Raw genomic sequence first — 60,948 nt, forward strand, 5'->3', positions numbered from 1 at the left:
TTTTGAGTCTAAAAATTTGGTTTTGAACTCACAATCGGTTGGCATAATCTCAAACAAACAGGGCATTAAAGTTATAAAAATTTAGAGCGTATTTTTCTACGATAATATACTAAATTCAGATTTATTACTGTCGGGCTCTTGTTAGTTGTCTGGGTCTGAATGGAAATAATTTCAGATCCCATGGTAGGGATCCAAAATGTGTCCATGGATCCTAATAATGTGCCTAGATCCTCTCCTTTTAATTTCGAACTCAGATAGCCCATCGGACTGTACATGGGTCCATTGACACTCCTACTACCCAAAAGTCCCTCCCATCGTAGTATTATTGTCAAGAGCATAGTTGCTGGAAACTCTTTGGGCAGGTGGGAAACTCATTTCCCATAAAATGCGGGAAACGTGTTTCAGAAACGTTTCTGAAACGTGATAACAAAAATTGGAGAAATGTTTTTCATGTTTAAATCTACAAAACCACATATTTCGTGTTTTTCTTGTGTTTCATGTGTGTATTTTCTATCGCTTCTGAAACGCTTCTAATGCGTTTCACGTTTTTAAAGATGTTTCTCATACGATTTCCTATCGTTTTTTCATTTCTCGTTTCCCCTATTTTTTTTTTCATGCGTTTTCCATTTCCGTTTCACATTTCGTTTCCCGAATTCGTTTCCTACCCTTGTAACTATGGTCAAGAGTATGCAGAGGCCTAATTAGATTGGTAAATGTTAGTATTTTCACACTTAGTAGAAGAACGAAAACAAAAGTACAACCCAAGAACTTCCTAGAAGGAAAGAAAATAGAAATAAATTTCTCTTGATAAGCGAAATTTCTTTTGATAAGCTAACTACAATTAAAGGGCACCAATACAGAGAATCCAGACACAAAAGATGCAAAAATCGATTTTAAAAAATTTCTTTCACCTCAGGCCCTGCTTGTTTTGGATTTTGAGTCCAACACTGATTATGGGACTAAAAAATCCAGAACGAAAAAGGCCTAAGGAAGGGATCTACAAACATATCTTGACCCCGAGCATTTTACTCTACTAAGCACTAAGACGATGATAGTGTAGGGAGCACAATATCGATAGAGTAGTGCTTCCACTACAAGACCCCCATATATTGAGAGATTATATGATGAATGGGCGTACAAACTCTTATTTGTGGTACAACAGAAGTACCGCCCTTGATATTTGTGATAAACTAGAATTAATAGAGAAGTTAGCGGAAGCGTACCTCCTGCCAAGGCCATTAGATCCACATGCTGAAATTTTTGGCGATCTATAGATCTCCATTCGCACTCCACAAACAGTAGGAGTTCTTATGAAAGCGGAGCTCGCAGCTTCCGTTTTGAAGCTGAGTGGTGTCCTCCCCTCCCTAATACCTAATACGTAGTTCCGTCTATGGAGCCTAAAGCTTCAACCATGGCATGGCAGTAAGCAGTAAGTTGGCCCAGCCTTCGCCTTCATGCAGCATCTCTTCGATCGGTCCTTTGCGTCCAGTGTTGTTAATACCGCACTGGCTACTAATCTGTTTGAGGTACCATTCGTTAGGAAGCGAAAGGCCCCCATCCGTTTTATAGCCTAAAGTGCACTTGCTCATCAGTCGTGACACTAACGCACTACTCTATCTATGAATGAGGCCCTGGAGAGCAGCCCGCCCAACTCCACTTACTCCCATAACCTCGGTCAAGATGTGTTTTTGAGACAACTGTTCCCGTGGCTCAAGACGCACCACGAGTTGCCGTAAAAAACCCAGTTGTTTCTCGATAAGATGGGTGCCACTGAGATCAACGAAAGGGAGATGAACTGACGTTTGATGTGAAACCAAAGAAAAAGTTTGTTGACCTTATGCATTTATCTTCGGGAGTGAAGTCAAGACGAAAGGCTACGACTCTTCAGGCAAGGAGCTTGGGACGCTGCTGTTGTACCCAGTGCCATTGGGAAGTTTCACAGCAATGGCATTGATGGGATAAACAGTGACATCATCACTAGCTATGGTCCTCTCATGGGCAAGACATTTACGCCCTTCTTTTTCAACTTCAGCTATAGAAGGGTTTGTGTGAATAATGGAATTGTAAGCATGACTCATTGGAAAGTGTCCCACGGTGATCTAATATCTTTTCTCAAAAATGACGCGAGAACCTGCGGTGAAGAAATCCGGAGATCTTTCTATATCGACATATCAGTTGAAAAAAAAATAGCGGAAGTGAAGAGAGCCCGCGATGCGGTGTTTGACTTCGGTACACACGATTGCCAATTCTTCGCTGAGGTCGGGTCTTCAGTTTCTTCACAGGGACAGCAGGGTAGCTGTTCAGTACCTGATGTGGTTGATCCAGGCCCATTGGATGGAATCAACGCTCAACCGAGAAGAGTCGCTGGGTCCCCGACATCTCGACTTTTGCCATTTCGTAGACGAACTGATTAGAGGTTTGAGTGACATTACCATCAAGAACTTGATTCATGTATGAAATTGAAACCGGGCATCCCTTCATCCAATGCATTCTTTTCGATACACAGTACGGTTCGACTACGCATTCACAGTAGATAAGACTACAGCTGGGACTGAGAACATGAATTCGTGCAAATTCCGACATCACCACAGCCCACTTCATTCTCTCGCTCTGCTCGCGGCGCTCCTTGCTCGCGGAGCGGCATACCGAAAAAAAAAAAATGGACTCAAACTCAAAGGGAAGGGCTGCCTCCACCCCCTTCCACTTTGGACCTAACGGCCGGCCCCGTCACCTTTCGGAATGGGGGATCCCCGTTGGCAACAACCACGGTAGTAGTTGCGGAACTACTGGGCCGGGAGAGGACAACCTGTTGTTCCTGCTCCTCATAGGGGTCGACGCCTATTTTGACGGGGGATTCTCGTTTGTAAGCCCATAACCATATGGGGCGGAATACGCACAAGCAGAGGTCTTGCAGAGCCTATTCAACTAAGTCAATAGATGGGGCAGATGGTTTATCTCTTCACGAGTCGTCTGGCTCTAGACTTACCCACCTTTTCCGACCCCTGAGCCGGCTACTGCTTTATCAAATCATTCCTTTTCGCGCACTACCTCACTTAACGGGTCAGAATAAAGGCATTATTTTCCATGGGAGGGGAAGCTAAAGTAAGCGACTCAGAAGGGTCAGGTAGTTTTATATCTCAGACTGCGCATGGAGTCCAAGTGATAAGGCATCGGGCTTATTGCTTGACTATGGAATCACAGACTCTTTTCCTTCTCAGACTAGGGACCAGGGGCGATGCCACTTGTAAGGAAAGGGGGACAATTGCCCCCCTTATTTTTTGGAAAAAAAAAATATACCTTTATTTTTTGATATTTTTTTATGCTTACCCCTTTTTAAAAAATATGCCCCCCTTTCTAATCATCCCTAAGATAGAAAACAAGTTTAAAATTTTAATATTACCATTTTTATCTCCCTTCTTTGTGCAAAATTTACTATAATTTTTGCCCCCTTGTGCAAAATTTTAGATAGAAATTTTTTCTATCTTAATTTTAAGATAGATAAAAAATTACTATAATTTTTACCCTCCTTGTGCAAAATTTCTGGCATCGCCCCTGCTAGGGACCCCCTTTAGATGGGAAACTAAATCTCTAATCTCTGACACACCCATCAAGGTGAACCAGGTATTTATAGAATCTGGGATTTACGGAGTTCCAATTCTACCACACTTTTAACTCTTGAATTTTCTTTTAATTAAAAACACTTGGGATTTATCTTAAAACTCCTTTTTCAAATACAACTCAAAGTTGATATTGTGTGTCCACCCTTATGTGTGGATACCAATGTGGGCCACACTTTAAAAACGCCAACAATTTGATCCAACAACGGCATCTTAAAAAGTGTGCTGCAGTTGGATCAAATATCGAGGGTGGAATGATGAGTACAAGTTTGTGTGCCCATTCATCATATAATTTCTCGCGATATATTTTACATGCTTTGTGCGAGTGAAGTCTAGTATTTTTCAAAACGTACATTGGGGCACACTTCTTAGGATGATCCAAATCATTCATTTGTCGTGCACAGAGCAAATAGGCTGTACCCCGTAAATCTTCTCCTTTGGATGATACTAATTCTCCTATCTGTAAAGGAACTGCACATTATAAATGGATTACAGAGCTCTTATAAATGGATTATAAAGGAAAACATGGTTGGTAAGGGATACAGATATTTCGTAGATTAATGTTGGAAGAGGCTTTGTATGGGACACCATTCTTTATGTGATTCTAGTCCATCAGTTGGGTAGGTTTGGGAGACTGATTCTAGTCCATCAGTTGGGTAGGTTTGGGAGACTTCTGCTTTGCCTTTTGGCTTATGTGATGTTTAGAAGCCAGAATTAGCTTGATTTGTTCAAGCATGTATCATTGAGTAGTTGGGTTCACATAAACATCTTTGAGTCCCATCCAGGACCTCTGGTTTGCTGGATTATGAACACCATGAGAACAAAATCAAAGAATTTTTTGTAGTTCTTCTGGAGAAAAGATTGCTCTCGCATTAATTCTGATGTAAGATATCATAAATGCCAGATTCATGTGTAGAATGCAATGATCAATGGATTTTGTAGAACAAACTCGATGTAACGTACATGAAGTTTGATGCTGATTTGGCCTTCAATCAGGTGATTTATGTCATTCTCATCAATGGTCATAGCAGATTAGTTCAATTTGATTGGGGAAATTAAGGTATTCAAGGAGATGAATGCAATCGAATGTTCTTCGGATACGGGAACATACAATGTGCTCCTAAAATGTTTTTCCATAACTGGAAGATTAAATGATGCTTTATCACTGTTATAAACAATGAATTTATATATTATATAGTAGAAGAGAAAAGAAGAGAATTTTTTAAATTTTTTGAAAATTCTATAAGAATTACACATCACTTTTTTTGACTTTTTTTAACAAATGCACCCATTCAACCCACATATTTTCAATCCTACGTCCTCCTTTATGCTTTTTAACAAAGGCACCCATTAAAGCCACATAATTTCAATCTTACCCCCCTCCTTTATGCTTTTTTAATAAAAAATCTATAGGGTGATCTTAACCATCCGATTGAAGAGGAATTATGGAAACCTCTATAGATTGTAGGGCTAGGATCAGCCTATGGAAATGATTTTTGGGGCACAACCTATTTATGTTGTGTTCCATCACATGGACGGTTTAGATCAACCTATGATGTGGTCTATACAATTCTTTTTCGGCCCGTGCATCGCACTGGGTTTTTTGCTAGTGTGTATATATATATATATATATATATATATATATATATATATATATATATATATATATATATATATATATATATAGGGTCCTTGTACCCAACAAGGTTTCTTACTATAACAGGTTGTCTGCATTACCAAGTTTTTCCTTTGATGATCAACAGAGGAAAGATTCTGACTGAAGCAACAACAACATTATTGGTAGAAAACATGCTATAAGCAAAGGAATTTGACTTGCCTTTTGTGATTGAGCAAAATGTGCTTGTTTGTGAGAACTAGTCTTCAATTTCTCGTACCCGGGTAAATTAAATTTCCTTTTTCAGTTGCATTTTCAATCTACTACTCATAGACACATCGTTGGACCTTAACTAATCAACATTAAAACCTGAAATTCAGTTGTTGATGGGTTTATTTTTCTTGAGGTAAAGCTATTGGCCTCAAGGATCTAGCCAAGCTTTGCACTTCTCTATGAAGGCATCCATCTTGAACTTCCCCATGTAATCCCATTGCACCCTACAAGCCTTTTTCCTCGTGGGATGTTCACGAGTTTTATGTATTTTCTTGCCTAGGACTCACATTTCTTCACACATCACGTCTAATGAGTTTGAGCAAGAGCATCTGAACTCTAAATTATAAAGAAACAGGGGATAAAGTGGTTGCAAAATCACGATAGGAATATGACAATGAACAACTTGAAATGAAGCTACAAATAGGTTGTTGACTGCTAGTTCGAACTCTTATATTTCCTCCTTTTGTGTACATTTGCAGCTCTTTACCTATGTGACAATATTTTCCTATAATGTAGTGTTAAAGTCAAATAGAAATAGAGGCACTTATGCACAAGGACAGGTAAAGGGGCGCTTCATTTTCACTCTCCTCCCTAAGGAGAGGTCCTCTCACCAGATAAGGGAATTGACTCAAAGAAAGTACTATCTACGAATACAATATGATGCCATGTAGCAGTTTGATGTTGTTTATATTCCCTTTTTGCAAATGGATAACCTAGAAAAATACACTTCAAGGCTTTTGGATCTAACTTATCACATTGTGAATGATGGAGGTATATATAGCAAACCATAGTAATTGATTTCATTCTATTTTGTTCAAAATGGACAAAATGTTTTTTCCCGTTGCAAAAGATGGTCCAGTGTTAGAATTTTTAAACAAAATAATAAAAAGATTTGAAAAGTCAAAGATGCTTTTTCTTTTTGTTTAAAAAAAATTTGGAGGGAAGATTCAAATTATGTTTCCCTCTCTTGTTTTAAAGCAAAAGACTTTTGCATATGTGGGGACTTGAACTCAAGACCTTGGTGAGTGTGCTTGTGGTGTGTTTTCAAAACCAAAACCGTTTTGTCTTTTAATGGTAATTAAGAGAGAAACGTTTTTGTCTTTTAATGGTGATTAAAAAGAGAAACGTTTTTTGTCTTTTAATGATGATTAAGAGAGAAACGTTTTTTGTCTTTTAATGGTGATTAAAAGACAAACGTTTTTTGTCTTTTAATGGTGATTAAGAGATAAACGTTTTTTGTCTTTTAATGGTGATTAAAAGAGAAACGTTTTGGTCTTTTAATGGTGATTAATTATCCTCCAAATGTCATATTCTCATCTATAAAAAGAAGAGAACAGCACCATTGGAGGATATAGTTTTTTACAGAAAAAAAAAAAACATCAAAGTTTATGCTTGTCTTCTTCCTTTCCTCCGTTCTGATCTGAGCACAGTTCTACGGTGATTCTGGGTGGACCAGTCAGCGAGTGCACGTGGACTGGAGCCAACTTTGGCTGTTTTATCTTGGAGCATCGGTTCGCGGATCCCGGTTTGCACCGGTAGGGGGCGGATACGATTCTTAAGGAGAGTGACCAGTGGCACAACTCAGCCTTCTTTTTCTCGATCTGTTTTACAGAAACGTTTTCTACAAAAGCTAAGTACTGATTTATTTACATTTCTAATTTCTGGATTCAATCAAGCCATATATCAGACCCTACTGGACAACATTTAATTTGTCCAACAATCTTAAGAATCGTAACCTTCAAATCTGATCATATGGCTTCTGATAATCCGAACCCAACTTCTGTTGATACCATCTCTGTTGAGAATTCCAATCCAACGGTTGTTCGCACCTCTGTTGTGAACAGAATTCTCAACACCATTCCAGATTTTTTCAAGATCGAACGCCTTACTGGATTGAACTATAAAAGATGGAAACAACAGATCTTGTTTGCTCTACAACAAATTGGTGCCGCTTTTGTTCTTACACAATCAAAACCATCTGAAGATTCTGCTGATTTTGAAAACTGGAATAATGCTGATTATATTTGCAAGAACCATCTCTTGAATGGTTTGTCAAATGACCTTTATAACGTATACTATTCATTTGAACATGCTGCTGATCTTTGGAATGCATTGGTAACTAAATATGATTTAGAGGATGCTGGAAATAGGAAATATGTGATAGGGAATTTTTTAGACTTTGCTATGAAAGATGGGAAACCTATATGTGCTCAAATAGATGAGTATCAGTTCCTAATTGGAGAATTGGCTAAGGAAGGTATGAAGTTACCTGACACATTCGTGGCTGGTTCTCTTATTGAGAAACTGCCTTTGTCTTGGAAAGATTTTAAAATCGGAATGAAACACAAGACAAAAGAATGGACCTTAGACCAAGTAGTTGTTCGGATTAAAATCGAAGAGAAAAACAGACTAAAAGATAAGCAACAAAATGCCAAAGAGTATACCTCTAAGGCAAACATTGTTGAGACTAAGAATGATGGGTCTAAGAATCTGAAACCGAAGAAGGAAAAGAACTTCAAGAAATTTGGACCCAAAAAGAAAGGAGTCTGTTTTGAATGTGGAAAACCCGGACACTACAAGAAGGACTGCCGACACCGAAAGACTGGTTCGTCCAGTGCCAAGGTTAATTTAACCGAGGCAGATGTGATTGCAGCGGTTGTGACTGAGGTAAACCTGGTGAAAAATCCAAAGGAGTGGGTTCTGGATACTGGTGCTACCAAGCACATTTGTGGAAACCGAAACTCCTTCTACAACTACACCTTAGTTAAGGAAGGGGATCAAGTTTTCATGGGGAACTCACAGACCTCAAAAGTCGTTGGTAAGGGCAAGGTCTTGCTGAAGTTAACTTCAGGGAAAGTACTTGCACTTCAGGAGGTGCTACATGTGCCTGATATACGGCGTAACTTGGTGTCTGGTGCGCTCTTGAACAAGAATGGACTAAAGCTCACTTTTGAAGCAGACAAGGCAGTCATTAGCAAAAATAATGTGTTTGTAGGGAAGGGCTACAATGCAAATGGTTTATTTGTTCTTAATGTACTTGAAATCCTGAATGAAAAAGTATCCTCTTCTTCTGCTTACATTGTTGAGTCCTTTGATATTTGGCATGGTAGATTAGGACATAGAAGTGCACCTTACATTAAAAGACTTTGTAATTTAGGTTTAATAAATGAAAAAATTGAACCTAGTAAAGAAAAATGTGAAATATGTGTTGAAGCAAAATTCACAAAGAAACCTCACTTTAGTGTTGAAAGAAAATCTGACTTATTCTGATTTTAGAAATCTTGAATCTAGAGGAGGTAAAAGGTACTATGTGACCTTTATAGATGATTACTCTAGATACACTAAAGTATATCTTCTTAGAACTAAAGATGAGGCTGAACAAGCCTTTATCAAATATAAAAATGAAGTGGAAAATCAGTTAGATAGAAGAATTAAAAGACTTGGAACAGATAGAGGTACAGAATACTCTATAACTAAGTTCTGTGATGATAATGGTATTATCCATGAAACCACAGCCCCGTACCAACCTGAATCAAATGGTATAGCAGAACGAATGAACAGAACATTAAAAGACATGTTTAATGCTATGTTGATAAGTTCTGGTTTACCCTTGAACTTGTGGGGGGAAGCACTTCTTTCAGCTTGTTATATATATAACAGGATACCTCCAAAGAAAAATGGTCAAATACCATATGATCTGTGGCATAACAAAATGCCTAGTTTATCTCATTTGAGAGTTTGGGGTTGTTTGGCTAAAGTTGGAATACCATAACCTACGAAAAGAAAACTATGACCTAAAACATGTGATTGTGTATTCATAGGATATGCTCAAAATAGTACAGCCTACAGATTTCTAGTTTTGAAATCAGTTGAAAATATCCTTGAATATAACACTATAATTGAATCTAGGGATGTTGAGTTCTTTGAACATCACTTCCCTATGAAGAAAGAAATTCTTAAAGAACCTAGTAATGATTCAAGAAATCAACCTGAAACTGAAAAGGAATTGGATTCTGAGTTTCAAGAACTCAGAAGAAGTAAAAGACAAAGAAAAGAAACAAATCTAGGAGATGGGATGTTCACCTATCTAATAGATAAAGATCCTGTAACTTACTCTGAAGCTGTAACATCTCCAGATGCTGTATTTTGGAAAGAAGCTATTAAAAGTGAATTAGATTCCATAATAGAAAATCACACTTGGGAACTAGTGGACCTTCCACCTGGAACAAAAGCACTAGATAGCAAGTGGATATTTAAAAAGAAGCTAAGACCTGATGGAACAATTGACAAGTTTAAAGCAAGACTAGTAGCTAAAGGCTTTAGACAGAAAAAGGAGATAGATTATTTTGATACCTATTCTCCTGTTGCTAGGTTGTCCACCATTAGGATATTATTAGCTATAGCTTCTATTCATAAATTGGTAATACATCAAATGGATGTAAAAACAGCTTTCTTAAATGGAGATTTAGAAGAAGAAATTTACATTAAACAACCTGAAGGATTCATTGTGTCTGGTCATGAAAACAAAGTTTATAAACTAATTAAGTCACTGTATGGTTTGAAACAAGCACCTAAACAGTGGAATGACAAATTTGATAGTGTCTTAATTACAAATGGGTATAAGATAAATGAATCCGACAAATGTGTTTATAGTAATTTTAATGGGGATAAAGGTGTAATACTTTGTGTATATGTAGATGATATACTAATTATTGGTACTAATTTGGACATAGTAAAATCTACTAAGAGATTTTTAATGTCAAATTTTGAAACCAAAGATATAGGTGAAGCTGATGTAATCTTAGGGATGAAGATCATCAGAAAAGAAAATGAAATAATATTGTCTCAGTCTCATTATGTAGAGAGCATTCTAAGGAAATTTGGACAATATGATAGTTCACCTGCAAAGACACCTTTAGATTGTCAGGTACACCTAAAGAAAAACAAAGGTGAGTTGGTATCCCAAAAGGAATACTCAAGTATTATAGGTTCAGTGTCATATTTAATGAACTGTACTAGACCTGACATTGCACTAGCAGTTGGAAAACTCAGTCAACACACACATAGACCAGGACATGAACACTGGCGGGCTTTGACTAGGTTGTTGAGGTACTTAAAAGGTACAATAAATTTTGGACTGCATTTTAGGGGGTTTCCTGCTGTCTTAGAAGGCTATAGTGATGCGAATTGGATCTCTGATTCAAGAGATTCAGTGTCTACCAGTGGATATGTATTCACCCTTGGTGGTGGTGCGATTTCTTAGAAATCGGTTAAACAAACTTGTAGTACAAGTTCCACTATGGAAGCAGAATTTATAGCCTTAGCCCTAGCAGGAGCTGAAGCCGAATGGCTCAGGAATTTTATGGCAGATGTGCCTTTATGGCCAAGGCCGGTTCCCTCAGTGTCTTTACACTGTGATAGTCAAGCTGCTTTAGCCAAGGCCAAAAGTAAGACCTATAATGGCAAAAGAAGGCATATACGCCTGAGGCATAATTTGGTAAAGCAATACTTGAGTGAGGGAACAATAGCACTCGACTTTGTAAGGTCGGAGAGGAATCTGGCAGATCCTCTGACAAAACCACAGATAAACAAGGTGGTTTATGAGACATCGCAAGGAATGGGGTTAAAGCTCGTGGCATGAATCATTAGTGATGGACACCCAACCAATGTGAAAGGAGATCCCTGGAATTTGGTTCAATGGGTACTAACAAGTCACCGGATGGTTTGTTAACACTATCACCCCCTACTCCTAGATGAAAAATGATGAAAGATAGTGTTCACTGCAAATGAGAGAGGATGAGTTATAGACTCTTAATCAGATCATAACCTGTATTGGGTGGTATGTTACTTGCAGTGCATACTTGATAACTGACCTAAGTGAATGTGGAGGTAAGGCCGCTTCCTATAAGAATTTAACGAGTAATTCTCTAGAACATTCATGAGAACCAAGAGGGGAACAAGGCCAAAATGTTCCAAAACTGTGAATGAATCACCAAGGAATCGAATGTAGAGTGTGGATAACAGGTTAGTCAGTTACACCCACGAGGAAAGGTTGAAGGAGTCTAACTCTACCCGTACTCGGTAACGTAATCTGTTTATCCTAAATATTGGTTGAAGTCCAAAAGACACCGGTATGAATCCACTCTATTTCCTAATGTGCTCAGATACTTCCGTTTTTAATTTTCAACTGTATTTTGAATCTTGTGGGGGATTGTTAGAATTTTTAAACAAAATAATAAAAAGATTTGAAAAGTCAAAGATGCTTTTTCTTTTTGTTTAAAAAAAATTTGGAGGGAAGATTCAAATTATGTTTCCCTCTCTTGTTTTAAAGCAAAAGACTTTTGCATATGTGGGGACTTGAACCCAAGACCTTGGTGAGTGTGCTTGTGGTGTGTTTTCAAAACCAAAACCGTTTTTGTCTTTTAATGGTAATTAAGAGAGAAACGTTTATGTCTTTTAATGGTAATTAAGAGAGAAACGTTTTTGTCTTTTAATAGTGATTAAAAGAGAAACGTTTTTTGTCTTTTAATGGTGATTAAGAAAGAAACGTTTTTTGTCTTTTAATGGTGATTAAAAGAGAAACGTTTTTTGTCTTTTAATGGTGATTAAGAGAGAAACATTTTTTGTCTTTTAATGGTGATTAAAAGATAAACATTTTGGTCTTTTAATGGTGATTAATTATCCTCCAACGGTCATATTCTCATCTATAAAAAGAAGAGAACGGCACCATTGGAGGATATAGTTTTTTACAGAAAAAAAAAAACATCAAAGTTTCTGCTTGTCTTCTTCCTTTCCTCCGTTCTGATCTGAGCACAGTTCTACGGTGATTCTGGGTGGACCAGTCAGCGAGTGCACGTGGACTGGAGCCAACTTTGGCTGTTTTATCTTGGAGCATCGGTTCGCGGATCCCGGTTTGCACCGGTAGGGGGCGGATACGATTCTTAAGGAGAGTGACCAGTGGCACGACTCAGCCTTCTTTTTCTCGATCTGTTTTACAGAAACGTTTTCTACAAAAGCTAAGTACTGATTTATTTACATTTCTAATTTCTAGATTCAATCAAGCCATATATCAGACCCTACTGGACAACATCTAGGTGTAGACGCGTTCTTGGAGCTGCACCACCACCAATTGGAAACTTGCCTCCCATCTACCAACTTTGCTCTAAATGGGGACATGAGGCACTCCAATGCTATCGTCGTTGGGAACCTACTCTTGAACATGAGAACGTCACGCAGGTTCTTGCCGCTATGAACATCAGTATTATGGATCAATGGTGGTATCTTAACACGGCTGATGCCAAATATTGCCATCCAAACATGTAGCCAACAACACTTTATAAGAGACTTCATTATCCATCAAGTCGACATGGAGAGGATACATCCCTCTCTTACTCGGTCCTCTGTGAAGAAACCTCCCTGTTGCTATGTCCTGTATCATGAATCTTTTGTCTTCAAATATGAAAACACAATCCAAATCACATGTTAATTGCGCAATAGAAAGAAGATTTTTATGAAGAGTCGGGACACGTAAGACTTGACGAAGGTGAATGGTAGTATGATCAGTGTGAAGATCAAGAGAACCAATATGCGAGATTGGCAAAGCAGAACCGTTAGCTTATATGAAAGTGTTACCATTGTATTCGGAGAGATTCAGAAGAGTGTGAAGGGATGGAGTCATATGGTTAGTGGCGCCTGTGTCAGGATACCACTTTTGATCCATACTACTGATGTTGATGGTAGCAACTAGCAAGAGCTTGAGTGATGTCCTCAGGTTGAAGAGCAGAATCCCAATGACGATAGCACTGGAGGGTCTCATGTCCGCGTTTAGAGCAAAGTTGGCAGATTGGAGGCAAGTTTCCAATTGGTGGGGGTGCAGGTCCAAGAACTGTCACTGCAACATTAAATGAAACCTGCAATCCAATATAAAGCAAATGGGCTCATCGAACTGTCATTCCTACCGATGGGAATGCCAGTTTCTGAATTTCTAATGTGAACTCTAAGGGCATGTTTAGAAACAGTGAAAAATTATTTCATGGAACATTAACGGGCTCAACATGAAAGAGGAGGTAAAGGAGGGGAGAGACTTTAGAGGGCCCAGACAGAGAGAGGATGTGAAATCCTAAAAAAATCAAAGAAAACAAATACACTATTTCAAATTGAGGTTTCTTTACTATTTTTTAGGGGTTATTAATGCCCCCCCCCTAGGGGTGGACATGGTTCGGTTCGGTTCGGTTTTGGGGTATACCCAGAACCGAACCATATATAATCGGTTCCCTGAAATTGGAACCAGAACCAAACCATATATGTTTGGACCCGAACCGAACCAGAACCATATATAATCGGTTCGGTTCGGTTCGGTTTGGTTCTGGGTTTACCCGACCTTCACCAAATGTAGATATTTTGCCTAAACATATTTATAATCGGTTCGGTCCTGTTTATATATGAACTACAAAGACTAACATGCACAAATTTGGAATAATCATGCACAAATTTGGGCAATGCAAAAATTATATATGACCTACAAACATACACAAATTTGGGGGGTAAATTAAAATTTTAAAGGCAAAGCAACACATTAAAGAGGGGTGAATTAAAAGGTGGTGGGGTGATTTTATCAAGCGATGAGGCATTGGGTTTTAAGGTGAGGGTCCGTTCTCGGTTCGGTTTTCGTTTCCGGGATCCCAAACCCAGAACCGAACCGAATTTCCATCGGTTCCAGGATATCAGAACCGGAACCGAACCATATAAATATGGAACCGAACCGAACCGAACCATATGTGCCGGTTCGGTTCTGTTCCTCGGTTCGAACCGGAACCATGTCCACCCCTTCCCCCCTCCCCTCTCAAGTCTCTACTTGACCATCCACCGCTCACAATTGGCTCCACTAATATTTTTTGCTAGCGTGTGGCATTCTATGGATAGTCTGTTGCATCTGACAGCAGTCATTTCGTGAATGAAGACAAAATGTGCTGAAAAGTGAGCCTATGTGGCTGCTGTCAGATGAAACAGACCATTGGCAAAATGCCTTTTGTGATGGACACTAGCAAATTCCTTTTATGGAATAATTTTTCATAGTTACCAAACATGACCTAATACTCTGACGGCCACATCTCTTAAATTAATATTTCATATAGGATTGTTGGGGGTTCCTCCTGAAAGCAAAGATCCCACATCGGAAAGGTTTAAGGATGTGGATAGGCTTATAAGGATTCGGGCACCCTCCCCTTAACGGCTTGCTTTAAAAATGACCGATGATTTGATCATTTTCAGAGTGGTTTGGCATTTCATGGGATTCGAGCTCTTGGTATTTCATGGGATTCAAGCTCTAATTCCTAGTCTTATTGTGCACGAATATCGCCTCTTTTTTTTTTCAAAACGAATTTCCCCTATGCTAGCAACCCTCTTTCATTTATATGAACAGAAAATGCTATCTAGAGTCTAAGAAACTTCAAATTGCAATTTGGGTAGTCGTCTGAACGTTTTCTAGTAATCCTTCTCAGCGGATCGGATCAATTGAGGCCCACATATAAGAAACTCTACCAATCAACTTTTCTGGGTACGATTTAATATCAATCAATCGGAGCCACTTTGCAAGAAAATATAACTACATAGACAATTTTCTCCTAATTGGAAGCATCAAAGAACTTGCAAACAATGAGAATAGTTAATCATAGAAGAGTACTAAACAAGTACCATTGGGAGGGTGGAAATATAAAATAGAAACATATAACAATCAAAGAAAAATAGGTCAAAGATGATATTGACACACCAGCTCAACCCTCAGTCCCACTAATAATTTTTCTATTGCTTCAAGGTTTTGTCTTTGTATCTCTTTCTCTGTCTCTATCTGAAACTGAGATATTGTAGTTTCAAGGACGTCTCTAGCCTGGTGGTGGAGCTTTCTTTCTGCGTCCTTTCTGTTTCCTATCGAAACATTGTTTCAGCTGCCACGGCACTTCCAATTCGTCGTCTTTCTCTGAAAAACACAAAAAGTTGTCCAAGTGAATCGTGACTCACTGAAAAACAAACCCTAACACATGTCCATTGGACCCATTGTCTAGAAGGGTCACATGCAAGGTGAAGGTGGTGAAGGTAGTGCTGTCGAGAGAGACTTTCACTTTCAATGAAAAGGCATGCAACTTATGGGGTCCCACAGAGCTATGTGAAATCAAAGACTATTAATCTTGTAGAACATCATGATGCGACCCACATAGTGCTAGCTAGCTAGTTCCATCTCGAATGGACATTCCATGTGTAACACATAGATATATAAAAATCAATGATGGGGCCCAATAAGTGTCTTCTAGGAAGAAACTACTTTCTTTTTGGCATTTTTAAATTTCGGATGCCGACTGATATCAGCCCCGTCAATTTTTGATAACAACACTGGTCATTTTGTTTTTTACACTTTTAAAATTGGCTTTTCTCGGTTCATATAATACTCAACATGCTATAAGGGCCGAATAAAAGTATAAAAACAGTGAATAGTGCCATTATCTAAATACTGCGGGCGAATATCAGTAGCTCCTCTGGACCGCTTCTTCAAACCGACTGCACACCACTAATATAAAATCTACGCGTACGGCTACATCAAACGGTCCCACCTAATTTTTTTTTAGAGAAGTGATATATTCTTCCTCTTTCCATCCCTGGGCCAGCCCCTCTTGTGTATTCAGGGTCATGGTTTTAATCTGGATTTCGGCCAAATTTTCAAAATTTCGTCCCAAATTTTATGTTTTTAAATTTTGTTCGAAATTTTGAGAAATTCAACCAAAAAATCTCATTTTTTTTAAATTATATAGCCATTTTCCCGAAATTTCAGCCGAAATTTGATATTAAAATAATGGGAAATGTTATCAGCACTACTGTATTTTGATTATCACTCTCCTCACTTTATTAAAAGTACGTTATGGCCAGCACCATAGGATGATCCAAACCGTCCATTAGATGGGCCACAACCTAAATAGGTTGTGCCCCAAAAATTATTTCCATAGGTTGATCGTGACCCTCCGATCTATAGAGGGTTAGGAACAACCCTCTAGAATTCAGATCGGAGGGTTAGGATCAACCTATGGAAATGATTTTTGGGGCACAACCTATTTAGGCTGTGGCCATTCTAATGGACGGGTTGGATCATCCTATGGTGCTGGCCATACCGTACTTTTAATGAAGTGAGGAATGCGATCATCAAAATGCAGTAGTGCAGATCACATTTCCCTAAATAAAATATTAATTTTTTTAATTGTGTACCCGATTTTGGCCGAAATTTTGGTTTCGGTGAGGGCCGAAAGCATCGAAACCGAAATTTAAAACCATGTTCAGGGGCAGGGCTACTCCTTTTACGCTACAGGAGTGCCCAACGGGAAAAAGGGGCGGAATATTCCATTTCTCTTTTTTTATCATGTAAACGGGAGTCCTACACTCCTACGCTACTCAGTGCTTGTTCCTCGTAAGTACGGTCAACGTACGGCTCCTACTTGCTGCCGTTATTTTTTAATTGATAAATCTCATAAGACCTTTTAACTATTAAGTCAAACGAAGAAAGCCAATTTTACTACAGGACCGTTGGATCATTAGGGTTTGCCTCGGACGGTAAGGATAGAATTGATTCACGAGTTTCTCGAAGTATCAAACCTTCGAGGGAGCTTCCTTTTGTACGAAGTAAATTGACGAAACTACCCTTTCATGGTTTTTCCAAATGCACGCCCCTTCTGGTAAGTTTTACTTTCTATGGGAGAAGGTCTGTTGATCCCAGATCAGTGACGAAACTGACGAAACTACCCTTTCATGGTCTACGCATTTGAATAACTCTTTTGGTAAAGTTCTTTCTATGGAAAAGGAGGTTTGTTAATCCCAGATCAAGTACGGGTGCAACTCGGGTCGATTTTTAGGAATTCAAGTTGAGCTTTTACCTTAAAATCGGGTCGGGTATGGGTTGATTCCTATTCATTTTTTTAGCAAAAGCTCATTCCAACCCGACCCAAGTTGCACCCCAATATCAGGGAACTTGGCTTGTTGCTGGAGATTTCGAGCATGTTTGGGCATCATGAGAAATATTCCATGGAATATTAGAGTGCAAGTTGTGAACGGAGGGCGAAAAAGAAGACTTGAGAGTTGGGGGGGAGGAGGATGAAAATCCCCTCAAAACAGAAAAAAAAAATCTAATTAAAAATTCTAAGCTTTAGCGTTTCATGGGATTGACCTTGGGCCTTTTTTGCGCAGCTTAGGTGGAGGGTAATGAAGGAATTATTCTGAGGATCTAGCTCGCGGCTCTACCACTAGTCCTTGCACTTGTGCTGATGACCACACTTGTGTAAGCTGCATTGTTTGCCACTACGCAAGGGGTAAAAGATTCAAGGTTTGGGCACCATATGATTTTAAGTAACTTAAAACCCTCTAACACATTTCTAATTAAATGTATTTTTGTGTGAAAAAATTAGATAGTTTTATTTTTAATTAATCTACCCTTTTTTGGGGGGAGTGATAAATCGACTCCCCATGTGTCTTTCTCTCTCCTCTGGGTTAGAGAGAGAAAGAGGAGAGAGATAGACACATGGGGAGTCGATTTATCCATTTGGGGAGTCGATTTATCACTGCTTTTTTTGCATCGATCTATTTTTAAGATACATACTATGAAAAAAGCATGTGACGATGCACGCCATGATCAGCGTAGAGATATACAAAGACATAAATGTGGAGAGCTGTTAATATTGCCAACTTAGTTATTGTTCATACCTTATGTCATATTAAGGGAATGAAAGGATACGTCCTTCCACCTCTCCTCTCCCAACATAGTAATCTATTTTAATTAACTCCCATAAGATTTGTGCAATCTTCTCATAGAAATAAAATCTTGTTTATCCTTACGAATAAGGTTTTTAAATGTCCTCAAAATACCATTGAATAGACATAAATGAATGAAAAATATGAAGGGTATTTTTTACATACGTCCGCTATTTGGGTTTAAGATGCTCCAATGAATTTTGTGGCTACGATCTCGATCATGATCTATAATAATTTTGTACCTTAGGATATAGATCCAATGAACATAATCTAGATCAAACTATTAAGTAGACACACTGACACTTCTAGGTCTCAACCATAGCTAGCAAAACTCCGTTTTAAACTACTTTTTTTTAAGAAAGAAACACCTTTTAGTAAACTTTGCCATAGAAAACTCAGTTATTTTTTTACGAAACATACTAAATTAGTTTAAAACGCGTTTTCTGGCCAACTTTCAAACTTTAACTCCACTATATTTTTTAAATGACACAATTTTAAAGGCATTTTTTTTTTCCTTTTTTTTTTGGACTACAGACTACGTTTTCTTGAATCAATACCGTATTGATCTCGAATTTTTCCAGTAGTTTTTTTTTTTTTTCTTTTTTTTCCCCTTTCTTTTTGGCGGAATCTTATGGTCTCGAGTGTCGACAACAGAGCAACTGCAGTTAGTTTCAAGGTAATTTATCCAAAAGGGCAAGGCTGGAATTTCACTACCTACCTTAATTTAGAAAATAAATAGAATTAATGAGGATCTTGATTTTCGGAATCTACGTCTCAGCTTCCAAAGAAAAATCTATTAAACGAGAAGCCCAATAGCCTATTAGCCTCAGCCAACCCTTGACTTTACTCTCCATCTTCTAACTCCACCCTCTCCTTCCTCTCTCCTTCTCTTTGCTCTCCATAACCTTCTCCTTTGTTTTTCTCTATTGTTCCATTGACCCTCCAACACAAACAAAACCCTCTCCTTATATTATACTCTGCCCAATGAAATGAAGAGATGGTTCAATTTTTGTACATGAATTGGCCTTGTTACCATGTCCAATGTCCCATACTCTCTATCTGATATCTTTCCCTTACTCCTTTTTCTTTTCCCAGTCTCATATTAGTAATCGCACTCCTATGAAGAAAACGAGGGGTTTTAGGCTCGGAAAGAAGCTAGTCGGGTTCTGGACGTGGGTTCTCAAACGAAAGCGTAAATCCTCATATAACCGCTTAAATCATCCTGACCGTCAAAACAAGACCATTACCAAAATATGCAGCTGGGGCCGATGCCTAAAGAGGAAGCTGATCTGCTCATCCAGACCGTTAAAACCACTAGACTACTCGAGATTGGATCAGACCCAGTTCGAATGCGAACCGGTAACGGTCCCAAAAGGACACCTAGCGGTTTATGTGGGTCAGAAAGACGATGATTTTCACCGGTTTTTGGTGCCCGTAATATATTTCAACCACCCTTTGTTTGGAAAGCTACTAAAAGAGGCTGAAGACGAGTTTGGTTATCACCATCCTGGTGGAATTACTATACCTTGCCGGATATCGGAATTCGAGAACGTTCAGACAAGGATTGCCGGAGATAGTTGCCGGAAACTGGCCGGAAAGCGTCGGTTCTGATGGTACTATTGGTCAAATTAGTTGGGTTTTTTATGTTTTGGTTTGGGTATTGTGATTAGTATTGTAATTAGTATATGTAATATAAGGATTTGGTAGTTAAAAGGGAAAGATATTTTTTTTGTGAGCATAAATCGTCATTGTTTCCGTCAGCTTTTGTGGTCGTTTTCGGGAATCACTCGCTTTAGAAGGTGGAGAATGGAATCAATTTAGTTTGAGGACTTAAAAGCGTGGGGCCATCTGATGGGAAAATCCTTCACGTATCTTCCCAATCCTTATCTCTCGTCATTCAGGTGTGCAAATTTGCACTCTTTCTATTTTCAAAATACGATTCTATTTTCCACGGTAAGTGTGAGACACGACACACGAGATAGGTTCTTCAGGTGTTTAAAAGGGCAGTTTATGACTTTATGTCGTTTCATTTTAGCATTGTTTAAGGGAAATGATATCAGCACGAACATGTTTTAACAATTGCACAAAACCAGCTTGTCTTTTTCTTTTTTTAATTGGCTTTTTCAGAGCTTTTTGGGACCTGTAAATCCTGTAATTACTTTTGATATCTCTTTAAATAATAAAAGACAAGATGAGTTAGTGCAAATATCAAAACATGATTGTGCTGATATCATTTCCTTGTTTAAACCGGTTGAATTGATATTGGCATTTTAGGTTTAATCAGTGTAAATTTGGCTGCTTATCAAAAATCTAATGGTCAGGGGCCCTTTTAAGGATATGGGTTATATATCTAATTTTGTGAGATGGATCCTGATAAGTTCATTCTCCCATTGTCACCGTACACATGCTTGATCTTACAATGATCCATTACTTTTTAGAGGATGAAATCTAATTGTTTGGAGAGGAATGCCAAACTGAAGAGCGCCCTTGCAGAAACAAGCTACAAGGGCACCCCCATGTATTGACTTTGGTGAGATGGTCCAATAGGCACACCCTCAGGTTTAGCATTCCTCTCGAAAGGGCACCATCGGTTTAGCATTCCAAATCTCCATCCACCACCAACCTAATACCTTGAAGAACCACTCTTTCTTCTGTCTCGTTTGAATCCTTAATACCAATCAGCCCTGAGACCACCCACTTGATGGAGCCATTCTTGCCTCTAAGAACACTCATAGTACCCGCTGGACACGGATTACACAAGCTAAATCCATCAAAATTTAATTTTATCTATCCGGGTAGCCTCCTCACCTTCTCAGCTATGGCAAATCTCCTTCCAGCATCATCTGATGTCTGAGGCTGAATGCAGGTTGAACTATTTGAGAAAAAAGTGACAGTAGAAATGGTGGAGATGTATAGAATTGAGATGCTTCAAGGTGCATTGTCACTTTCCTTAAGACGATATTCGCCCCCACCAATTAGTGTGCAAGGGGAGCCAAAAATCCCCTCCAAGATACAATGAAGCCCGATAATTTCCTCACCAAATGTTTGATGACGTTTTGTATTAAATGGAATCAACAAGCCCCAAATCACCTTTGGAAGAACAAGTGTGTGAGACTTGGTTACTGTTTCTGCAGAATAACAGTATACTAGAACAAAACTTGAAGAAAATATGAAGAATGATTTTTCAAAGGCTTTCAAGAGACTGTAAGTGCTTTGGAATTTCTCAAATTTGAATTCCAAAAGTGTATTTTCGTATTCTATTGCAAATGGTTGTAATCTACTCTATATATAGAGAGCTACTGGTGGCTTTTCTGTTTGAATTGCACCCCTACAGGGCACCTTATCAGTGTGGGGTTAAATCTCCCTACGACGATGTGTCAATCGAAGTGCGTCAAAAAGCACCTTACCCACGCCACATGTGCCCAGACGGTGCGTTGCACCATTCCCCAGGTCCACCCATGGTTAAAACCCATTGTGCAACAAAGCAAGAGAGGCAAGTAGGTAAAGCTTTATATACCCCTCTTCAACTTCTTCAGTTTCCAATGTGGTTCTATTCTCCCAAAGCACTATTCACTCTCTTTTCAAAGAGTACCCACTTTACAAACAAAATGCACTTTTCTTTATAAAACCTTTTCAAAACAAATTTTAATTTTGAAAATTCTCTAACAGAAACTAGGAAGAGCTCTAGCCCAGGAAATGCGTAAGGTATCATTGCATAAGATGAGGATGCACTTCTAACTACATTCTTAAAAGTTCGAACATTTCTCCCATTCCTGAGCAATCATACGAATGCCATCAAATCAAGCTTCCATAGGATCCTTCCTTTGGTGGACCACGGCACATAAAACCAACTACTTAAGAGCTCTGTGACGTGAACGGGGAAGACCTACGAGATCCCAAACAAGATTAAGGTTCTAGCCCATATTTCTCTGGATAAACATATGGTCTACCGTCTCACGACTCTCACCCGCCCCCATACATAAGGCGCAATGACCAACAATTAGCAAGTGATGATGGTGGAGGAGGTCAATGGCCTGAATCTTGTACCTACAACCGAAAGCCTAAACTCTAGGAGGAGCAAAATTGCGCCAAACTTTGGAAAACTGTGAGGGAAGGGAAGAGGAAGCAAGGTAAAGGTAGAAATGACTTCATCGAGAACAAACTAGAGGCGTCAAGGTTCAAACCTTTTTTATCCTTTCCATTCATCCCTATGTAATGAGACTCTAGCAACTGGATGAGAGTGGCAACTCTATCCACTTCTCTATCAAAACAGTTCCGTCTTAATCCGATTTTCCATGAGATCCTATCACCTTCTCCTGTAAAACAATCCTGAACAAAGGCTTCTTCATTCGAGAACACTCTAAAGAGATCTGGAAACAACGCCATAAGGGGCTCCCGAGTACAGCATCTATCATACAAAAACTTCACTCTAACATCTTTATAAACTCTGTATCTGATGTCTTCTTGAAATTTAAAATTTTGTCATAGGTGAGAGCATCAGGACTAAATTTGTACTCTGATACCCAATGGCCGGGTTTTGACCCGTACTTTGTTTCAATAACTTTGGTCTAAAGGTGAGATATTACAAGTTTTAAGGACATGTGATTCCCAATTACCACATTTCTATTCAGCCAATTTAGGACTCTTTCCTAAATTGTTTGATTCCTAAAATATTTTGGAGCACGAGAGCACGCTTCTAGAGAGTGGGTGCTTCCTATTTTTGTATTGGAAAAATTGCTAATGGGGGACACCAAAATACTGAGAATTGCCAATGGGGGACACTCTTTTGAAAAATATAAAGGGGGTATTAGATTTTGATTTTCAAAATCTTATTTTTGGTCAAAAGTTAGTGTTTGGAAAATATTTTCTAAGTGTGTTTTGGAAAAGGAAAAATTTTTCTTTGGAAAGAATTGTTTTTTGCAAGAGAGAGAAGAGTGCAAAAGTAGTGTGAAAAAGATAGTCCCGTACCGACTCATAAGAAAGAAAAAGTTGGGCTTATAAAGCTTTGCTCTTTTCTCTACTTTATTATGGTGCACAATGGGTCTTAGCCTTGGGTTGAATCGCGGCACCATTCGCACACGCACGCGCGTGGCATGGGCAATGGGCTATAGGGCGCATAGTGGCGCTTTTTTTAGACGCACTTTGCCGGCGTGGGCAATGGGCAATGGGCTATAGGGCGCATCGTAGCGATGAGCAATTGGAGCTTTTCATTTTTTTCCGATTTGACCCGGACTGTTGGATTAAGATCGACTTGGATCGGTCAAGTGGGTAGACCGAATGGTTCGGTCGGGTTGGGCCTGAGTTTGGGCCCAACGGTTGGCCCAGCAAGCCTAGGGGCTCTAATGGATAGTGCGTGAGCGGGTGCGATCCGAAGCGTCGGATCGTAGTGTAACGGCTAATGGAAGATGACCGTTGGATGGTGTCCCATCTACTCAATGGTCAAAAGCCCAAATGGTGCGATCTGCACCATGGATGGGCAATCTAGCGGTTCGGAGTTTGAAGGATTTTTACACAAGCCAACGGTCACTCCAGGATTAATCTAATTCGTAGGGTCACGATTAGACACAATCTAATGGTCAGAATTCAAACCCGTTGAAATGATGTCCAGAAATGGTGTTTTCTAACGGGAAAAGCCACCAGAAGCTCTATAAAAATAGTAGAAAATACTCATTCTATATAGAATTCGGATTTCTACTTTGGCATACCCAAAATTGCTATTTCCAGCACAATTCTCTCTCTCTAAACCCCTACAAAGTTTCTGGTTTTACTGTTTTAGAAGTTCTCTTCAAGTATTCTCTTCGTGGTCCCATATGCACACTACTGGTGGGGGCGAATATCGTCTTAAGGAAAGCGTTTACGCGCCTTGAAGCATCTTCTTATCTTCTTCTCAACCACTACGGATTTTTTTTCCAACAGGGGCGTCGAAAATGAAATTTGCGGGAAAACCTGACCAAAATTATAAAGGGCGTCGAAAACAGAATTTGCGGGAAAACCTGACCAAAATTATAAAGGAGGTCGAAACGGAATTTGCGGGAAAACCCGTACTCCTTTGTTCTCACAACGTAGTTCATCTTTTTATTTTTGTCTTCTCAAATTAGCTGCTATGGTCCATTATAATATATTTGCAATAATCGAACAAGTTAGTAAACCCCCTTCAGAACGTGTAATATTAAGAGGGGAGTGCCATTATGAAATTGAGGGGTGCGTGTATTTGTTGTATAATTTCTTTCCTACAGGAGAATGAGAGAATCCACCCTGAAAGATTGTAAACCCCCTAAAGATGCCGCTGGCTTCTTGTTCCAAAGATTGTAATCCCCTTTGCTTCTTTTTGTTGGTCCTTTTGTTTTCCCATTCCTAATAATGTTGGAGGGGTTGTTTCTTAAGCTTCATGTAATATCCTCTTTGTTTTTTATTAATATATCTAGGGCTGCAACTCGAGCCGGGTTTTACCCGACCCCGCATCGACCCGACCCGAAAATAGCCTGGATTGGGTTCAGGTTTCATGGGTTTCGGGTTGAGCTGGGTTGAGCATTCAAAAGCCCGCATAAATCTCGGGTCGAGCCGGGTTTGAAGGGGCCCGACCCGACCCGACCCGAGTTACAAAAATTATAGTATGTACATTTTTTTCTATTGTTAGTTAAAAGTTAAAAGTGAAAACCCACGCACCCACTGTTACTCTATGTGAGTGTAATTTCTCCTTCTATGAGTTGAGTTGATTCAAGTGTTTGATTCAGCATTGTTTGATTGTAATTACAACATTGTTTAATTACAGCATTGTTTGATTCAAGTGTGATGTGAGTGTAATTACATCATTGTTTGATTCAAGTGTAATGTTAGTGTAATTTCTGCTTCTATGAGTTGAGTTGCCTTGCCAAACAAGAATTTTCCTTAAAAAATTGCGTCAACGTGAAAAAACCCGACCCGACCCGAACCGACCCGAGATTTATCATGGGTAGGGCTGGGTTTGGGAATCGTGGGTTTTCCGAAAAAAACCCGACCCGAGATATTTCTCGGGTAGGGTTGGGTTCTCCAAAACCCGACCCGCCCGACCCGAGTTGCAGCCCTAAATATATCTGGTCGGGAGCCTGCCTAATCCCAGCTTACCAATAAAAAAACAACCATTAGTTTCACATAAGGCCGTCAACATGGTGAGAACCAATTTTTCTCTCTTTTCATTTTAAGATTAAAAATTGCTGAAAAGAAGCTATTTTAGAAATAATTTTCCTTTCAAAACTTTTCTAGAATATTCTTGCAATCCAAAGAGGGCCTTTAGGTTCAAGCCTGGGTCTTCACCATTAGGTGGAGGAGAGATTTCATCAAAATCATGCATAACTCATTCCTTCATGGAATTAGAGTTTATTGCTGTTACCTCTGCTTGAAGTAGGAACATATAAGAAATGCATAGACTCTGTTGCCCGGCATACAAGATCCCATACATTGCCATGTGGTACTCAAAGAGAAAATGTCCTAAATTTACTTGCTCAAAAAATGTGTACAAGGTGTCAACACGACTTGGAAATGTCAAAGAAAGAAGTAAATTTTTGTGGACTTTGAAAGTTCCGTAGTACTTAATCAACACAAGTAATTAATAAGTTCACAATTAGGCTTGTTTGTACTTTGTACTATTCAACCTTGAGTCACTGTTTGGAATTTGGATTGCAGGAATTTTGTGGAAAACTTTGGAAAAAAAAAAAAAAATTCCCAAAATTTCCAATTTTTCAGTTGTTTGATCACAATGGAAAAAGACCTTCCAACATATTGATAACGATATACCTCTAGATAAGCCATAACTATATCGATTACCTCTAAATAATGAAGATGAAAAAAATCTCCATGAGCAATGTTTTTCCTTCAATCCAAACAGGGCCGTAGGTCTTGAGGTTTGTAGGGCGTGACCCATCTCTCTGTTCTCCAGTCCCATGTCCAATCTTAGGCCTTGTTTGTTTCTTATTTTGAGAACCGATTGTGAGTCCAAAACTGATTATTGGCTCAAATTAACTTTTATGGGCTGTTCATTTTAGATTTTGACAACCAATTGTGAGTTCAAAACCGATTATTGGACTCACAATTGGTTGTCAAAATTTAAAACGAACAAGGCCTTAATTTTAAGTCCAATAATCAGTTTTGGACTCACAATCTGTTCTCAAAATTCAAAACAAACAGGGCCTTAAGATTTTTGTAGATTGTGGTTTGTTCAGCCATCCCTGTCAGATTACCAGGTTTGCAGGGTGTGTGTTTTCCCATCTTCATCTCTATCCTAAAGTTAGAGTTTTTGAGATGTGACTTGTAAGGCTTATTTTATTGTTGTGGTTGTACCATCACTTTGGAAATCAACAGATTCCTAACCTGGCTGATACCCATTTTTTATTTTTCCACTATGGCCATATCTGTTCTGAGAAATATTATTCACAAAATGCTCTTGAAGTCACTCAATGACCCTGGATGATAATTTGAACCCCTTTACCCTGAAGTGATGTCAAAAAGCTTAAAAAAAGAAGGGTATGTGGCAGACTTCAAAACTGTTTGAGGTCATTTGACTTTAAGGGAGTGCGAATTATCCTGCAGGGAGTGAGAATTTATCATCTCCCTACAATGGGAAGGGAATAGTAGGAAACATTTCTACTATTGCTGAGAGAGAGAGATAGAGAGGTTAGGATGGGATTGTGAGCCGATGTAAATGCAGTAGTGCCAGTAGATTCCGATCATCAGGTAATGAGGGTGAACTTCGTAAGATTAGGCGCATGTTGATTTTTCCTTTAAGGTAACAAAGGACACATTTCACAGCTGCCCAATCCTCGGTTGTGGGGCTACGAAGGAACTAGGATACAGGGGCGGAGCCAGGAATTTACATTTTTTTTTTTATTGGGTGGTGGGTAACAAAGGACACATTTCACAGCTGTAATAATTTCTAGACATATCAAGAACAAAACTTGGCTCAAGTCGGGGTCTGAGGAACTTCAATGATTGATATTTCCACACCCCACACACCCTTTGCTATTATAGGGGGTCTGAGGAAAGTTCCTCAGACCCCGACCTGAGCCAAGTTTCGTTAACATATCAGTACTTTAAAAGGGATTTTGCATGTCGGGAGAGGGGGGGAGCACCCCCCACGCTATATGTCCCTCCACCCCTGCTAGCAGACCTTGTTAACGGCTAAAGATATATCAAGACGAGTGAGAGAGGCCAACAATACTTCGATAGGTAGTGACATCCGATGAAGTATTCTCACTGAATTGGATACCGTGAGACATGAAATCCTGGACATTGCACAGTCCATATGAGTGCAATGACGTACAGTTAGATTCTACATATTCTATGAGCCAAACCAATTGTCTTGTATACCCCACTAAGGATGAATCATATCCTAACAATCTTCTAGCTCGCCCCTTGAACTTGTAGAGAATTTCTCTTTAAATGTGGAATGTTGCTTACTTGTTTCTTAACTATCCATTTAAAGGGTGGAAGGCAAGGAGTGTGGACCCCAACAGCTGAGTTGTTGGGATCCTTGAAAAAGTGGCCACTTTTACTTTTTTGGGTCCATTTGTGGAAGAGCCCTTCATAGATGCACTCTCTTCACTTAAGATTTCTCTCAATTATGAAATGTAAGAATATGGAGTTTTAAGATGGAGGGATCTATCTTTTTCTTTTTTTGAATGGCGAAGAATTATATTAATGATAAAAAGAGAAAACGGGGAGAGACCCCGGCGATCGAGATGATCTTTGCTATATAAGTACCCAAAACAAAGCAAAGAACATACATCTCAGGGAGGAAGAAATTCAAAGATTTCTAGATCCGCCATAGAGCAACCTTCCCTTGCTAATCTATCGACCTCAGTATTTGCCGACCTTCTTACATGATGATATGTGATTGAGTGGTGTATCTTTAAGCAAAACAAAAGGGATGTGAATAACATCTTCATTTTAAAATTATTCCCCTTTCCATTTCTTTCTTCATATCCAATTGGGTCAAGTTTTGGGGTCCTTTTAATTTTTGGAGAATAATTATCAATCGAATCAGAACAGGACCAACTCATCCAAGACTTCGATGTGGATAACTTAACAGGAAATCCTATTCCCATATTCGATGGTTACTCTTCTTCAAAATCTCTTAGATATATATTCTTCTTAAAATCATCAAACTATTCACCTTCAAACAACAACCAGGACAAGAGGCTCAGCCCCATATCTTGCAACTTCTATTTCTACCAACTTGGCAACACACAGAGATTTCAAATAAAGGAGGGGACATCTCTTTGGCCTTTTTGACTATTGACAAAGGTGAAAACTGAACAAATATATGCAATTATTACACCCAACAAGCCCAACTGGACTTACTTTTAAACAAAGGCTCCACCAAAATACACCAAAAAGCAAAGACCGCCCAAGCAACTAAAACAAAGCTAAAGAAGTAACAAAAATTTTTAAAAAAATGAAGAGCATTCACAAACACTCCTTGGCAAGCACCATCAAAGCTCTGAAATTCTCTTCGTCCCTCTTCTTTTTACTCACTTTTCTCTATAGTTTTAACCATCAAGCTAAAGCAGACCTCTTCATCTATGGAGGTTGCTCTCAGGCTAAGTTCCAAACTGACTCACCCTTCAACACAAACCTCAAATCTTTGTTATCTTCTATAACCAATTCATCCTCTCAGTTCTCTTACAACAGTTTTGCCTTGGGAAACGGTAGCTCTGCTCCTTCCGATGGTGCGGTGTACGGCCTCTACCAATGCCGGGGCGATCTAAGCATACCCAATTGTGCCAATTGTGTACAAAACGCGGTGGGCCAACTTGAGTTGGTGTGTGTAAATGCCTATGAAGCTGGACTACAACTAGATAGTTGCTATGTAAGATACGAAAATAGCGACTTCTTGGGAAAGCCTGATATGACACTAATGTACAAGAAGTGTAGTACAACTACGAGCAATGATGCAGAGTTTTTTAAGCGTAGAGACGATGTTCTTTCCGAGTTGCAAACTGGGTTGAGTTTTAAAGTTAGTAGTTTGGGGATGGTGCAGGGATTTGCTCAGTGTTTGGGGGATTTGAGCTCAGGGGACTGCTCATCTTGCCTTGTGGAAGCTGTGGGGAGGCTGAAGAATGTTTGTGGTTCAGCTTTGGCAGCTGATGTTTACTTGGCACAGTGCTATGCTAGATACTGGGCTCCAGGCTACTATAGCCCTTCTACAGGTTCAATTCAAACTGTCTTTTTTGTCCTTAATTTTGTAACTTCTCTTATAGTAAGCCATAGTGGTTAAAAGCCAGACTGCCTACTGAACTGTTTAGAAGATGGGATGCTAGATTAAATTCAATCTTAATGCGGAACTAATCGTACCTCTGGCCATGATGATCGAATGGAGATGCTAGGTGATGCATGCGATCCGACCGTTGAAGATGCTCCTGTGAACATGGTCCATCAATCACAGAAGAGATCTTCCAATCCAACCAAGTTTGTGTTCTCATATCAACAGAATCTAGGGCTTAGCCTCGGTAGATCAGGGATCACCCATAGAAAACCCCAAATCAATCTTAGTGTCTTAACACGTGTTACTCTCATTAAGCAACCACTTATGTTTATAAACTTAGTGTTAGGTCTACTATGCATGACCTCTCTTTCTATCTATGCAACTTAATTAGGGATTACCCTTAATTTTACTTCAACCGTAATTCAAAAACCCTGGTCTTAATTAGAGCTAAGATGTCAATTGAGCCAAAAATGTTTTCAACATGGATCAGATTTTTTCTTTTTAATTAGGAAAGCAATCCGAGGTCGAGGAACTTAAGATCATCTGATTTGCTATGTTTTTTAGGTTATGGTCCATCCAAGAAAAGAACCATCGAATTTGACGGTCACGATTAATGGGTATGTCCACCTATTAGATGATAAAGGTAGCTTATACACTAAGTTTCAGTGCAAGTCTCTCTCTCTCTCTCTCTCTCTCTCTCTCTCTGATAGGTAAGCTGGGGTTGCGAGGACCTCTACCGATTTATTAAAATGAGAATGATATTACAATCGAGCATACAAAACATTAACCCTATCACAAGAATAGTGATACAAACCAAGAGAGCAAACCAGTGCAAGTATTTACAAAATATCTTAGCCCATTTTTTTGACATCCCACGTCCCACTAAATATAGGTAGAAATTCTGTTCTTTTCAAAAAGGAAAAGAGAAAAGGGTTTGTAATGTCATTAAAGGAACAAAAGCCTTTGATAAGAGAAACCTGTTTAAGGGTAGATTCCGTCACCCATTTGAGATACGGACGCTGTCACATTGTTTGTGAGAGCCTTTTGCTTTCCTTCTTTGTAGATTGACTGTAATCTCCATTACTTTTGTGTGCATAGATTCCACAAGTGAGGATGAAGTGGGAAGAACAGTGGCCATAATAGTGGGAGCATTGGCCGGTCTTGCAGTTGTTATCGTTCTCCTTTCTTTTCTACGAAAAGCACTTGGCAAGTTCCCCCAGCTCTTTTACCCTTTTTTCTACTTTTTCTTGTATACGGTGTTTTTGGTTTTCTCTTTTCTTTTTCCATTTTCTTTTGCTGACTTGAATAAGATATGGGTTTTCTTTTTTTGCGTGCAGGGTAGAAGGGAAGGTGTTGGTCTCACCACTGCGTGGGGTAGTCATGGGCTTTTTGAATATTCTTTATGCAAATCTTCTCTGTCTGATTGGGATTTGTTTAGACTGTAGTGCACCAAAAAGAATGTTATCCCTGATAAAGTAGTCACTTATCCCCTCTCAAACCAGTTGAAAGAATCTGGATTTGTTCTTTTGCTTATTCCATCAACACAAGGCCCATACCTTCTTTTTACATTGGAGGCATTTGGATTACAGTTGCTTCACTTCGAAAGAACTTAGATACAAAGCTATAAAAAGTTCAATTTCTCTCCATTTGTGGTGCAGCAGAGCATGCAGAAAAGGCGACGCTCAACGTCTCCAACAAAGAAGAACAAGGAGAGAAGGAAAAACTAAAATTTTATTCAATTCAAATTGTCTTATACAACTCTCTTTTATGCAAGAATACCCAGCACTTTTATGCAAGAATACCCAACGTGTTAGAAACTCAAGCCTAACGAAATAGAATATGCTAGAATCCTTAAAATAGAAAGTGCAAGAATACCCTAGAATATGTTAGAATCCTTAAAATAGAAAGTGCAAGATTACCTAAAATGTGCTAGAAAGTCGGGCCTAATAAAATAGAATATGCCAGAAAATAGAAAATCAAGAATAGTCTAGAATGTGCTAGGAACCATCCTACATCAATTTGTTTCCAACCAAAATCCAAGTGAGACCTACATGAATGGATGATCTAAATGGGCTGCAGGATGATCCTAACCCTTTGTTCTGGAACCCCATTTTCAGACCCGACATATGAAAATCCACCACAGATCTAAGAGTTAGGATTATCACATGGTTCCCACTTTTGGGACACGGCCTAGATATGGTGGGGACCAAAAATAAATGGCTTAGATCATCCACTCATGTGGGCCCAACTTGGATCTTGGGCTGCACAAGCTTGCACCATATAAAAACTCTCATAAAAAGGAACAGACGGACCCTTTATGCCTAAACACAAGGTTGTGTGGGCTTGAAAATCCACAATGCCTAAATTCTGATTTCGGCATGCTGGTATGCTAAACTGAATGGTGCAAATTCTCTTTTCTTGCTCTTCATAGCAAGTATAAATTCACAGAGAACCACAACAAGCTCCTAGATGAAAGCCCAAAGCTCATCCTAAACCATGAAACTTTCCAAGGACACAAGGGGAAAAGCACCCAATCACTAAAGAAAGTGGTTGCCAAAATTAAGCGACCATTTTTAACCAAACGAGGTATGCTAAACTGAAGGGCGCCCCTGCAAAAAAGGGCGCAAAAAAGGGCTGAAAGGGCACCCCCATTGGCTGAAATGCATTTAATACATTTATAATGGCTGCAAGGGTTATTATATAGACTAGTTGCAGACAAGGTTTAAAATTTCGGTTTCGGTAACCGTTTCGGACCCCACCAAAAACCGAAATTTCGTATTTCGCCGAAATTTCGGTCCGAAATTTGGTAATTTGGTTCCAAATTTCGAAATTTCGGCCGAAATTTTGTGACACTTTATTTTTTTAATAAATAATGTCAATAAACCGAAATTTCGGTCCGAAATTTGGTAAATGGCGAAAAATTGAATTTCGGAAATTTTCGGCGGTATCCGAAATTTTAAACCATGGTTGCAGAACTGTACGATGCACGGGGCGATGAATAAATTAGGATGGTTAGATGTAAGCCCGCCACAATGGTGCCGATATAGAATCTTAAATAATTAGGAATAGAATATATTCTATGTGCATAACTTTAGGAATAGAATAGGAAATTAGATATAGAATCTTAAATAACCATACTATTATTAATAATTATCATAGTATCTTATCATGATTAATGTCTTATTCTAATTTAAAATATGAAAGTAATCATTATCCATAGGCAAATATAATTAATATTAATTGATAGTTTATTATAATGGCTCTGTAATCCTTTACCACTAAAAGGGAAAATCTCTGAAAAATCGTCTGCGTCTTTCCTGCTATTTCCTTATGCGTCCCGCCTTAATTTTCATAAAACTCCCAAGTATGTCCTTTTTCACTACTTCTTTTTCGTCATTTCCGCTTCTCATATGCCCTTCCACAAGAGTTTAAAAAAAAGACGTCACTTGTCTCCTTTTTGCCTTTTTTGTTCGTAATTGTCATAAGTTTTCAATTTTATTTGTAATTTTGGCCATAATTGTCATATTTTAGTACCCTTGTCCTGTATTTTTTTCGTAATTCTTCTGCTTTGCTTCCATTTTCCCGTAATTTTTCATTTAAAACTTAGTACCCGCGCATGATTATTATTTATTGCTATTATGTATTGCTAGCCACCTTTGCACAAACCGTACTTCGCAGCAAATGATGGGCTAACAAACAGAAAAGTACGCTCGGCGAAGGTGGCTAGCAAATCCCTATATAAAAAATCTTAAAAACATACGTCAAAAAACCGGTTGACCGCGGGCCGGGTGCAGGTCCAAGCCCAACGACCCGTAAAATTTCTCACGTCACTTTGACCCGGCCAGTTTGACCCGTTTCCCCATGATTTAGAGGGAAATGATGTGATTATGAGAGTTTTTATATATACTGTATGTCCTTACAATGAGTATTGTTCTTCAAAAAGCACTGTATGGCTTACATCTTAGGATGATCCAAACCATCCATTTGATGGGCCACAATGTAAGTAGGTTGTGTGCCAAAATTCATTTCCATAGGATAATTATAACCCTCCAATCAATAAATGTTTCCTAAATATGCCGTTCCTCTATAGACTGCATGGCTAGGATCATCGCATGGAAATGTGTTTTTTGGGAACATCCTATTTACGATGTGGCCCATCAATTGGACGGTTTGGATCATCCTATGGTGTAAGTTATACAGTACTTTTTTTTAATAGGGAGTGTAAGAAATATGTTTTTGGTTTGCAAGCTTTGTCACAAGATTCTTGTTACAATATATATGGTGTAAGCCCATGTAGTGAACTATTTTTTAATAAGCCGGTAGGAGTCCCCACAAAACCCCAACTTACCTATAAAAAATTGGAGTGAATATTTTACCGCCTACACCATAGGATGATCCAAACCGTCCATTTGATCATTCCGAAATGATCATCGCATCCCTACAATCTATAGATAAATGACATAATTTGGAAACCCTGCAACTGTGTTGGGATCATCCTATGGAAATGATTTTTGGCATACAACCTATGGTGTAAGTCCGTACAATCAAGTATTTTTCAAAAGAATCGTACGCCTTGTATCATAGGATCATCCAAACCGTCCATTTAATGGGCCACAGTATAAATTGATTGTTCCCAAAAAATAATTACATATGATAATTCCATGCCCTTCTTTTAGAAAAACTTCCTACTGTATCCTATTAGTTGGGGGCATTTAAGTCATTTTGATGTTAGAAGTTTCTCGGAATGAGAAATGATTTGAGGGTACAATCGTCAATTGCATACGAAAAGTACCGACATATGGTACCTGTCTATGACAATTACGAAAAAAAACTACCAAAAAGAGGTATAGACATATGACAATGACGAAAAAACTACGTTATATGACGCATTCGGGACAAGTTACAAAATATTGACGGATGCCGAGCACCTGAAGAGGAACAACAATTATGGAAACCTCTATCGATTGGAGGGCTACGATCAGCCTATGGAAATGATTTTACGGGCACAACCGATTGATGTTGTGTTCCATCACATGGACGGTTTGGATCAACCTATAACCCTCTATAGATCGGAGGGTTAGGATCAACCTATGAAAATTATTTTTAGGGCACAACCTATTTAGGCAGTGGCCCATCTAATAGACGGTTTGGATCATCCTATGGCACGGGCCATACCGTACATTTTAACAAAGTGAGAAGTGCGATCATCAAAATACGGTGAGTAGTGCCATTATAAAATATGGCAGTGAGGACATTAGCACTATATATAATTTGAAACCATCGATGTTCTTGGATATTCCCACTCGGGTCGGGTTCAACCCGAATTTGGGTTGGGTCGGATTAAGATTTTTCGCAAATCGAGTTGGGTTGGGAAAAATCAACCCAAATTGGAAATCGGGTTGGGTCGGGTTGGGTTGTTGGGCAACCCGAAACCCGAATTTGGGTTCCATCTGAAGAAGTTCTGTATATGTGTTTTTCTTTTTCAACATTGAAATAGTCTCCACAATCCACAATGGACCGTTTGGATAATCCTATGGTGCGGGCCATACCGTACTTTAATCAAGTGAGGACTGTGATCATCAAAATATAGTACTGCGGATAACATTTCCCTTTGTTAATTGTTAGTCCCTGTTTGTTTTGGATTCTGAGAACCGATTGTGAGTTAAAAACTGATTATTGGTGACTCACTATTGGTTCCCAAAATCCAAAACAACCCGGCTTGAGTTGAGGTGGTCAACAATTGGTACCATATCAAATTGGGTCAACCCAACCCAACCCAGCCCGAATCGGGTTGGGTCGGGTTGAGGAAATTACAAATCGGGTTGGGTCGGGTTGAACCCAGCCGGGTTGGACACCGGGTTGGGTTGGAAAAATGGGTTCCTTGGGTTGGCCTCAACCCGACCCAAGTTACACCCCTAACGATGACGAAAAAACTACTTTTCCTTATTCACTATGTGAGGGTCAAATTACGTAAAGTTTGATATTACGAATGCAGGACACCTGTAAAAATATTGACGAATTCCGGGCACCTTAAGAGGAACAAGAATTATGGAAACTTCTATAGATTGGAGGGCTAGGATCAGCCTATGGAAATGATTTTACGGGCACAACCTATTTATGTTGTGTTCCATCACATGTACAATTCTTTGTCGGCCCGTGCATCACACGGGGCCCTTGCCTTCAATGCTGCAATGTCCCTGCCATTTCACTAAGTCGGATTTGTCTAGGGTACTTTCGCCATTTCACTGATGCAATGTCCCTGCCATTTGCCATGTTATTTGTGGGAATTCTTATTTCTATATATTTTTTTATTTCTCAGTCGGAAATCCTGATCAGGTGCCTATGGTTTTCAAAAGAAAATCCGTATAGACTGTATAATATCTATTCTAAATTAATTTACATTTTATTTTTATCAATCTTAGTAGGTAAAATTGTTACTAAGAGCCCAGTCTCTCCGATTGATCAAAAGCTTCGGGAAGAGTTGTGTGTGTTCTGCTGATATTTTGAAATAGGATTTGGAGATTTTTATCATGTTTTTTGTTCTTTGGTTCTTAGAAACCGCTAGATAGCGAGATCTTGTTCGGTGGTGGAAGCTGGCAATTGGAGAATTGCATGTTGATAGGTTGCTGAAATGATAGAATTAGGTTCTGCTTGAACTATCATTATGATTTGATTTTTTATAGATTCGAAACTTGATGCAGATTTGCTTAGGTTTGTGATATGTATATGATACGTTTACAGTTTTATCTCTCTGCCTCTCAAACACTCTCTCCTCCTTGCAAAAAAATATCCCATTTCTTTCAAGAAGAATGATGAATTGAAGGGAGCCTCTGGAAAAACTCAGTTTCAGGCAAACATTCGATCCATGCCACCCCACAACATTTATTTCTTCCTCCAATAAATCAGAGAAGTTTATTTGTTCTTTCAAAGAACTTTTTTCCCTGTTTCTTCTACTAATTGATCATTTTGCCATTTCTTTGATTATTCTAATATAAAATTTCTTCTTAAATTAACAATAATTACGTAGTAATATTGAACAATATTTTTAAAAAGCTATACTAATTCATTAATAAATATTGAAATAAACAAATTGTAAAATAACTTAGTGGCACGTGCGGTGCACGTGCATATTTTACTAGTAGTTATAATGTGTACATGATGACATTTCATCATGATTTTTCAGTTTTTAAATATTTAGAAATTTATTTTCTTTTCTTGTATGAAAACTACTTGATCTAACCCAAAACTATATGATTTTCAGAGCCCAATTCCAATCCTACTTGATGACATCAATCGATCCATGCCGTTGGATCATTTTAAATTGATGTTAATTACTGGGGATTTTAAATTGATGTTGATTACATGGTCTCATATAAGGAACTTTGAGTTTTAGGCCTTAAGTGCAAGACCAACTTTGATAGCCAAAGAAAGTTCAAGATCATCATATGGAGAATAAATGCACCATAAACTATTTAAGTAATTAAAGATTTTTTTTTTTTTTTTAAATGTGCAAGTTTGCACAGACACAATATGATGTCTTCTCTTTTTATTTACAAAGTGCATGAAGGGAAAAAGAGAGTAGGATTTGGCCATTTATACTTGTGTTGCCAAAGCAGCCAGTGGGTGTATTGATTTACATGATTAATAAACCAACGGAGACTTGATATAGAAAATGGTGTAGTTGGTTGAAGGACTTCAGAATGGCGATTGTGGACGGCGCTTTCTCAAGCTATCTTTTTACATGATCCATGCCTGTCACTGAAAGAGGAGTACCCACGAAAATATTCGAGAGATTAGGGTTACGATCAGAATTGGCCTTCTTCTAGCCATGCATCCATTTTGAATTTGGAATAGCTTGACCGGATGCAATGGAATCAATTATTAGGGATATTTCAGGTTGCAATTATTAAGAATAGCAAGCGATTTGCAATGAAACGGCAACCTATGAATGGTATTAGAAAGAATAGCATGCGTTTTGCAATGAAGAGGCGAAAATAATGAATACAAAACAATTATCTTATTTTTCTTGGTTTTGGAAGAGCTGAGGTGGCAGCCACATCAGACAGTGTATAATCTCGTTATAGGTAAATTGGGAAAGGTGAAGAGTTTAGGAAATGGAAGAGATATACGTTGAGAGGATTGAGAAATATTTAATGGAAACTCTTAAATGCTTTAAAATTGCCTTAAAAGTAGCGATACAATATTTAATACCTCAAAAATAGGCGTTTAAATTCCTCACAAAGCAACAAATTGCGATTTTAGAAACCTTAATTGCGATTTTAGAAACCTTTGTTAATTGCGATTTTGGAGAGGGGCTGACACGTGGCATCACCACGGCTTAGAGGATTCCGCTTTACATATATACTAGTAAAAAACCTCGTGCATCAACAAAGGAAAGCAGGATTTAAATACAATGACAAAGAGAACAACATGGGGAAGGCAACTCATTCCTCAATAGCAAAAAAATTATCATTTTCCTCAGTTCTCATTAGCAAGAAAACTCATTGAATCCCATCTATAACAACCATCAACTTTCCAACAACTCAATTAATACAATGAGTTGATTAATTTGGCAAAAGATAAAGGATATATTCATGGCTCAATTTAAAAATGATAGAACTTGGGGTACACGCATACAGAAATTAAATAGGATATCATAAGCATATCAAACATACAATGGAATAGGGTGTGAACATCAGCTGTTGTCAGAAAACCCATTCCGTGGAGATGAAGACAATGGAATAAGTATGTCACCATGCCACTTTTCTGTAAAATTCTTCTTTAGCCCCCCTCATTGCAACCCCAAGGAACAATCTAAACCAAAAATCCAATCCAAATGAAGAAAGAAAAGAAGACTTCTTTATTTAAAAAAAAGATACATTCATAACAAATATGCAATTTGGAAATACATCATCCGCCTAGGAACATGACAAAAAAATTATAAATTAAAACTAAAGAACTAACATCCTACTCAAAACAGTTGTTACATTCAAGGAGATTCTACGAGACTACTATTTGTCCCTACCTTGAGGAGAAGTCCAATCCCAAACGTTGGAAATATTATTGATGCAGCTTGATCTATCATCATGCTGATTTTCTTCATTTCTTCAACTGATTACAACAATGAAAAGTTTGCTTTAAGATTTCTTTATTTGAAAAAAAAAAAAGATACATTCATAACAACTGTGCATAGAAATATGGCAAAAAAAAATTATAAATTTAAAGTAAAGAAATAACATCCTACTCAAAATAGTTGTTCCATTCAAGGAGGTTGGTTCTATGGGATTGCTATTTGTCCCTGCCTTGAGGATAAGTCCAATCCCAAAGGATGGAAATAATATTGATGCAGCTTGATGTATCAAAATGCTGATTTTCTTCATTTCTTCTAGATTTGATTAAAAAAGATTGATGATGATAAATTTACTTGAGAATTTATATGGTATGTTTGCGTAGTGGTGCTCATTTGATAGGATGATCCAAACCGCTCATTTGTCAGGCCACATGATTGATAGGCTGTATTCTGAAAATCATCTTCATAGAATGATCCTAACCATCTGATATATATAGATTTCCCCAATCTACTTTTTAAAAAATACTGGACTTCACAAGCACAAATGCATCGACTGAGTCAATTCATCGGAATACCGAACTACTTGAGGCATGAATCCAAAGCAAATGACTAAATTTTCTGGATTACTAGGTTTGTCTTATTTTCACGAATGGTTATGGTTGTGCTCTAGTTTTTTATATTATTAAATTAAAAAAATTAAATCATCATAATCGTTGGAGACGAAACAAAAGCTGGAGTAGCTCAGTTGGTTAGAGCGTGTGGCTGTTAACCACAAGGTCGAAGGTTCAAGCCCTTCCTCTAGCGTTTATAAATTGTATTTTTTTAGCATTTTCATATCGGCACTACCATGGTTTGGATAATTACACTCTTTCATTAGGGAATTGCCGTTGTCTACAGACCAGCCGCGAATTCATTAGGTAATTGCTAGCGTCCGTTGCAAAAGGCATTTTGACTAGCCACGAATTCATTAGGAAATTGCTAGCGTCCATCGCAAAATATCAGCCACCTCAAGAATGGAGACAAGAGCTGTTGTCTTCATTCACGAGCTGGCTGGTCTGACATGCAACAGATCAGCCGCAAAATGCCTTTTGCGATGGACCCTAGCAAATCTCCTTTTATTATTTTTGAGCTGTCGAAGGCTATTACAATTCCCAAAAGTTCTCCAAAACCCGTTAAAATAGAAAAGACAAGGTGAGTTAGTGCAATTATTAAAACATGGTAATGCAACACCTTTAATAATTGCATCAGCTCATCTCGTCTTTTATAATTTAAACAGCTGTTAAAGGTAAATACAGTTCCGAGGCCGATTAAAACTGAAAAGACAAGCTGAGTTTGTGCGTTTTTAAAAACATGCCATTTTATTTCTTTATTGTTTCTTTCTAAGTTTGCAATTGATTTTGTGAATAAAATTTTCTAAGCCTTTGATCTACAAAGCCTTATTTTGGGCTTCACCAAGAAATGATGATTTGTTAATTACATATTTGGTGTGGAACCAATAGCATATGAGTCGCCTCATGTCCGACAACATCAGAACCTCAAAAAATGGCATTTGGTTGACAAGCTAGGATCGAACCTGCCACAAACCTGAGACCTCAAGGTTGAGAAACAAAGCCTCAACCCCTTGAACTACAGGCCCAACCCCAATTCCAATTGGCTTTTAGTTTTGAACCATGTAGGCCATGTTCGGCAGCCATGAATTTGTTTTGGGAATATTAGAGAGGGAGAGAGAGGAATGAAGAGATGGTGCTAAGTGACTGAAAAATAAGAAAAATAATACTCTATTTCGAGTAGAGTATTTCTTTTCATGTTTTGCGGCCACATCTCACCCTCTCCTTGTTAGTGTGAAAGATCTCACTGTCAGATTAATTAACTACTATATGAGGTAGGTAGCTAGATTAGGCAAGTGATTTAGATTAGATTATCTTTTGCTAATCAAATCCTTATCTTTTCATGCCTATCTGCTTTATATAAGCACTCAGAATGTTAATAGAAATTAATAAGATTAGCACAAATCCTGTGGTTCACACTCTGCACTCACGTCCTCATTATTTTCTCCCTCTCCCACTCTCCTAGCCCTTCTCCCACCATGGGATAAACTAAATTTCCATTGAAAAAAAATGTCATGGCTGCCAAAACATAGTTGTAGGGGTGTGGCTTGGGTCGGGTCGGGTTGAGCTTTTGTTAAATATGAATTGGAATTAACCTGAACCCCGGCTTGATTTTATGGTAAAAGCTTGAGGCTAATGTGGCACTACCATGTTTTAATAATTGCACAAACTCAACTTGTCTTTTCGGTTGACAATTTGCAAATAGAGTCATCACATTTGAGGGAACTTTGCAAATCTGTGACCAAAATACCTGTGGTAGATTTTTTTTTAATCGTAAAAGGATGTTTTGTGCTCCCATCAAAGCATGAGGTGTAAAATAGTGGGCCCCACCCTATGCATAGGTGGATATCATGGGACCTACCCTATCAAAACTTGAAGTAAAATGGTGGGCCCCACTCGATGCATGGGTTTGAGTTGAGTTGGTGGGACCCAACCTTTCAGAAACAGTAAAAGGCCCCACCCATTGAATGGTTTGAGTTGAGTTGGTGGGACTTACCCTATCAAAACATATATATTATTGAGTGTCTCAAGTATTTTGGTCTTTTTACAAGATAATTTTCATCTTATATGGACATTCCGCTCATTTTACGAGTCACAAAAATCTACCGTGGGAATATTGGTCACAAATTTATGGCATGACTTAAAATGTGATGCTCTATTTGCAAATTGTCAAACCAGAACACTTTTTTTTTTTTTTCTTAGGCGCTTTTGTCTTCATTCACGAGGTGGCTGGTCTGACATGCGACAGGCCAGCCGCGAAAAGCCTTTTGCGATGGACGCTAGCAATTCCCTTAGTTTTTATATGGTGTAAGCCAGTATAGTCCAGTATTTTTCAAAAAGTACTGTACAAGCCACACGATGGGATGTTCCAAACTGTCCATATGATGCATGGGCCACAACATAAACAAGTTGTGCCCCAAAAATCATGTTCTTAGGATGATCCCAACCCTCCGATCAGAGGCCTCCATAATATAAAAGCTAGAGAAATTATACGAAGAAGTGGACATGCTCGTATTCTTCATACGACAGAAAAACCACGCTGGATCAGACGGTAGCATCTTAAAAATTGTGATGTTGCATGTGGGGTCAAATATCAAGGGCGGTATGATGAATACGAGCATATCAGGTCATTCGTCATGTAAATTCTCATAAAAACTAATTGGCTTCTCAAGAGATTTTTGGGAATTGTAATAACATTTGACGGCTGTTTGAATAACAAAAGACAAGATGAGTTACTGCAATTATCATGTAAGTGCCAATATCAGTAGAGCCTTTCTCAATGACTCGTGAACTATTTCTTGGTTGAACCTATGGAAACAAGCAAAGCTTCTTTTCTTTTCTGCCTAAGAAAATGCATAGGTACAAAACCAAGGGCAACACGTATCCAGGCATCTCGACAGGTCTCTCACACTGCATGTTGTGCACACACACGTAGCTTAGATCTCATAACGTATATACAATCGATCTCTCATGGCAAGTGGATAACACCATTGTCCAAGTGGTGTTTCTTAATTAATTAAAGGCCAGCCCCAAGATCAAAGTGACACAAAAAATGGCTACCTGGGCTCTGTGTTTGTGTCTAATCCTATCTATGGTTGCACCCAAAAAGGCTTCCTCTGAAGAAGAGATGATCAGATGGGCTTGTGGGCACACCCCTCACGTAGAAGCTTGCCTCTCTCATTTGCTCTCCACTAATGTCGAGGCAATTCAACTGAATTCCCTGGCCCAAGTGAGAAAAGAGATGGTTCGTATGGCTCGTGAAGGTGTCTCTCGTGCTATGAGTTGGGCTTCTTCTATGGGTATTGTCAAGCAACGAATTACTCCAAAAGCTTAATCCGTTAGAGTTGGTGTTATTTAATCATTTTATACTTTAACACTCCCTCTCATGTGTGACCCCTCTTTTTTGGGTTGGCCGTGAATTGTTAATATCAAGAAGTTGTTGGGTTTTGAACCAAGGACCTGCCCTGAGGTAATAGGTATGATACCAAGTGAAAAACCAAAAAATTACTCCAAAAGCTTAAGCCTTGGAGATGGCGTTATTTAATCTTTTATACTTAACGTGTTGTATATTTTTAAAATATTTTATTTTACAAAAATGAGTTTTTCAAGGTGAGACTTCTTTTTTGTAAAATGACATTTCTATTCAAAAGACACTTATTGTGAAAATGTGTTATTTTAAATGAAAAGGTATTCTCATATGAAAGGGTGCAAGGTGCTTTGAACTTGGGCTGCACCCTTGTTCTTAGTGTAGGCATTGCATCCCAGGACTTATTTCCATGATGGCCACCTGTATAAGTGGGGGAAATTGAAGCCTTTAAGAGAAAGCTTCGGCTTGCCTTGCCTACTTCTCTCTCTCTCTATTCTTTTTCTCTCTATTCTTTTTCTTTGTTTTAAACATTTTTTGTCCACCCAACATAACACTCCCCTCACATGTGGTCCCTCCTTTTTAGGGTTGGCCAAAATGTGGCACATGTGGCCCCTCTTCTGGGTTGGTCAATAATTACATGTGGATTTTTAATATCAATGAGCTTTGAACCGAGAACCTTTGCTCTTATCGAACAACCAATACTCCAAAAGCTTAAGCCCTTAGAGTTGGTTTTATTTAATCATTTATACTTCAACAGATATAGATGACTCGGGTGGCCAATTATGCGATCGAATTGCTTTGAGGGATTGTGTCGAGCTTTACGAAGATAGCGAGCACCGACTCAGGCATTTGCTTGGGCGGGGGAAGGACCCGGATGATGCACGGGCGTGGCTGAGCGCAGCTCTCACTAGCCATAGGACATGTTTGGATGGTTTGAGAGGCGCAAATTCATCATTATTGGTACGGAGAGGTGGGGAGAACATAACTGTGTCGCTTAGCAACGCTTTGGCTTTGTATGCTTTGTCCACCAACGAGAGTGGTGAGTGGTAATTGTTTCTTTCGTTTGAGCAATAATGGCTGCTCTATGCTCTTACTATGGTTCTCACTCATCCGAGTCAACTCGACAGTAAAACAAGTTGACTCGCCAATAACTGGGTATGCATGAAAAGTGGAAAAAACATGCAAGAATAATCGTAAGTGCATTTATTAAATAGTGACCTTGTGGCATGACTCAACCGTTCTTCCTTCTTCATCTACAATCTAATATGCAAGAGATTTTTATCTTCAAAACGATAAGTGAAATATGACTTCTTCAATTTTATTCTTATTTTGGTTTTACAATTGTATCAAACTTTGGGTTCAAATAGCACCAACGTTTGGTTTGAGTCATCAAATTTGGGTTCGAATTAGCACCAAAATTTGGTTCGAGTTAGCCAAAGATCACTTCATTCATCCCTATATTATATTTTCTAACAAGAATCCAATGGCCAAAAGTTAATGAACCCTACATTCTATTAGTGACTAATCTACTAGTAGGGCTATCATATAGCCCTCAATGGCCCCCAAAAAGACCCAATAGGGCCATTTATACTAATGAGTTAATATACTTTTAGGGCATACATATAGAAGGCACATATAATGACAAAAAAACAATGGTCCTCACATGTATATTAATGATATTTCCACCCCTTTACTAAAATGAAGAAAAATAAAAATAAAAGGAGAAAAAATACAGTTATTTTTAGGAAAATACAAGATCTGAAAATGATGCAAAAGGGAGTGGAGATATTATTCCCCACCTACAAATATTTATTTATAGCACTTCACAGAACATCCTATTTAGTACATAGTGACCCGGACCATTGCTACAAGTTTTTATATGGTGCCCGTGCGTTGCTACACGTAATCAAGGGCACATAATCAAGGGCGTCGCCCTTGATATTTGATCCAACGGAATACAACTTTTTTAAGAAGCTGAAGTTGGATCAAATATCAAGCGCGGCACCTCTACTGTACCCCCATTACCTCATTGAAATGTAGAAACATAGGTATAAGTGTAGAAAAACTGAGAAATACCTTCTCTAATATGGACCGAGCATGATGTGCAGTAAAAAAAAGGTCAAGAAAAAATGCAAGAACAGAATCACACAAGAAAACACGGGATTTCCTTGGTTCAGCAATGCCTATGTCCACGGGGAAGATTTTCACTATTTCGGTCTTGGGTTACAAACTCTCTTCTTCTTGGCTAAGAAAAACTCAATCCCGTATCCCTAACATGTGCTTATATATCAATATCAGTACATGAAGAAATTTACCAAAATACCCTTTAGTGAAAATCCGAAAATTAAGTTTACCTTACGTGGCACTGCCCTGGAAACCTTAGCCATGGCGCGCTACACCTAGCACTCCAGCAAGCTAATCACGTAGCTCAACTCGCGTGTGCATCGCGCACATTAGTCCGTCAAGATCCTATATAATGCCAGAATACAAGACATCTGCACAACATCTACGAATCTAAATTAAATTATCCTCCAGTTTTTACTGAGTCAACATTTACTCAGTCGAGTTGACTGGACTTGACCGTCTTTCTAGGTTTTCAAGTTTTTGAACTCTATACCTTTCTTTCATAATAAACTTAATTTAATCTCCTAAATTTCGCTCCCTTGACAAGTATTTTTTTAGGTCCTTGGCTGGTTCAGTGTTCTTCAACTTTTTATTTCATGTACATGAGATCTCTGTGTTCTTTCTAGAAGTATTTTGACCAACTCTTATGTTGTCGGTTTAGATAGATCTACATGGAAGTGGAGACCAGACGAAAACGAGGGACTTTTAGCATCATGGAATGGATCTGTCCAAGCAGCAGATTTTGTGGTGGCTAAAGACGGTTCTGGCAATTACAAGACCATCAATGAAGCGGTTGCTGCACTCGCCCAAAGACGCCATAGAAGGCCACCCAGAGTAGTCGTTTACGTGAAATCAGGAGTGTACGCAGAGAATGTGGGGATCGGTGGAGGCATGAAGAATGTGATGTTTGTTGGTGATGGCATCGATCGGACGGTCATCACGGGTAATCGAAGTGTCCGAGATGGGTTTACCACCTTAAGATCAGCCACCTTTGGTAAGGCCCATAAGCTCCCTTTTACAAATAAATCCTATGGCGCATTTTAGCAAAGCCTTATGAGGAAAATGCTAATGTGAGCAGCATGTGCCTAACTTGTTAACATATGCCATGAGTTTTAACCAAGTTTTGTGCTGAGTGGCAAGTTCCTCAACCATCTGGCTTTCCTTTGAGAGAACAGAGGAGAAACATAAAATGAGAAGTAGATGAGAAAGAGCACCCCTTTTGTAACATAGGGTGTTGCCTGAGTCAAATGGCAATGTTCTAACTCAGTCAATGAGTTTCTATGCAACTGAACACATCCTAATTCAATGAGCTTCTATGCAACTGAACACATCCTTTTATATTTTCTGCTTAGTTTCTGCACAGGTTTTTCATTATGTTATTTTCCTTTCTGTTCCTTTCCTTCCCGTGTAAAACAAATGAACGGACCTCAAATTCCAAAACCACTCTGGGCTGTGTGTTTTGGAACAGGTGTGTCGGGAGATGGCTTCTGGGCAAGAGACATGACGTTCGAGAACACTGCCGGCCCCGCAAAGCACCAGGCCGTGGCTCTGAGGGTCGGGTCCGACCTCTCCGCATTCTACCGATGTAGCTTTAGAGGTTACCAAGACACCCTCCTTGTTCAATCACTTAGGCAATTCTATCGCGATTGCCACATCTATGGCACCATCGACTTCATCTTTGGCAATGCAGCTGCAGTCTTCCAGAACTGTGACATCTACGTGAGGCGGCCGATGGATCACCAGTCCAACATGATAACAGCTCAAGGCCGAGATGGCCCACATGAGAACACTGGGATTTCAATTCATGGGTGTAGAGTCGCACCTTCACCTGAGTTTCAAGCAGTGAAGAACTCGTTCAAAACCTATCTAGGCCGGCCATGGAAGCAATACTCGAGGACAGTATTTATGAGGACGGATCTTGACGGGCTGATTAATCCCGAAGGGTGGACCGAGTGGACGGGTAGTTTCGCACTCTCCACACTATACTATGGGGAGTTCATGAACTCCGGAGCGGGGGCTTTGACGAGTAACCGAGTGAAATGGCCCGGGTTTCATGTGTTTAATAATCCCCGTGATGTCAACCCATTCACAGTGAGTAGGTTTATACAGGGTGAGTCATGGATACCAGTCACTGGTGTACCTTTCTTCCCTGGAGTATGAACAGAAACACCTACTAATATGTTTACACTAGCATGCAATGGTGTGATGCAGACAAAATATTAATAAATCAAATTGATGCAAATATAGTTAAAGACTTCTGTATTGTAATAAATTCCTGTGGTCTGCTGAAAGAACTGATTCTCTAGATAGCTAGTAGCCACAATGGCCTTTCTTTCCTTCAAATTTGAAAAGAAAAAGCTAGAAAAATATGTAGGGTAGATGAAACTTAGTTCTGCTATGTCAAATTTTCAATATGACTGAACAGTGATTGAAATTTACTTGGAGGGAGTCTAACAGAAGGCTTGCCCCAGCACCAAACTCTTAGTACTTCCTTCTCCATGAATACCACTTAACCTTTAACTGAAACCACAAAGGAGAAATACCCAGAACCCCACGCGCCAATCTTGGATCAAATACATTGTACCCTCTCCGCCGCAGTGAGTCTAAAAGAACTTCTGCAGGCACGGCCGGTAAAAGAACTGGGAAAGCCTCGGCGGGTACCTTTCCAGTCAACTCTCGAGCCTTCTGCAGGTGCATACTAGCGATAGATGACATCTCGAAAACAGCATTTGACAACGCCTCACCGGGTTCCACCTGGATTTCGGATCGGCCTCCCTGTTTAACTAACAAACCGTGATTGGCAGCTACCTCGGCAGGTATGTAAGAACTCCCACGACTTGCGTGATATGGTAATGATTTAAGAAGCAAAAGAAGGCCACTTGCCTTTCCAATATGAGAGGCGGCGTGATCAGCTATAGTAGACTGAATTCCTCCAGCTTGGAGCGTCAAATATAGAATGGTAGATGCCGTGTCCTCTGCATATTGCTCCAGCTCTCTAATTGTTTCTGGGGCTTCATTGTCTTCTCGACTGGCATCTTTTATCCGAGCTTCAATGGACTGTTTTAGCCAATGCTTGCTAATTTTATGGGTTGAGATTATAGAAGCGAGGGCTTGGGCCGTTGGGTGCTCAATTATTTTGTTGGAGAAGATTTTGTCTATGGCTTCTTGCCACCAAAGGAGGCGCATGAGACCGGTGTTGGGATTGGAGGCAACATCCATGGCTCTGGCAGTCTCTACGTTGAAAGCACGGAGAGCAAATGCGGCCTTACGGATTGTGGGGGGGAGTTGGAGGAGGCAGAGATAGTGGTGGTAATCATAGCTGCATACTTGTTGTACACAGTAGGAGAACGCCGCTCGAATGCTGCTGCTAGATTTGGAAGCTCCATTCATCGAATCTTTTGTGTTTCTTCTGTGAATCCAACATTAAACAAAATGGGGAGAAAAAAATGAAAAGGACATCTTGAACCCATAGAAACTGCATAAAGGCTCTTCAATGGAACAGAGTCAGAGAAAGACATGGTCAACTCGAAAACCTCTTGATAGAGGGAACTGTGAGAGAATTGCAGGCATAAACGACATAAAAATTTCCAATAGGATTAGGAATTACTTGACAAAAGGGTTCTCTCTCTCTCTCTCTCTCTCTCTCTCCATGTAGATCTAGATGTTGTTTTGGAGGTGTATGAAAACAATGTTACACTGTGAACTGGGCCTAATATTTGTGACCGCACCTTTGAACTGGGTATCATATTCATAAGCATGTCCAATTTGAAGGGTGAGAAACATATCTATGTAGCGTAAAATTGGTGGAACACTGAACGGTTATGTATTTTGGTATGATGAAAACTGGTAAAAAAGACATGCAAGAACACACTAGGTGCAATGAATGCAGATTGCATTAGTCAGTCAGTAGAAATGTGAACAAAATGCATCAATTTTACAATCTTTAAATGAAGTGCGGACAAACAAACCCATGACCCGGATTCTTTAAATTTTTATTTCATGATAACAATTGACAAATCCATGGCATAAATCAGTTTTTCGTAATTTTCATCTTTTCAATGAATGACTTCTTCTTTTTCATTCATTTGAAGTTTATGCCATACCTTTCACTATCTATAGGCACTTTACAATTTTTTTGAATGGTAGAGCTTTACACAATTTGTTGAGATCTTTCTTTACACTCTCTACGATACTTTCTTGGTATGCCTCTCAAAACCTGCTTTCAGAAAAAAGTAAAAAGAGCAAAACTTAGTAGCAACTAGAAAGAGAATAAAAGGACAGAAGCAATATGTAGGTCTGTGTTTATTTAAAAGTACAGCAATAATTCATGCAAACATATAAACAAATATAATAGATCACAAATTACACAACCTGTGAACTAAATCCGCACCAATAATTCATGCAATGTGTTAGCAAAACAATTCCACAAAAACCCAACCAAATAACCAAACACAGCAGATTTTAACTAAAATTGCATATAGGATAGCAAATAATTTTAAAACTGCAATTTGGTCACTGTTACGACAGCAAAGATATGAATTGAATTTCTTACACATTGTGAGCATCTCTAATGATGAATACATTTAATAACAAAAGATATACTTAAGAATTTAGATCAGATAAGGGTGCTTCAGTCAGATTAGTGTATCTGGATGGAAATAATCTAAACTATGCGGAGTTGATATCTAATGTTGAAAAAACGCCCCACAAGGGAAACCATCGGTCACCAATGGTGAGTTTGTCCATTAGCAACACCGATGGTGAGTTTGTCCCGTAGCAACCTGAAACGAGTTGGATGAAGGCCCTTTGTCATTATATCAGCAATTTGGTCCGATGTGGATACATACCCCATCTCTCTCTCTCTCTCTCTCTCTCTCTCTCTCTCTCTCTCTCTCTCTCTCTCTCACACACACACACACACACACACACACACAAAGTGGAAGTCTATTTTGACGTGCTTTGTGCAGGGATAAAGCACTGGATTTGCAGCTAGGTAGGTGGCGCCAATGTTTGGTGGTTGATAGATATTGAAGTCTAGTCTCGAAGCAAGTATTAGATCCACGTAATTTCAGCAGCAGCAATGACGATGCCTTTGCATTCAGATTCAGTAGACGAATGTGAAACAGTATGTTGATTCTTGGAACTCCATGAAATGAGATTCGATCCTAGATAAACATAGAAGCCAGTAGCAGATCTCTTGTCACAAGTGGGCAGGCAGCCCAATTGGCATCTGTGAATACTTGTATACATGTCGAGTGTTGACGAAGAGAATAAAAAAAATATGTTTTACTGCTGTCCAATGTTCATCGGTAAGAGTGTGCATGAATTAAAACACATTGTTGAGAGCAAAGGCAACATCCGACCTTGTCATCGTCAGATATTGAAGGGCACCTACAATACTTTTGGAAGCGGATGGGTGAGATAGAGGTGTGCTCCAATTTGGAAAGAGTAGAATTGGCCGACATTGGTGATAATAAAACTTGGCACCGTCCTTTATGGTTCTTCGCAAAAGATTGAGAATGTATTTGCTTTCACGTGAAAAGAAACCAGCAAGAGACTGATAAGCCTCCATCCCAATAAAGAAGTGGACAGCCCTGAGACCTTTGATAGCAAATTTAGCTCCAAGTTGTGATATACGATGTTCAATAGATGGCCAATGATTCCCGGATACAATGGCATCATCAACGTAAATTAAACTGATAAGAATGAATGATGAACAACGCTTAATGAATATAGAAGTATCAATTCAACAAGAATTGATATGTGCTGATATGGGCCCGGCCGGGGTTGGCGGATTGTGTCGGGATGCTCGTAGCGAAGTTGTATGGGCTTATTCCACCCTCTTGGAGTATGTGACACCTCGGAGGCCGAGGTGAAAGCGGTATATCACGGCATAAAAAAGCTCGATAGAGATAGCATGGACAGCACTATTGTGGAGGGTGGTTCACTGAATGTGATTCGATGGTTGAGGGGGCTGGTGTTGCCTCCTTGGAGATTTTATTCTATTTTTGATGAAATAGATGATCTAATCGCGGGCTCTTCTATTGTTTTCAATCATGTGCGGAGATCTGCAAATGGGGAGGCAGATTCTTTGGTTAGAGGGAGTGGTTCGACTTCCTTCCTCCTTGAGAGTTGTCTTGTATTTGTTATTGTTGTATTGTTTCTTGTACTTTTGGGGGTGGTCCATCTCGGCCCTCTTCCTTTTTTATTGAAATCATTCTGCCATTTCAAAAAAAAAAAAAACGGAAGTATCAATTCAAGAAGCCACAAAACCAAGAGTAACAAGAAAGAGCCCTGGTGATGATACCAAGCGTGTGGAGCCTGTTTGAGCTCATATAATGCTTTCTTGAGATGGCTGGCATGGTGAGGATAACGAGAATCAGTGAAGCCTCGCGGTTGAAGCATGAAGATTTCTCATCCAATACCCCATGGAAGTAGGCTTTTCATTGATCTAGTTGATGAATTGCCTAATTGTAAGAGAAAGCAAGAAATAAAACAGTCCTTATACTGGTAGGCTTTAACACCGGACTGAAGATCCCGGCATAATCCAAAACCCCAAGTAGATTAAAGAATTTCACGACTAGGCGGGCTTGAAAACATTCAACAGACCCATTAACTTTTCGATTAATATAGTTGACCCAATTTCATCGAATGAAATTCATATGTGGGTGATGTGGAACTAATACCCAAGTGCCATTCCGAAGTAAAGCAGCTAAAACTAGTTCATAAAATCGCTTAGGCCCATGTTTATGTAACTTGAAAAAGATAATTAAAAACTCAAATAGACGTAGAGAAATCACATCCCATTTGAAACTGCTTCCAAAAGGCTGTCCTTTTGAATTCTCAAAACAACAAAATAAAGACAGCAAACATTTAAATTAAGAAAAGGTTACATATGACAGTCACATGGCGGTATAACCCCTTAAATTAGCCCGTTTCTTCATTAAATTCTACCAACCACAGTTGTGAATTTTGTTTCGTTTCGTCCAAAATGGACGAAACGTTTCGGTTTCGGCCAAAAACCGGAACGAAATGACCAAAATTTCGTTTCGTTCCGGATTTCGGCCGAAATTGACCGGAATTGACCGGAATTTACTGAAATTTACAGAAATTTGACGAAATTTACCGAAAAGTTCCGAACGAAATTGTCCGAAATTTTCCGAAATTTCGTTTCAGCGGCCAAAACGAAATGGCCACCGAAACGAAATTTACAACTATGCTACCAACCAAGCCTCCCACATAACGACTAATAGTGTTAAACAATAACTCATGAAATAGTAGTTCCATTGTTTAAAAATTCTTGCCAAATTTTTTTTTTTTTTTTTAATGGTAGCAAGACCTTTTATAGAGAATAAAGAAGAAGAAAAAGAAGAAAGGGCGACTAAGACAGTCAACCCAAAAGGATATAGAGGAAGAGAAACAGAAAAGAAGACAAAAACAAAAGGAGGCCCAAACCACAGGGGCAGAAAATCAAATCGCTCTAAAACTAGCCTATCTACTCCATTTCTAGCCAAACCATCTGCCACACTATTAGCCGATCTCTTGGCGTGTTTGAAGATGATTGAAAAACCTTCAATTTTGTCAAAGATTTCATCAAAAAAGCTAGCAAACCTCCATGGGGGAATAGTAGAACCTCTAAGCCACTTGATGGTATTTAAGGAATCGCCCTCCACAACCACACGATCAAGAATATCCTTATCCAGCCGAACGATCCCTTGGTGACCAGCTCCGACTTCAGCTTCACTAGCGTCAACCAAGCCTATCGGCCCTGAAAACGCCCATAAAACATTTCCCCTTTGGTCCCTTAGGACTCCTCCTATACCACCAGGACCTGGACTCCCCATGCTCAAGCCGTCAAAATTTAATTTCCACCAACCGTATGAGGGAGCTTGCCACATTTGCGAACCTGCAGTCCTATGTTCCTCATCTAAGCAAATAACCTTCCAACCTTGACATAGATCATACGCATAGACGAAACGAAATAATGGAAGACTTCATGCCCAAGCTATAGACAACGCTATAACTCGAATGAAAAGAAAGTGGGACAATTTAGCTACACCCTCGAAGACTCTAGCATTCCTTTCCTTCCATAAAACCCATAAGGTATCTAGGCAAATAGACCAGAGAGATTTTCCTTTCTTCTTCCAAGGGACCAACGACTAGCTCTCAAGTAAATCTGGGAGCTTGGAAGGAAAGACCCAAGAAATCCCAAACCTTGCAAGAATACCATTTCACACTTCCCTTGCTACTCTACAATGAATGAAAATGTGATCAACATACTCACCTACCTCTAAGCACAAAGAGCAATGATCCACGATAATCATATTTCGCTTTCTGAGGAAGTCCACCATTTGAATCTTATCCTGAATAGCAGCCCAGCTGAACAGGCCAACCCTTGGGGGGACTTGGATTCTCCACACCTTTGCTTAAATAGGAGAAGCAGAAGAAGGCACCCGTTTATTGTAGAAAGATTTGACAGTAAATACCCCAGTAGAATCCCAAATCCACACTCGTTTATCCTGACCAGTTCGACGAATGAAGCATCTTTCTAGAGTCTCAAGAAATCTACCACCTCAGGAAGTTCCCTGGCAAAGAAATTTTTTCTAAAACCCGGTTTCCAAATTACCCTGTCTCCCCTTCTTTCAAAGCAATCTTTCACCAAGGCATCCTTTTCTGATGCTACTACAAAAAGAGAAAGAAAAAGATCTTTTAAAGGACAGACCAAATTGAGTGCCAGAAGCCAATCATATCCCCCGAGTATACTCTGTATCGAATTCCCCGGTTAAAGCTGTGATACAACCCAAATTCGGATGAAATCTTGTAAAATCAGAGAAACGAATGAAATCATATGCAAATGATGAAATTTTAAGATGAATAAGCACAAATACACACATATGAACCATCATTTAAGCATGAAAGCCATTTATGGTAGTTCAACAATGTCAAAATTTAGAAACATGCGCTATCGCTTATGTTGGAAACAATGAAGTGTATTCTAAAGTCAAAGTAAAGAAGTACAATGAAATAAAGTATGATGTAAAGAGAGTACAATCACCAATTATCCCAGGGTGGGTTCAAGAATGTTCTGTGTAAGTTAAAAAACTGGGAAATGATATATCCACCCCCTTTTCTCCCTGATACAACCCATTGTAGTATAAAAGCGGAGTCATTTATACACTATATGGGCCTGTCCCAGAGAAAAAAGGGGACAAATATATTTATATCACTTCCCAAAACAAAATTAACACAATGCAAGGTAACCATCTGAGGTTTTATATGATGAATATGAAACATTATTTTTCTAAAAGTATTGTAAGGCCTACTTCATAAGATGATCCAAACCGTTCATTTGTAGGCACACAATGTAAATAGGTTGTGCCCTAAAAATCATCTTCATAGGATGATCCTGACCTTCTGATCTATTTAGGGACCAAGAAAATATGAAAACATGTAAATATTGGAGGGTCAGGATCATCCTATGGAGATGATTTTTGCAGCACAACCTATTTATGTTGTGTCCCTACAAATGAACGGTTTGGATCATCTTATGAAGTGGGTCGTTCAGTACTTTTAGAAAAATAATGGGGCACAACCTATTTACATTGTGTCCCTACAAATGAACGGTTTGGATCATCAGATGAAGTGGGCCGTATAGTACTTTTTAAAAAATAATGGGAGTTGATATATTGGCACACACTATAGGATAATTCACACCCCTTGCGTGATTCACACCCCTTGAGCGTGAATTGACGTCAAAAAGCGTTAAAGCCTGCCAAATGCCCTCCTTTTTTTTACGTCAATTCATGGTAAAAGGATGTGAATTATACCACAGGGGGTTTTACTTTTATTATCTCCCAAAGTAATGGTTATAATGATAAAATCTCTTAATATGAGTCTTTAAGGGTTTTTGCTAACCCAAAAGGCAGAACCCTAGAAATATAACACATTTAGCTTCTTACCTCTGCGAATGAAACTCCTGAAGTGCGGCTGAAGCTCCGTGGCTACGGCTGAAGCTGAACCAAAAATTAAAGCTGCGGGAGCTTGAGGTTGAAGCTTGCTTTGGGTTTGTTGGGAAGATGAAGAAGCTATACTTTGGGTTTGTTGGGAAGATGATGAAAGGCAGATGTTGATGATGTAATTTTATAGGCAAGAAATCACATTCAAGGTCAGGTTAGATTCCCTCAGTCTTCCCCTTTTTCCACTTTCTTTTTGCCCTCTTTGCTTTTTGTCAGAATTTCTGCTGAAATGTCGACATTTCTTCAAAAATTCTGAAATTTTATAGGGCCTTTTTTGTTTGGCTCATGATCTCGAGATTCCTCACGAAATTTCGTTGAAATTTTAAATTAATAAGGGGTTTTTTATTGTTTCTCTGTGGAAACGAAATTCCAAAATTTTGTACTTTTCCGACTCTGTGCATTTCGTTTCGTTTTCTACCGAAACCGAAATATTTCGGCCGAAATGAAACGTTTATGCCAAAATTTAAAACCATGCAAATAGTAAGAGGATTTTTACCATAAGCCCCATATTTGCTAACAATAACCTTGGCCCATAATTGAGATTGTTTCTCCCCAAACCTCCATAACCACTTTCCCAGACGAGAGTGGTTAACTTCCTTAATTTTCCTAATACCCAAACCACCATTTTTTACGAATTTGCACACATCCTCCCAAGCTACAAGCAAAATTCCTTTCTTACCATAAGATCCTCCCCACAAGAATCTCCTCTGAATAGCTTCAATACGACTAACAACACTTATGGGACATTTGAAACGGGATAAATGGTAAATTGGTATGTTGGCCAAAACCGCCTTGATAAGAGTGAGTCCGCCACTCCGCCACCCCTATATACCAAATTCCGCTTCCAAGTGTCCAATCTCTTCTCAATTCTCTCAACTATGGGGTCCCAAAAGGGTTTTTTCGGCCTCCCTATCCCCAAAGGAAGGCCTGGATATGAGGTAGGAAAACTATCCATAGGGCACCCCATAATGCTAGATAACTCATTAGCCAGGGAATCATTGACATTAACCGCAAACATTCTTGATTAATGAAAATTCGATCTTTGACCTGTAGTCAATTCATAGAATCATAGCATCTAAGAATAGCTTTAAGATTCATAATCTTACTGCTATGGGGCGAACAAAACAACAACGCATCATCAGCAAACTGGAGATGAGATACCTATACCCCATTTTGACCAATCTTGAAACCATCAATCAAACCTTGTGCTCTTCCTCTAACGATCAATAGGCTCAAAGACTCTGCAACTATCACAAACAGGAAAGGGGAGAGAGGATCACTCTGACAAAGCCCCCTTGAGGATTTAAAGAACCATTTGAGAGAGCCATTAATGAGGATAGAAAACCAGGCAGATGACACAACATCTAATCCACTCCCTCCATTTGCCGCCAAAACCCATCTTCTCTAGAAGATAATCTAGGCATTGCCATTCAACTCTATCGTATGCTTTTTCCATATCTAGTTTGCATACCACGCCCCCTACGCCAGATTTAGATATAAAGTCCACCGTTTCATTAGCAATCAGAGAGCAGTCCAGAATCCGTTGTTGGCTAACAAATGCACACTGAGAATCAGATATTACTTTTGGAAGAACAACCTTTATACGTTCCGCCAATACCTTTGTTAATAATTTGTACAAATAGCCCACCAAACTGATCGGACGATAGTCAAAAGCCTTTAGAGCTCCATGCACTTTGGGAACAAGGGCAATGAAAGTAGCTCTTGTACCCTTGTTTAAAGTCAACCCCTCATAGAACTCCGCGAAGAATCTCATGATGCATCCTTCACATATCCCCAACAAGATTGGAAGAAAGCTAAGCAAAAACCATCCGGGCCTAGGGCTCTATCTCTGCTAAGAGCAAAAACACTCTTCTCCACCTCCTCTTCAGAAAAAGGTTTTTCCAAAATAACCCTATCTACCTCCTCTAGACAATCAAACTCAACAAGCTCTAAGGTAGGGCGAACAACCCGCTCAGAGGAATAAAGCTTCCTGAAGAAGTCTACAATTTCAGTCATGATCTCTTCTTTGTTATGGGTGATCATTTCCTCATGTTCAATGGCCTCAATCCTATTACCCCTCCTCCTTGCACTCACCATACCATGAAAGTACGTCGTATTCTTATCCCCCTCTTTTAACCACTTTACCCTAGATTTCTTACGCCAAGAAATTTCTTCCTGAAGTAGGATCTGTTTATGCTCTTCTTTAACTTTTCCTAGCTCCTCCCTCTCCTCATTAGAGGCTGCCCCTCCCTCATCTGCTAAAGAAAGATCTCCTATTCTTTGATGAAGCCAAGTTTTCCTTTCCCGTTCTGCTTTAAGTCTATCACAATTCCACTCCTTAATCTTCTTTTTTTTACAAAATGCAATTTCTCCCCAATTATTACATCAGCCTGACCATAAGCTTGATGAGAAACCTCTCTTAGAAAACTTATCTCTTCTGGCACCTATATGCTCCGAAGAATGATTAAACACAATGGAATTCGGGCCAGAATAGTTTTTCTTCTCCATAGTGAGGAGAATGTGGTTAGGTGTGCATATTTTGGGCCCATTGGAGTGTCAGACTCTTACGCGGCTGAAGTGCAGGCGCTTTTGACAGGGATTCAGCTTGTTGACCAGTACCTTCTTTTTTCTTTGAAGTAGGTTACTTTTATTGATGAAGAGAACCCAAAAACAAATATGGGGACAAGATGTCCCACCATTTACAAAAGCATCACACCATATACATAGTTGGGGCTCGGAAAACTACAATGCTTGCATAAATAAATGCGCTGAAGCATCCAGCCATTTCCCTGCATCTGATCTCCCAAAAATTAGACGAAATGGTGTTCTTCTTACAACCCAAAATAAATCTCCAACAGAGGCCCTTACTCGAAGGTTGAAGCATCGGAGACAATTGTCATTCCTTCCCTGTTTGTGCCTTCTTTCGCAAGCTTATCCACATCCTCGTTAGTTGAGTGCCGCAAAATTCGGTTTAACCGACACCACTAGATCTCAGATTTCTGTGATAATATCCACTAGAGCCCAAGGTCCCACCGTTTTGGAAGTGGCCCACAATAGGACATTTGATGAATCACCTTAAACAATTAAAGGATCGGTAGCATTGGATGAAAATCATTTCGAGTTTTCAACCCCCATAGGAGTGCTCTTAGACGAAATGGTGTTCTTCTTACAACCCAAAACAAATCTCCAACAGAGGCCCTTACTCGAAGGTTGAAGCATCGGTGACAGCTGTCATTCCTTCCCTGTTTGCGCCTTCTCTCGCAAGCTTATCCACATCCTCGTTAGCTGAGCGCCGCAAACTTCGGTTCAACCGACACCACTAGATCTCAGATTTCTGTGACAATATCCGCTAGAGCCCAAGGTCCCACCATTTTGGAAGTAGCCCACGATAGGACATTTGATGAATCACCTTCGACAATTAAAGGATCGGTAGCATTGGATGAAAATCATTTCGAGTTTTCAACCCCCATAGGAGTGCTCGAGCTTCCACTTCATTTGAATCACAAACACCAACTAACCCATAGTAGGATAGCAAAACTCGTCCTCCTGAATCATGGAATAGTCCTCCAATGCCCGCCCGCCCCGGATTTCCTTTTGAGCTTTCATCAAAGTTTAGTTTTGTCCATCCAATAGGCGGAGTGATTCACCCAGGCTTCAATTTCGCTTTCTTCTTCTTCTCATACACTATCTCCTTCCAATTTCTTAAAATCTCGCCAACACTATAACAAGATGCTTACCTTCTTGATTGCTGATCATGGAGGTTGACTCAACATTATTCATTGCGTAAGAGATTGAGCTAGCTACCCTTGGACAATGACAATCGCTATGAAGGAGCTTTTGGACACTACCAAGGCATATGCCACATCTTTTCAGCATGTCTTGTGCTAAGCAAATTGCAAGGAGTATCTTCTGGCCCACTCAGGGGTCGATAGATTGGTGTGTGAGATGTTTGACCATTGCCCCTCCTTGAAGGTCATTTGCTATACTTTCATTTTTGTTTGGGTATTATCCTTGTCCAGTTTGGTCGAGGCGCTTTTGCTTTCTCTTTTAATAAATTGTCACAATTCAAAACAAAACAAAAAATAAACCAATGGAATTAACCAGAAACAGGGGTCCCACCAGCGCATGAATAGGGGAAATACGAATGAGTAAACCGGCAGAAATTAAGACTAAAAGGAAGGATCGTTATTAGTTAGCTTAGAGGCTCTATTGTCGCTCCTTGGCGGTTCGCTCAGTACTTCGACGAGATTCTAAATCGTGTGGAAGGATCGTCGATATCGTTTACCCATGACAGAAGATCCGCCAATAGTGTTGCAGATAAATTGGCTTGGGGTGGTGCCAATAGGCCGGGGTTGGAGATGTTTGATTTCCTTCCCCTTGATAGTCCTTTGTTAGCTTAGAGGCTCTATTGTCGCTCCTTGGAGGTTCGCTCAGTACTTCGACAAGGTTCTAAATCGTGTGGAAAGATCGTCGATATCGTTTATCCATGTCAGAAGATCTGCCAACAGTGTTGCAGATTAATTGACTCGGGATAGTGCCAATAGCCCGGGGTTGGAGATGTTTGATTTCCTTCCCCTTGGTAGTCCTCTGCCTACACTTCTTTATTTTTATTTTATTTTTATTTTTTGGTTGGGTTTCATTGTTGATTGGTCTTCTTCTGTTGTATCTTTTGGGTTGATCTCCTCTGTCTCCCTTTGCTCTTTTAATAATATTCTCCAGCCATTCAAAAAAAAAAGACTAGGAGGAACTACACAGCTGAAGATTGTATTAATCAGCTCAAAGAATTTCAAAAGCAGGAAAAAAAAATAAACACTCTGAAAAGTCATCCAAATGTGGGTGTTCAGTCATCCTCAAGTAGTGGTTCTTCAAAACCCATCTAAATGATCGCCAGAAAGTATGGAGAGAAACCATACGAGCCTGAAAATTTTAAGGTTTGGCTTAAAAAATTCAACCCCTTACTGACCTGGGTGAACTTCTAAAATAGAAAAAGCAATGGTAGCCTTAAGAGTGTGTGTGGTGTGCGTGGCTTCTGTACCAAGATGAAGAATTTTTAAACAGGTAGGAGAATATGCAGATGGGCTTCCTATGATAACAAAAGCACATGATGCAACCAGCAGAAAATCCAAATACACATCGACAAAATTTGACATACACAAATCCAATCAAAGCTAGGGAAAAAAATAACTGAAAAAACGCATTCTTAGTCGAAGAGAGAATCCAGGACAGAGCATAGCATGAAATTGGTAGCAAAACTCAAAACAAGAACCCTAACAAATACAAGATGGAAACGAGAGCAAGCGAGAGTGAAAGAGAAGAAGAAGAGCTGCCCGACTCTTGACCTTGAAATTGCTTCATCGGTTTCTTACTTTGATACTGCATAGTAGATTAATAGTAACAACTCCCGTCATTTTTCAGATCTTCGATCAAAGCTCGCTCCGATTCTTATTTTGCATATTTGTACGAGAGAACCGTTAAAAATAGGAAAATGTTATCAGCACTACTGTATTTTGATGATCGCTCTCCTCGAGGCGGCAAACGGGCCGTGCGGCACGACCAAATGCAGCCCGGATAGGCCGGGCACGGCACGGAAGGCTTCATGGGCCGTGCTGGAATCCTCGAGGCACGGCCCGCGGCACGCTGTGCTGTGCCGTGCCGGCTCGTGTTTTTTAATTTTTTTGAATTAAAACATGTCTCAAATTTTGTTTTGAAACAGAACATTTCTCGGAACTCCGTGGGACAAAAAACTTTTGTTTTCAAATTTTGTTTACAATTTTCTTGGTTCCATTTTGTCAATTTTTGTTTACAATTTTTTTGGTCCCCCTTTTGTCAATTTCATTTACAATAGTAATTTAGAAACAAAAATCGATTGTGCCCGGAATATTTATCCAGGAATCTGGCGGTACCTTTAAATTTTATTAATATCAAATATTATAACAAGAAAAGATGAGCTGAGGAGGACATAGAACCTTGCCTCTAACCCTTTAAAGGAAAGAAAAGCGAAAAAATAAATACAACTTTGAAATTACAATAACTTCTAAATTAAAAGTCTTCAGCAATCTTCAGATGATGAGCTTGAGCCTTCAAGTCCTTGTATCCTAGCATCTGCATCAAGCCAGTCCTTCAAGCACACACATACATCCAATGTTTTTTATGACATTTTGGTTCTTTTGTCTTCTAAAACCCTGTTACCTGCACTAAAAGCGGACTCTGATGCTACTGTAGATACCGAGGGGTTA

At 39.2% G+C, this 60,948-nt stretch overlaps 3 protein-coding genes, 1 non-coding gene and 1 pseudogene across 8 annotated transcripts; 4 read left to right on the forward strand and 1 right to left on the reverse strand.

Annotated features, from left to right (window-relative positions):
• Window positions 1-19,078: 19,078 nt before the first annotated feature.
• On the forward strand, window positions 19,079-20,030 carry LOC143885036 (auxin-responsive protein SAUR36-like). The gene has a single exon (XM_077388986.1). The coding sequence runs from the start codon at window positions 19,330-19,332 to the stop codon at window positions 19,897-19,899; it is 570 nt and encodes a 189-aa protein (XP_077245101.1). The 5' UTR covers window positions 19,079-19,329; the 3' UTR covers window positions 19,900-20,030.
• Window positions 20,031-28,474: 8,444 nt separating this feature from the next.
• On the forward strand, window positions 28,475-31,063 carry PDLP8 (plasmodesmata-located protein 8). The gene is made up of 3 exons (XM_077386867.1): window positions 28,475-29,471; window positions 30,626-30,733; window positions 30,865-31,063. Exons 1-3 carry the CDS (start codon window positions 28,718-28,720, stop codon window positions 30,867-30,869), a joined length of 867 nt encoding a protein of 288 aa, XP_077242982.1. The 5' UTR covers window positions 28,475-28,717; the 3' UTR covers window positions 30,870-31,063.
• An 8,264-nt stretch (window positions 31,064-39,327) lies between these two features.
• On the forward strand, window positions 39,328-39,401 carry TRNAN-GUU (transfer RNA asparagine (anticodon GUU)). Its single transcript has one exon. It is a non-coding gene; the product is annotated as a tRNA-Asn (tRNA).
• A 2,800-nt stretch (window positions 39,402-42,201) lies between these two features.
• LOC143885037 (Plant invertase/pectin methylesterase inhibitor superfamily) lies at window positions 42,202-46,948 on the forward strand. The gene is made up of 4 exons (XM_077388987.1): window positions 42,202-42,504; window positions 43,330-43,611; window positions 45,358-45,690; window positions 46,165-46,948. Exons 1-4 carry the CDS (start codon window positions 42,258-42,260, stop codon window positions 46,854-46,856), a joined length of 1,554 nt encoding a protein of 517 aa, XP_077245102.1. The 5' UTR covers window positions 42,202-42,257; the 3' UTR covers window positions 46,857-46,948.
• LOC143885038 (uncharacterized) lies at window positions 46,898-60,372 on the reverse strand (annotated as a pseudogene). Of its 4 annotated transcripts, none has more exons than XR_013253122.1 (3): window positions 60,079-60,372; window positions 48,800-48,912; window positions 46,898-48,105 (listed from the first exon to the last, which is right to left on the reverse strand). The product of XR_013253122.1 is annotated as an uncharacterized LOC143885038, transcript variant X3 (transcript). The 4 variants fall into 4 exon arrangements; XR_013253121.1 differs by having other exon boundaries at window positions 60,052-60,372; XR_013253120.1 differs by having other exon boundaries at window positions 60,040-60,372.
• Between the last annotated feature and the right edge of the window lie 576 nt (window positions 60,373-60,948).

The sequence above is a fragment of the Tasmannia lanceolata genome, unplaced genomic scaffold (assembly GCF_043159265.1).
Source record: "Tasmannia lanceolata isolate RefF3 unplaced genomic scaffold, GAP_Taslan_0.1 ptg000008l, whole genome shotgun sequence".
NCBI classification, from domain to species: Eukaryota; Viridiplantae; Streptophyta; class Magnoliopsida; order Canellales; family Winteraceae; genus Tasmannia; species Tasmannia lanceolata.

What these genes read in the sequence shown, in the direction of transcription:
- LOC143885036 (XM_077388986.1), top strand. Translation starts at nt 19,330, where the DNA reads ATGTCCCATACTCTCTATCTGATATCTTTCCCTTACTCCTTTTTCTTT.
- PDLP8 (XM_077386867.1), top strand. Translation starts at nt 28,718, where the DNA reads ATGAAGAGCATTCACAAACACTCCTTGGCAAGCACCATCAAAGCTCTG. An exon ending in CTACTATAGCCCTTCTACAG is followed by an intron (nt 29,472 to 30,625) that starts GTTCAATTCAAA and finishes TTGTGTGCATAG; the next exon opens with ATTCCACAAGTGAGGATGAA.
- LOC143885037 (XM_077388987.1), top strand. Translation starts at nt 42,258, where the DNA reads ATGGCTACCTGGGCTCTGTGTTTGTGTCTAATCCTATCTATGGTTGCA. An exon ending in GAGTTGGGCTTCTTCTATGG is followed by an intron (nt 42,505 to 43,329) that starts GTATTGTCAAGC and finishes ATACTTCAACAG; the next exon opens with ATATAGATGACTCGGGTGGC. An exon ending in TTTGTCCACCAACGAGAGTG is followed by an intron (nt 43,612 to 45,357) that starts GTGAGTGGTAAT and finishes TTGTCGGTTTAG; the next exon opens with ATAGATCTACATGGAAGTGG.